Source organism: Dendrobium catenatum, unplaced genomic scaffold (genome assembly GCF_001605985.2).
Source record: "Dendrobium catenatum unplaced genomic scaffold, ASM160598v2 original_scaffold_62511, whole genome shotgun sequence".
NCBI lineage: Eukaryota > Viridiplantae > Streptophyta > Magnoliopsida > Asparagales > Orchidaceae > Dendrobium > Dendrobium catenatum.
Window position 1 is genome coordinate 307,231 of NW_021380961.1, and position 72,089 is coordinate 379,319.

The 72,089-nt window shown below is 33.1% G+C and overlaps 4 protein-coding genes and 1 non-coding gene across 5 annotated transcripts; 3 read left to right on the plus strand and 2 right to left on the minus strand.

Moving 5' to 3' along the window:
* Positions 1-26,867: 26,867 nt before the first annotated feature.
* LOC110099533 (ATP synthase subunit delta', mitochondrial) lies at positions 26,868-37,354 on the plus strand. Its single transcript, XM_020826723.2, has 2 exons — positions 26,868-27,216; positions 36,741-37,354. The coding sequence occupies exons 1-2, from the start codon at positions 26,923-26,925 to the stop codon at positions 37,083-37,085; spliced, it is 639 nt and encodes a 212-aa protein (XP_020682382.1). The 5' UTR covers positions 26,868-26,922; the 3' UTR covers positions 37,086-37,354.
* A 1,064-nt stretch (positions 37,355-38,418) lies between these two features.
* TRNAM-CAU lies at positions 38,419-38,490 on the minus strand. Its single transcript has one exon. It is a non-coding gene; the product is annotated as a tRNA-Met (tRNA).
* Positions 38,491-43,331: 4,841 nt separating this feature from the next.
* On the plus strand, positions 43,332-44,457 carry LOC110099544 (E3 ubiquitin-protein ligase ATL4-like). The gene has a single exon (XM_020826739.2). It carries the CDS (start codon positions 43,389-43,391, stop codon positions 44,316-44,318), a length of 930 nt encoding a protein of 309 aa, XP_020682398.1. The 5' UTR covers positions 43,332-43,388; the 3' UTR covers positions 44,319-44,457.
* A 10,995-nt stretch (positions 44,458-55,452) lies between these two features.
* Positions 55,453-57,995, plus strand: LOC110099541 (nuclear intron maturase 2, mitochondrial). The gene has a single exon (XM_020826734.2). It carries the CDS (start codon positions 55,550-55,552, stop codon positions 57,725-57,727), a length of 2,178 nt encoding a protein of 725 aa, XP_020682393.1. The 5' UTR covers positions 55,453-55,549; the 3' UTR covers positions 57,728-57,995.
* A 12,381-nt stretch (positions 57,996-70,376) lies between these two features.
* Positions 70,377-71,558, minus strand: LOC110099537. Its single transcript, XM_020826731.2, has one exon. It carries the CDS (start codon positions 71,277-71,279, stop codon positions 70,575-70,577), a length of 705 nt encoding a protein of 234 aa, XP_020682390.1. The 5' UTR covers positions 71,280-71,558; the 3' UTR covers positions 70,377-70,574.
* Between the last annotated feature and the right edge of the window lie 531 nt (positions 71,559-72,089).

Genomic DNA, 72,089 nt, shown 5'->3' on the forward strand with positions numbered 1-72,089 from the left:
TTTAAATGAATGGATTGTGATTAAATGATTTATTTATTTTTTTAACCAATAACACATATATTAAAAAAGAAATGACGGTTACATCAGATAATGATCAGAAACAAAGAAAAAGAAAATACAACCACATTTGGCTCAGTAAACGGCCGAGGCTCCCAGCATCCCAGCAACTTCGCACGGACCGTCCATAAGGTGAAGATAGCGCCCAATCCAGCTAAAGTCATCGAAGGACACCGAAGGTTGCCACCAGCTCGGCCACAAGGACACGAGCCCCAGCCACATCATTGCCTCAAAAATCCGATCAAAATATCAGAAATTCATACCGAAGCAATAAGAGGAAGAGAAGAAATAGTAAAAAGGAATTATCTCCTTCTCTGCGGCCCCTCCCGCAAAATCTCCCGCTCCCACGAGAAGCAACAGGTCTATCCCGCACCAAAATTAAATGATTTACTTTGTGTTGTTTAATAGAGTGTTTTAAGATATTGACAAAAAATAATTAAAATGTCACTCAAAAACTATATATAAAATGGATGAACACTACTAAAATGGATCTAAATCATGCTTCTATATTATTATAAGGTTTTTTTCTATTTTTTTAAATTAATTTGATTTATTTTCTACTTATTATTTAAATAAATTCTAGTAATTAGTAATCAAGTGCACAAAATTATTTCATATAAAATTTATCATTAGTATTATTTAAAATTTTATGTGAATTTAAATTTCAAAATTGTATCTTTAAATTTATAATTAGCATGCCAACAACATTTAATTACATTAATTAAGAGTAATTAAATTATATATTATGATTTTGACAGGTTTAAAATTCTTATTTTTGCTAACTCATCCATATTTTAAAAAAAATTATATTTGTTGAAGCTCATTTGATTTCTTAAGAATTCATGATAATTATAACTCAACAAAATTCAACCAATATAGATTTCATAACCAAACAAATGTAGAAATATATGTAAGCTTGAAGGAAGGTTAGGAAAAATAGAACAAAATTGAGAAATCCAAAAGCAATTAGTCAAGAAATTGGTAAAATTAGCACTACCAAAAGGTACTTAATGCTTTTATAATGAGATAGTTGAAACAATTTAGAATTAATTCAATCTACTGTTCTTCATTCTACCTAATTAGGTCTGGTTCAAACACACCAAAACTTAACTTAAGCTTAAGATTGTAATAACTTCTCTCAAGAGTTTGACAACTCTACTTAAATGGTTAGTTGAATCAACTAAAAATAACAATGAGTAAGAAAATAAATAGCCTATGCAAATAACATTTAAATAAGCACTTCTCTAATAATATATATAACAGAGATGTAAACAAATCGAGTTGAGCTCGAGTCACTCATGTAATGAGCTTGATTAATTAATTGAGTTCGAGCTTTACTCTAAGAGTTTAAGATGGCTTGACTCGCTTACATCTATCTCTCATCTCTCTAGAGAGAGAGAGAGAGAGAGAGAGAGAAGGAGGAGAGAAGGAGAGTTACATAATAAAATTTTTCATTTTATGTGTATTATATAAGATTTTTCTCAAATCTAATAGATGAAGTCCCACAACTCCTTTTAATCTTCAAAAATATCTCTAAAATTGATCGATCAAATACGATTATCGACTGTTGATTATTTATTATCACCTAATCGATGATATTATGGTTCATAATTAAATGATTGCTTTAATCTCAAAATTGTTTAATTACATTTAGCTAATCAAAGCACTATTATCATCAAAATCAAAAGAATAAGCACATATTTTAAAGCAACGATTTTTTTTTTTCTAGAAATTTTTTAGACCATGTATGAAGTAGTTAAGATATATGTGGGAGGTGACTTGACCTGAGCTGATTAAAGCTTAGATCAGAGCTAACTTTTCACCTTCTCCACCTCAAAAGACTTAAATTAAATATTTGGTGGAGTTTTCTGTTACTTTCTTGCAGCTAATAAAGAAAGTGAAATAAAAGCTTTATTGCTCAGCAAATGTGTAAGAATAAAACAGTGAGAAGCCTCTGATGGGAGAAATTATTACGCCCGGATAAAAAACCGAAAATTTGGACATATACCGAGGAATACCGAGTTTCAGGTGATGTGACGCGTGATTATTGGTCTCTGGACGTGTCAGGTGATGTGACGTAATAATTGCTCCTATGATGGTGGAATGTTGATCAGAGGTCACCATGATTTTCATATGTGCAGATATGCGCTTGAACTAACACAACTTAGGCTAATAAAATTATTATATTTAATATATTTGACAGAAATTATTGATAAATATTTTATTGCTAAATATTTTATAAAATATGATTACTAAATTTTTATTAGTTTCCAACGTCCACTTTTTTTTTTAATTTGAATCAAATTTAAATCAGTTTTAATTTGAGTTAGTTTGCTCATTTTAAAAATACATTATGAAATTTTTTTGCTTCATGATTTGCAAGTCAAAAATGGTTAGACTGGGTCTCAAAGCTCTTAGATTTATTTTGAGATTAGTGTAATATGAAACATCGATCTATTTATTACACTTATCTCAAAAAAATATCTAAGAATTTTAATATCAGTTCTAACTAAAATTTTGATCAAAATATTTTGACCCTTTTTTTTTTTTGAAATTAGGTCAAAGCAAAATTCAATCAGAAATAAGCTAGATGAGTCCCTAATTCTTGTTGATAATTGCATCAAATAGCAAGAACAATAAAAGTGTAAAGAAAAATGAAAAAAAAAATGTCATGATGGGATGGATAAAAAATAAAAAATGAGTGAAATATTTAAATAATTTATATTGCACTTATCTTAAAGTAAATTCAAATGTTTTAAAGTCTATCATGATTAAAAATTTGATAATAACATCCGAATCCAATTTTCTTAAATAAAAATGGCAATCATAATTTTTTTTACATAATTGAAGTAGTGCAAAAAGTGAAATGAGTTGCCTATCTTTGTTTTTCTTGACCTCAATTAAATTTAGATGAGAGCGCAAAAATCTTGGGGGAAAAATTGGCTCATGATATGCTCATAAAAAATTTGATACAACGACAACAACAAGCTTTAATCCCACTATATGGGGTCGGCTATATGAATTTTTTTCTCCATCATGTCTTGCTAAGAGTCAAATTCTCATTTAAATCAAATAAAGAAATATCATTTCTAATATTTTCTGACCAAGCCATTTTAGGTCTATTTTGATGACAATGCAAATTTTTTTTCCTATTTTAGCTAGGAGGCATTTAATTATGATTTATAAAATATAATTAGCCTTTCAAAAAAAAAGGCAAAATTCTTTGTATAAATGTATTGAAATTTACAAAGGGGGTGTCTTATAGATTAAAAAATGTCTTGTATTTATCTAAAATTAAAAAATGTAAATATTTTATTTTATATGTAGAATACAACTTATTTTAAATATCTTATTAAGTGATAGGATGGTGGAAGGCCCCTTACAAATAAATATGTATGTCATTTACAAATAAAGGACAAGGCCAACTACATATCCATTTATATCAGTAGTTATTACATATATAAGTAAGTCTAAATAAAAATAAACATTAATCTAGTTCCTATTTAAAATATTAAAATAAAATTTATGTGAGAATATATATCTAGTGTCATTTTGTCCGTGAATTTACATCGAGATTATTATAATTTATGATATCTCAGTATAATTCCATGTGTTCTGAAGTTCATTGTATTATAAAATACGTTAGAATAGTCTTACATAATTATTTTTCTTTAAATAAAAAAAAATCTAAGAGAAAAAATTTCTTTGAAGGATAGATCTTACTTTATAACTTGATCAAATTACTAAGGATTTTGAAGATAGCTAACCTAACATTGTTTAACTTCACTCTCACAATAAGTTACTTCACCTAAAATTAGGAGCAATAGATAAAAATAAGGTAAACCTTAGAGAAGATAAAATGGTGAAAGGGAGAGGTCAACTGAGGTAGAAAAGCTAAAAAAAAAAGGAGGAAATAGAAGAAAGGAGAGAGGCATTTGAATATTTGAGCATGTGATAAGGAGGTATGAACACCTTGAATTTATCCTCACAAAGATCAGATTTGAAAAATAAAATAAATTTCTTTGTAAGACTCACTCAATATACAATGAGGCCATTCCAATAGGAAAGCAAGACAAAAATAAGAAAGAAAAAAAAAAAGGAGAAGGTGAGGGAGACTTAGCGTTGAGAAAGATGGAAAATGATAATAGTATTGGGAATAGAAATGTGGAAGGAAGGTTGGGTTATTAAAGGTGAATATTAAATTTCTCCAAATAAAATGTATGATGTAAGAGGGATCAACTATTTTTTTTTTCAAATAAAAATGAATGATATTTTCTAAGTTTAATTGATGAATTTATAAAAGTTGGATCTAAAAAATTATTATTATTTATTTATATTTTAATTTTTAAAATCTTAATTAAAAACAATTAAAAGAGTTATTTATTATAACAATTTTGAAATATAAAAAATATTAAAAAATTAAAAAAATTTTGGGTGAAAATTCTAATATATATATTTAACAGAGAAAATTATGTATATATCACTGATCACATCTCATTATTCTAATCTAACATTATAAAATAAAAATAAATGAATAAAGAGTAGGCAAAGTCATATATTTACATACATATCATAATAAAATCATTTAATAAAAAAAAACACATGCTAATTAAATTTAATTTAATTGTTAAAATAATTTCACATTAACTATAAAAATCCTTGAAAAAAGTTCATAGCGTGCTTGAAAAAGAGGAAAATGGAGGTTGAGCTCCCTACTTTCCACCTCCTCTCCATTACTTTCCAAAGTTCTATGAGCATTTAAATGTCTCTGGTCATTGCATTCAAGATCAGTCACATGAACTTGATGCCTTGGAGGGCCCCTCCTTAAATAGTGGATCATGATTCTTGTTTAGAGAGAAGAAGACACACTCTTTTGTTTTTCTTTTTAAATCTCTTCAACAATCCATCCAATTTGGCTCTTCCTTTCATTATTGGATGTCAGTTTCTCCTTTATGATATTTCAAGAGGAATCTAAACATTGTAAATAGTTCAAACCATATTGTTCGTAGTCCTGATGGGTCGGATTCGAACGCTCATCTTAAAAAAATAATATTTAGGATTTTATTTTTCTCATTTATATAGTTAAGATATATAAATATTGCTCCATAAAAGGGCCAAATCATAATATTTTTATTTTTGATGCAATATAGTTTTTGAAATCTTGCAAGCAACCAATCAATGTAAGTTCTCAATGGGCATGAAAGTTTGTAAGCTTTCAATGCGGTCCATTTAATATTTTGGTTGCGATTTGAATTTTCATGACATTTGAAAGCCACATTTTTCAACTTGAAATGGACTGTGAGCCATTGCTTGCAATTACTATGAGGAAAGCTGGGAAGAAATTGTCATACAAGGCAGCAAGGAAGTTTTGGAGTCGCTTTAAGCTCTCACCTTTCTTCTGCAAGAGAAAAGTTGGTCACTCCATGAGTTAAATGCAGGAGTTAATGAGAGAGACAGGGAGGGGGAAAAATATTAAAGAGGGGGAAAATGCATGTACTGATCAAGACAGTTGAAGATGCCTATGTAGGTGTTGAAGTGTTGCACCAAGATTAAAGTTTTCTGCTGTTCTTTTAAGTAGTAACTGATCTAAATTGCTGTAAAATTTTATATTTGAGTGGAATTCTGCCCTTCAAGACTCTTTAAAACCTAGTTAGGTGGTTTCTACTTGTAATTTGATGGATGAGAGAAAGTTGTGCAAGCTTCCTAATGTTCATAGTTTGACATGACACCACAATTTACGCTTCGTTTGGACAACTTTTTTATTGCTTTATAAAACAAGTAAAAAATTTTGTATTAGAAAGTCACTTTAGAAAGCAGTAAGAGAGTTGTCACAAACGAAACCTTAGTAGATTTGGTTATTAAAAACACTTGACCTTGATGGCCTTTGGGTTGGTGCATTAGGGTTGGCTTAACCTAATCAAGTTGATGCCCTCTCCATGCAAATTTCATTTATTTTTGTGAAAATGTTGGAATTGATTGGGTATAAGGGGATGAATGTGTGAGTTTATTTCCTCAAGTGTAATTATTGGTAAATGCTAAAGCTTGCTTTCAATTTAATTTGAATTTTCTTGTTAGATGAATATTTACTTGATACCTATAAGTTTTATCTTTATGGATTTTAAATGTTCTTTAGCGTATTTCAAACTTCATATGCACTAATCTTTATTTATTTATCATCGAGGTGCATCGATAAATTCTAGCCTAATCAACCTTGGAGTATATTCTAGAGTGCAAAAGGGTAAGAAGCAAAAATTGATAATTGATTAAATGCCTATAAAAATTTTGAACAAGCAAGCACAAATGTAGGCACCATGGAGTCCTTTTGGGTGCCATGATGCCCTTTTTTACGTAAAAATTATATTTTTTATAGAGTGATGATGACTAAGGCATCATTTGAGTCATTCTAGTTTGGTGCCATGATACCATTCTACAGGTTTGCTACGGACAAAGCCACTAGTGCCATAACACTAACTGTGGCACTAGAACTAATAAGTTTCGGGAAAAAAAAAACTTATGAACAAATCCTGAGGAGTTTTGAGAATTTTCAGAGGAAATTTTTATTGAACTTTTGAGAGTAGAAAAAGAATGAAGGTGAGGGAGGTGTGAGCAAAAAGATTTAGGACAAGATAAGTGAGCGTACGAGGGTTGACAATCCTGAACAGTGTTTCTTTGGCAGCCATTAAAGCTTCATTCTTCTGGAGAAAATTTGAAGAGATAATGTGAAAAGGACAGAGGAAAGGGTGGAGTTTGAGAGATGGAGAAGATCCTTGGAGAGGGTTCCAAGGGAGTGTGGAGGGGGTTTCACACGGTTGCTCCGGCAAACTTGCACCTTAGTACCATCGTATTCAAGATTTGTCTTGAGAGAAGTTTTGAGAAGAAGAAGATCTTTTTGGTATCAAAGGACCCGGCTACTCCGCCGCACCGCTTGAAAGTTCGTTAGAGATGTTAAGTCTTTATGAACTAGCCCAAGGCTAACCAAGAGGGGGGTGAATTGATATTTTAAATATTCTAAAATAAAAAATCATGATCTAAACCAAACAATCACCCGCATAAAATAAAGTGCGGAAATTAAATGCGAAAATGCAATAAGAAAGAACACACCATATTTTATAGTGGTTCGATCAACTTGACATATGTCCACTCTTCAGAGCCTCTCCTCCGGGTATCACACTAAACTCAGTGACTCTCTTTTTGCTCCCACAGCAAGGCGGAGAAGCCTTTACTAAACTCCTTTCCACCGACTCCGATGAGGCAGAGAATCCGACCTCCTTTCGCTTCCTCCTGAAGCAGACAGAGAACCTCGACCTCCTTTCGCTTCCTTCTAAAGCAGACAGAGAACCTCAGTTGATTGTTGAAGTAGACCTCTCTAGAACCTCCAAGGAATCAAGGACGATGATTGGAGAAGATGACTCAGATCTTTTCTTGGAGCAACCTTTGCGAAACCCTCACAAACTCCCCCTCACAAGATCCTCTCTCTCTCTCAAGCTCTCCCTCTCCTTCTCTTGGCTCTCTCAAGTCAAAACAACAGCAAAAGATACTCACTTGAATAATCAAGATATCTTATAAAGAAGGGCTTAAAATTAACCCTAAATTGCAATAAGCCATCAAAGATCGTCCAGGATGATCGAGATCATCCTGTACGATCAGTACATTTTCAGCTCATACGGCCTGGACGATATGGGAGGGCTAGATGATTATAATATTTGTTTGTTTTGATCATCTAGGACGATTCTAGGATCGTCCTTTACGATTAGTTCAAAACATGGAATATCATATAGAACATTGTTCTGTTCGACCAAACTTTACATGTTAGACGATGAAAAAAATAACTTATCATCCAGGACGATTCTAGGATCATCCTATATGATTAGTTCAAAATAGGAAATATATATAGTCCAGAACATCATTCTGTTCGGCCATGACAATTAGTTCAAAACATTAAATTCATCCAATACAACATCTTAGCCGAAACTGAGGTTTTTCAATTGATCGTCTAGGACGATCCTTCGATCATCCAGGATGATATGATCGACCAATCAAAATAATAAACTGCCTAAAAGAGTTGGTGGCTGAATTTGTTTTGATTTGAGCCAATCTTCCAGGACGATGTTATGATCATCCAGGATGATTTGCTTAAATCGGTTGTCTTAACAAGGATGTCCTAATTAGGGTTTCTATTTTTTAAACAGATCGTTCAAGACGTTTTTGGATCGTCCCGTACGATATGATCAAAAATAGAAAACATTAAAACAGACATAATTTCTCCCCCTGTGTGTGTGTGCAAGATTACTTAGCATCAGGATCCACATTATTACATTTGACTCAAGAAAAGGTGAAAACACTGGAAATACACTTATAGACTAACTCAGTCCTAATCTACTCAATCTTGAGCTGACTTGATTTGCAATTGACCTTGTGGACCTGAAACGTTATAGGCAGGGCAATTGTAGAAAGCCAGAAGTGTCAAAAATATTTGCTATCATTAAAATTAGAATCCTTGAATCCAAATTTTCAACAATAGGGAGCTGAAGAAATCAAGGAGCAAAGAGACTTATCTAAGATTCTATTCTTTTTTATTTTTCTTCAATGTTTAAAACTTTTATAATAATATTTTCTTTTTCTAACATATTCTAAACTCGTTCTGTAGGGGTTAGATTTAGTGAATGTTGGATACTACTTTTATTTTAATTTGATCTAATGATAACATGTATTTAAATTTTATGTTGCATATTGCAATTCATTTTTATTGCTATTATAATTGATTGGTCATCAATTGTTAGATCTGAATATTTGTTTGAAATTGAAAGGCAACAAAACAAGTTCATCATGGTTGAAAAACCATAACCAATCTAATGGTTTTATAATCCATGAGATCGATCCTAGTTTTTATTGAGATTTATAGCATTGAATTTAGTTGGAGGTGAAAATATATTGTGTTTGATAAATTAGTTTTTTTTCCAAGATTTTTGGGAGAATAATATTGTTGCGGGGTAGAATATACGCGGCGATAGAGTTAGAATACTATGTCTTAGAATACTATGTCTTAGCGTTGCATGAATATCCAGCTCACACATAGAGAACACAAGATTTTTACGTGAAAAGCCCTGGAAAAAGGGAAAAACCACAGGGCCTGACCTAGTTGAAAATGACTCCATTAGAACTTGAGTTAATTGGTTACAATGGGCTGACTCGCCTCCAAGGGCAATCAGATTACAAGTAACAACTATACAACATAAGTTCGGGGTCAGGTGATGGTCTGGCAGAACATCGGACTTCATGTGGTGGTCTGGCAGAACTTTGGCGTCAGGTGGTGGCCTGGCAGAGCACAGGGTGTCAGGTGGTTGTCTGGCGGAGCACAGGGCATCTGGTGATCATCCGGTAAAGACGAGGGCCTCAAGTGGTGGTCCGGCGAAGGTGAGGGCCTCAAGTGGTGGTTTAGCGAAGGTGAGGGCCTCAAGTGCTGGTCCGGTGAAGGTGAGGGATTCAAGTGATGGTCCGGCGAAGGTGAGGGTCTCAGGTGGTGGTCCGACGAAGGTGAGGGCCTCAAGTGGTGGTCCGGCAAAGGTGAGGGCCTCAGGTGGTGGTCCAGCGAAACTCCAGTGGTGGTCCACGCGAAACTCTGCGGTGGTCCGACAAAACTCTGTCGGTGGTCTGGTGCAACTCCAGCGGTGGTCAAGAATGAGCTTCTTCCTTCTATTTCTTCTCTTCACTTATTCTCTTCTTGCTTTGATCATCTTTCAAGAAAAATGAGGGGTTTATTTATAGATTTCTGGAGTGACATGACCCGTAAATAGGTGAGAGATCAAGGGTAAATGGGGAGTGGTTGGATGGACGGCCGATGTTGAATCCCTTGATCATGGACCATTTGATGGACATTTGAACATCTTATTGATGTTGAAATTCAGAGATCTTGGGCTCGTTGGATTCGTCTCGTTGAGCCGCTCGATTCGACTATAAACACATTACTTTTGGAATCCGTTTGGTAATCCAAATTGTGGTTTGAACCTTCCAACAACACTTCTAACCCTTGATTTGGACCTGTTTGGGCGTGGATTGGGTTGAATTTGATGTCGTTGGGTTTGTATTCTCGAGACGCTCAGTTCGACTATAAATTTGCTGAAATCAGAGTTCGGATGGCCCCAATCTTAATTTTGGATGTTTCCAACTTAATTTTGCATTGAGATTCGTGCCCGATCAAGATAATTTTTTGACGACGTATCAAATATATAATAATTTTGAATCTAATTACATTAATTTATTTTTGTCAATTGATCAAATTAACTCTTGAACTAATTAAACAATATATTGGAGAAAGATAATCACCTATATATACCTCTTTATTGAAAAACTCTATTTTTCAAGTATTCATTATTAGGATCTCTTAAGTGGAGTAATTTAGGCTTTGTTTGAGATGGCTTCTTTACTGCTTTCTAAAGCAGCTTATTAATATAAAAATTTCTAGTTCAAAAAAATTTTGTACTAGAAAGTCGCTTTAGCAAGCAATAAGAAATATGTTCCAAAACAAAGCATAAATTTTATGATTATCATTAACATATAGTGATAAAGTGTTCATGTTGTTATTGTTGATTATTATTAACATATCTATTTTTAACTCTCAATTAAAGTTTTGATTAATTCTATTTTGGTACATAGTGAAAATCAATCTCTATGAGATGATCTATGTTTCTCATCACTACGATACGTATTTGTTAACATATATACTTCTGCCCATATTAGTTTTCACAACCAACAGTTCTCCCACTCAAAATCTCAAATTTCTTGATTAGACAATTTTCAATTAGCCTTTCATGAAGATTTTAAATTAACCACTTCAATCTTTTTTCATATTACCATTTGATTATGCAATGAAAATGAGTAAGCTAAAGTCTTCTCTCACATATCTTATCAAATAATCAATGATACATAGATAAAGATCTTTGAACAGACCATCTTATGCATTGCCTGTGCACAGCCAATCACTCATATATGAATAGCTTTACTTGGATTAAGACTCTCTACCTGCATTTAAAATGCCATGCTAATGTGCTTTTTATGGGGCTTATAGTCTCTTGCTCTCCTCCCTTAGCTTATCATGATTACAATAAAACATATGAGGAAGATAATAGCAAACCTAGTGATAATCAAAATCTAAACTTTACTATCAAAGAATCTTTATCTAAGAAGATAGTTATGGTATCTCTTTCTATTGATATAAATCCTAACATTAATATGAACCATCTTTCTAATTCTTAATATATCAATGGCCTAACTTATAGCTCTTAATTAGTGAATAGTTATAGAGCTAGAGAAAAGAGCATGTAATCATTGAAGTTAGTAAACCTACTCGATCATATAGCCTCCAGATTGTCAGAAGCAATTACTTAAATATTATGAGAATTTTTATATTCCATCGAACTTCATAACATCAAAATTATTGTTATCCTTAAGTTAGTGGTTAAATGTAATAGAATAACCCTTTTAAGAGTTTCCTTAATTGTTAAGTAGTTGCGGCTAAATCCTCTAATAAAAGAGATAAGTCGGTCGTTTGCTCAAAGTTATTTGATTTAGAGGATGGTGACAAGCAAGATCAAAATCAATTTGTGGCTATAATTCATAAGCAAATTTTGATCATAATATTCTAATCAATTGAAAAAAAAAAACTTAAATAATTTATGAAAAGAATGCCAACTCCTTCAACAAGTTTTTCTTCAATGACCTTTTTGTTCTATGGGTTTGCAATTATATTTTTTAAAAGTATTTTATCTTTTAGCTCCTTATTCCCTCTCCTAATAAAATATATTTTATTTTCTTTCCAAAAAAAAAAGGTAATTGCAGCTCTTATTATTAATTAAAATGGTTGGTAAGATGTACTTTTAGTGCAAGAGGAATCAGCTTGGTGATAATTTCACAACCAATCTTAGTGGGTAGGACTTTGAGGGAATGGAAGAAGAGATCAATCATGAATGTGGCTTTGTCAAATTAAATTGAGATTTTCAAGAACTAATTATTGTAATTAGGTCCTCCTAATTTCTTGTTAAGTAATGATAATTACCCCCTTACGAAATTATATTTTAATTTATTTTTATAATTTCTTGGTCATATATTTGTATTTGCACATTTCTTCTTTTCATAATGCCTATCACAAAACACCATACTTCTATAAAGAAGAATGATTATTTTATTTTAATTCTTTTTTAAGTATTGATTAATAATAATAAAAATAGAAAATATATTTTTAAATATATTTTGTGTCTTCAAGCAACCAAATGAGTCCTTAATTATATACAAATTTTCTTCTCTTGTCATGGACTTAGGATTAATCTACATAATTTTTTTAGGGTGTCAATAAAGGATGAACCAAATCAATCTATTTTCTAAGTCTTTTGAGGAATATGTAAAACATTCAAACTCTCAGTAATAGGAGAAATTATTAGGTGTGAACAATTCATGCGTGGATGAAAAATCATGTGGAATACATAGCTGGAGTACTCTGTTATGTGTTTCATATGATTGATCGTCCACACATAGACATCTATACATCATAATTTCTACAATTTTATATGTAAGTCGGTATTTAAGCTCAGAAAATTTTTCTGAGAGTTACGCAAGTAGCACATAAAGAAATAACATTAATTACATGAAATTTTCTTATGCAATGATTTTTCAAGTGATAATTATAGCATCTTATAAACCAAGAAAAAAATTAAGAGATATTTATACATTTTTAGTGTAATTTTAAATCAAACAAATAACTAAAGCTATTGATACATTAAAAAAAACATTCTATATGTTTGCCAAGCTAGAATAGAAGTGACTTAAGCTTCATCTGAGACGACTTTTTCACTTATTCTTAAAGCAGCTTTTTAGTACAAAGTTTTAGATTTTTTTTACTAAAAAATTGCTTTAAGAAACAGCAAGAAAACCGTCCCAAATGAAACCTTAATAAATGATTACAATTTAAAAAAAAAAAAGTAATTAAATAAGGTACTAATAGATACATCACTTGTTAGGTTATAATCTAATCTGCTTTTATTGATCATTGACTTATTGTTATTGCAACATACATGATAGTAGAGATATTGTTGTATTACTAGCTAGGCTCTAAATATAGGGATAGCATATTCAAGGAATAATTTGATGCTTGTTCATATAAAATATATTTATATTCATTTAATTTAAAAAATTAATATAGAGATGGACGTTTATTCATGTATATTCACAACTATGCTAATTTATAATTTAACAATTAGCTTATTAAAAATTTAATAAAATACTTTTTTAATATTTTTATATGAATTTTCTTATATTTTGTAGAACTGAAACCTTGCCTAATTTTTAGCAAATAAAGCCAATGAAAATTTTAATATTACAGGTTAGGGCTTTGATTCACAAAATCGAAAATTTGAAATATGTGACCGTTTGAAGTTTAAAATATTGCAAGTGTATGGTTTACATTGCTAGCATTGATTGAAGTTATCTGAAATTTTTCACAACATGATGCATAACAATTTGCAAATAAATTAATTTTAGATGTTATATATGTAATTATTCGAATTGTTTAAGGAATTATTTAATTGTAGATGGCTTTAATGAAGAAGGTCAAGAAACATAGAGTAAACTGCCATGGAAGAAATGGCAAGGCATTTCATCGAACACTTTCAAAATTTTGGTGCGATGAAGCTGCCATTCATGACTTGACTGTTTCAAAAGGATTTTAAGGCTGCGTTTGGAAAAGATTTTCATAACTTTATTTTATAAATAGCTATCATTTCATAGCAATTTCTTGAAGCTTAAACATCTTTTTAAACAATTTGGTTAAGTAATTTTATAGAGAATCGTATCAACTTAATTTGGAGTGTTTGGAAAGTCAAAATTCTCTTTTCCAATCTGCTATTTTAATTAAGCAATGTTTGGTTTGACGAAATTATGAGAAATATAAATGCATTTTGTTTTAAAATTTTTATTTTATTGTTTACTTTCAATATAATTAAGTGGTAATTAATTTTTTAATAGGAAATTAGTACACGATTCGAATGAAAAAAAAGGAAAATAAAATCATTCGATCAATACGATCATGATTCGCATTTCTCCTCATAAGAAAAGTAAATAAATAAATTTCTGAACAAATATGCAAGAAATTAAAAACTTTTTTATGCGGGGCTAATTGGTTGGTTGTATTCCGAGTTTATAGTAAACTAAACGTAGGGTTTTAAAAATTAGAGTGTTTGGAGGGCAGCATTTTTAGGAGTGCATTTAGAAATCAATTGTTAGTTCATTTTAAGTCCATTAAGGTTTCGTTTGAGACGGCTTTTTTACTACTTCTTGAAGCAGCTTTACACTTACAAAAATTTTAATTTTTATACTAAAAAGCTGCTTCAATAAGCAATAAAAAAGCCGTCCCAAATGAAGCCTTAGACTTGCTAGTTTTGAGTGAATATTATGCAAATAGTTCTTATTTCTTTTCGTTGGAGGTTGTTTTGTCATGCAGGTGTTCGCACGGTTTGTTCGTGCCTTATCTGTATCTCATGATGTGTTGCTTCTCTCTTTTGGGAGTCTCTGATCCATCTGCTGGTGTCCCTAAGTTGGGCTGGCTTTTGGCTCCTCGTTTGTTTTCTATTTTTTATATATATACATTATTAGTTGGATCATAGGCTCATAAGTTTTACTTCAAATGTTGTATTTTTAGAGGGCTATTGATCATTTAAGAACTTGTATCTTTCATTTATATTGATGTGTAGGCCTTGTTGTGAGTTTTATCCAAAAAATAACCCAAAATTCCTTTCAATACACTTCTTTTATTACATTTCATCCTTTTTACTATACATTTCTTTCTCATCAAACCAAAGAGCCCCTTAATTTCTCAAGAATCAAGTAAGTGGATGAAAACAAATTTCATTTCAACTCATTTCCTATTTCCATTTTTCATTTCTTTGACATTTCCTCTCTTTCAATTCCATCAAACAAAACAAAGCCTAATTTTTTGAAGTCCATGTATCTTGATCCTTAGGGAAGCTCATTGTCTACCGCGCTCTTTCTATTTTGAAATAGATTCAGACTTTATTTGGAATGACATTCTTACTCTTTAAAAGAGCTTTTTTGTACAAAAAAACTGCTTTAAAAAACATGAAGAAAGTGGCCCCAAACAAAGCCTCAATAATGCTCATTTTTGGGAATATTATAATTTTCCATAGCAATTATGTTGAAATATAAAAAGATTAATTTCTAATAGTCACCTGGCCTGGCCTTCTAAAGTTCAAAGAAGATTCTCCATGATTGTAATTTTTAATAGTAATAATTAATTATAATTGTCAACTCTAATCTTTTGTGAGAGTTCTCTTTCACTTTTCATTTTTAATGGTAATAATTATTAAAAAAAATTGGATCAAAATATTCTGACATAGATTTTTTGAGGATGAATTTTCTATTCATTAAATTTATTTTTAATAAAATATAATATAAAAATTGATTAATCGATTAAATTATGCTAATTTCAAAGTAAAGTGAATTATGAATAAAAAAAATATTTTGATCAAATTTGTTTCATTGAAAGAGAGAGCTATAAGAACGATAAATTAGTTTTAAAGTTGTCATGAAAAAAATAACTTTGTTACTATGATTTCATAAATAATTTTTCATTACAGAAATTTTTTTAAAAAATAAGAAAATAATAGTCAAACAAAATTATTGTTACGATCTGAAAAACAAAACAACTAGAAAATTATCTTAAATAGATCCTAGTGAAAAATGAATAGAATCCTATGTATGTATGAGTTTAAGGCTTCGTTTGAAACGGCTTTTTTACTGCTTTTTAAAACGGAGTTCTAGTTCAAAATTTTGAATTTTTGTACTAAAACTCCGTTTTAAAAAGCACTAAAAAAGCCGTCCCAAACGAAGCCTAAAACAACTATGGTGTTGCCTCCCTTTGAATCTAAAATAATGAAAGCTTAGAGCACCAAGCAATACATGCTTGATAACTTCTTTATTATATACTTGTCATTATTACTATATTATCACTAACAAGAAGCTACTCATCTACAAAATAAATAAAACCTACTCAGCTATTTGTGATAGCTTCTAATGAATGGAGCCACTTGGCCCTTGAAAAGATGATATTTCACCCTCCAACAATGGCTTAAATTATTGATATTTATTGTGTCTTCCACAATTAGGATTATAGAGAGAAAACAAAACAAAAAAATGCATATCCAAGCCAAATAAATCCAAAGTGGATAGCCACATAGACTAAGTAATGCCCAATTTGATAGTGATGTCTAATGTAGCGATGATGGAGTAAGAAGAAGATGAAGTGGCCAAAGAAAGTATCATAAGAAGAAGATGAAGTGGCCAAAGAAAGTATGGCCACAAGAGAAGGAAAGAAGGAGAATTTTTCTTTGAGAATGAGATGGAGATAAGGAGAGCGAGCTGGACATGATAGAAAACTTTTGCATAACAAATCTCCTCAAGCATCCACCCCTTATATTGGTATTATTTGTGGGGAAGGTTTTAAGTGTGGAGTTTGATTTTCTAATAATTAAAAACAGTGACTCATTTCTAGGGGTGTCAATATTTGACACGACATGAAAATCCGACCCGGAAAAATCCGGGTTGGACCCGACCCGATTTCAAAACGGGTCGGGTTACCGGATTCGACCCGTTTGAAAAACGGGTTGGGTTCGGGTTGACCTGACGGGTTGGCGGGTCAACCCGGAAACCCGCTTAGAAAGAGCTGCCCGCGGCTACCCGCGCCCCCTACCCGACGCTACCCAAGCCCCCTGCTCGACACTGCCCACTCGCGAGTCGCGCTCCAGCGTTGCCCGCGACCCGCCGTGGTCATGATACTTCCACGCCGCTTTGCCAACCGGCCGCGCACCGCCGCCCTCACGTCCGCCGCGCAACCCGCCGCCACCGGTCCCTCCACTCGCGGAGTCTACTGCGCGCCTGCGTCGTCCGACCTTGTCGTCGTCCTGTGTGGGTCGGGTCACGCAGGCCGAGTCCAGGTCCGTGTTTTTTCGACCCATTTGCTACCGGGTCGGATTATAGAGCGACACGATTGATCCCGGGTCAGGTTCCGGTCCGACCCGTGACCCGAAATAGAACCCCTCCTATTTACTAATAATATAAAGCTAAGGTTCTATATAGTCAAAATAGAGGTTATCACTATAATCATAAATGGAGGGCCATGAAAATAAGCGTTACAAAAAAAAAAAAAAAAAAAAAAAAACTATAGTAAAGGTTACAAAAATCATTAATGATGGTTGATCATTAATATTTGAAGGCAAACTCCTAACTATATAAATTCATATAATCATAACTTGTGAATTAAGTATCATACAAGCACAAGCAAATAAAGAGAAGAATGAGATAAGCGGATGAGAGTAGGGAATAGAGAAAGAAGCTCTCGCTGTAGAGAAGCGAAGAAAGAATGAGAAGTATCAGCAATGTATTATTCTTCATATCCCGCCCTCGTCTTCACAGCAGGTGATTCCGTTCCCTCTCAATTAATGATACAGATAAAATGATATCCTTCTATTTATTCAGATGAAGTTTAATATATCTCTGTGTCGTCATGTAACATATTGCTTTTAATTCCAATCTTCAAATGATCAAAGCTCCAAATTAATATAGTGGACATTTTCATCATCATCATGATTGCTATTGCATAAAATTATTAATAGAAATACTTAGCAAATCATATGATGACACAAATAAGACTTGTTATTATCAAATCACTAATAAGTCACACATGAGTCGCTAAGACTCACAGGCAGGGGTGTAAGTGAGTTAAGTCGACTTATGAGCTGGCTCGAGCTCGAGTCAATAAATGGCACTTGAGCCGAAGTCAATGGAGTGAACAAGCCAAGCATGAGTTAACCCTAACTCAACTTGTTAGCTTGCGAGTTAGCTTGTTTTAAAGATATTAATATAAAATGCACTTAAAATATATATTAACATTTAGTGTTTTAAGTGCAAAATTATTAAAAAATATTTAAACATTATAACTCGCTTTAATACATTAAGTTATTATTTATTATTTTTCTTCTACTTTTTCGTTCTTTTTACCATTTTAGTATAATAATTGGTCGAATCATAATCATTCTCTCTTTCATGCTAAACTAGTCAATTCTTGAGCCGACTCGAACTCGTAAAATAAAACTCAACCTCGAGCTCAAACTCAATTAATTATTCAAGCTAAAACTTAGGGCAAAAGTGACTCAAACTCGACTCGACTCGACTCGATTACACCCCTACTCACATGTCAATACAACTAAGTCAAGTCAAGGATTGCATCATCTAATCATCATTTAATCATGGAAGGCAGTGATCTCTGCCATTCATTGTTGATATTATAAAGAATATCTCATATCAAGATCAAAATAATTTTCATACACATACGTTTTCTAAAGGTTGATTGGATCCTATAAGAAATCTCAACAGTATAGATAATGACAAGATTGATGTATGCCACAAGCATTGTCTACCACTCCATAAACTATAGGCTGATGGCATAACTATATCTTCATCTCATCACATTTAATCAGCTTAAATCGGCACATTTAGGCTTCGTTTGAGATGACTTTTTTATTGCTTCTTAAATCAACTTTCTAAATTAGTAAAAATGCCGTCACTAAGGAAGCCTTAGCCAAAAATTTATGCTTTTATGCTATTTTATATTTTTGTTTTCAGGCTTATAACTTTGCATTTTCTAGTTGATTTAAGTTTCTTTTGGAGCATCTTTTTTTTCAATACTAATTGTACAAAATATTCATATATCTCTAATGAATCTGAAGTAATTAAACTTTTCTTCAAATTTAATCAATAGTTAAAATAATCATTAAAAATTTACAACTTCGGCTTTGTTTGAGATGGCTTTCTTATTGCTTTGTTAAGCTGCTTATTAGCACAAAAATCTCTTAAAAGCGGAAAAAAAGCAGTAGTCCGTCCCAAACGAAACCTTAGTAATCCATATCTAAATCTAAACCTAATTTTACAAATCATCATCCTAACCAATTTCCAATCATTTGAGGTTCCACTATTATATCACTACAACAATGATGTACATGATTCATAACAATTCTCAACAGTAACATTCTATCTACTATCCAAGCTTTTATCATGTCTCCTTATGGGTGAAGGAATCGCATGAATAAAGGAGTAAATTCATCAAAAATTTTGATGAGAAGAATCTTTCCATTACTTTGCATTATGATTAGGTCTGTAGGGTGCAGACATTGCCACCTTTAAAAGGAGAGACCACCAAAGAGAAAGAGTTGGGGAAGAATAAAGAAAGCAGTAAGCTCAAGCATATATGAACAAGAAAACCACCATTTTAAAGGCAACTTTGGAGTGTTCAGGAAGCCACCATTTCTCTTTATGCCATAATTTGCTTCTTTAATTACCATCCATTTGGGATTCTTTGATTAGTGCATCAGAAGAAGTTCAAAACAAGAAAAGATGATGTTCAAAGCAAGGAAAGATGCACAAGCATTGCCACTCATGAACTGCAATTGGTAAACAAAAGTAAGGGAAAAGTAGCCCCATTATGTAGTTTTAGGGTTTATTTAGACTTCGTTCGGGACGACTTTCTTTCTGCTTCTTAAAGCAGCTTTTTAGTACAAAATTTTTTAATTTTGTACTAGAAAGCTACTTTAAGAAGCAGAAAGAAAGCTGTCCCAAACGAAACCTTAGACTTCATTTGAAACGGCTTTATTACTGTTTCTTAAAGTAGCTTTTTAGTAAAAAGTTTTTAATTTTTGTATTAAAAAGTTGTTTTAAGAAGCAATAAGAAAATTGTCTCAAACTAAGCCTTAGTCAGGAATCAGGCTAATTAAGTGAAGATAAATTAAGCTGTTTGATGACATGTTTTAGACTAATTAAGTATAATTAAATTGTATGGTTAGTAGAAATGATTAGCTATTGTAAGCTAAGCTAAGTTTAAAAAAACAATTTGGTTGTATTTTTAACTTTATAAGTTCATTTCATTAACTTATTATAGTGGTCTAATACTGAAATATTATGAGAATTTAATAATGATTATAAATTTAGTTATGATTAAATTTAGTTCAATGAATTTTAGATTGATTTATATTTAAATTTAATTAATTATTAAAGTAATCTTAATTGCTTGAAAAGATGAGCTTAATTACTTTGAAAATATTAGAGAATGAAAAACTTGAGATTAATTACTTTGAGAAAAAAAAGTTAAGTGTGATTATGAACTTAATGATGATCAAATTAACATTACTGAGCAAGATAGTGGGAAAAAATATATTGATGGGTGAAGTTGAACATAAAAAAATCAATAATAATTGTTGTTAGCATCAATGAATGGCGTGTGATGGCTGACAAGTGATAGAGGTCGTCAATATCATTCAATGGACATGGAAGATGCTAGCATCAAAAGTTAGGCATTAAAATGTGATCTACATAGTTGTCCTACCCATTAGAGGAAAGCTTCAATGATTATAAAATAAATAAATAAATCTAGAAAGATTAAGGCTTCATTTGGGATTTTTTTTTTTTGCTTCTTAAAGAAGCTTTTTAGTACAAAAATTAAATTTTTATACTATGAAACTACTTTAAGAAACAGTAAAAAAGCTGTCCCAAATGAAGCCTAAATCTCAAAGATAGTTGATTAACGATCCAAACCATGGTCAGATCTCTAAATTCTTTCCACCATAAGTCCAACTCAAATGTAAAAATGTGAATTTTTTTTTGAATTTATTCATCCTTTTGTTAATTTAAAAAAAAAAACTCAAATGTGGAGAAGCTTACTTATAAATTTTTAGAAGGATTGTTCTTGTTATTTTTATGAGACCATGTACACTCTATATATTAATCTGAATATATCACCTTGATTATTTCAGTGTTTGGACTTCTCATTGAATTAATATCTTAGACTTATTAAATTCATATAATTGATATTTTACCCTTAAATCTTTAGAATATTCTAGTTATTCTTATGAGTATTTGATAATTCTTGCTAGTATTGGATTCATTTTATTTTATGGTTGATTGATTAAATTTTTATTATTCATGTGATCTTAGTATCATTAGGTTCAACTTATCTAAACTACAAATTTTTTTAAAAAAAATAATGTTTAAATAATCTTGTAATCAATTCATGAAATTTTTTGCCAAAATAGTTTGATACTTGAAAATCTTAAAATTGCATCCAAACTCATGCTTGTGATGTGATCAATTTTCTAGTGAGATATCAAATCTCCTAGGGTGAAAAAAGGCTAGCCATGACATTGAAGAGAGGGAGAGGAATCAGTGATAGAATAAGGAGTGGTGAGAGTGAAGGAAATAAAGATAAAAGAGGTTGAATCTTTACTATTTAAAGGTTCATTTGGGACGGTTTTCTTATTGCTTTTTAAAATATTTTTTCTTACAAAATTTTTAATTTTTATATTAGAAAATTACTTTGTTGTTTTAAGAAGCAGTAAAAAAGTTATCTCACACCAAGTCTAAATCACTCAAACAACATACCACCTTCCTACTATCAGATCCTCTTGCTTCATCCCCTATATACTTCACATTCTCCAATTTAATAATAATAAACTATATATATATATATATATAATATTGCATAATAAAATCAAAGCAAAATTAGGCTTATTAAACTGCTGAGTTGCTGTTGAAGCAGATGACTCTCTCACATCCGAAATAGTCAGTATGGTTTATTATTATTATTATTATTGAATGTTATTGCACGCTGGCTGTAACGTGCATGGAAGCACAAATAGAAGCTATTAACAAGTAATTAAATTAATTCATAAAAAAAAAATTAAGAACAGCAAAGTTGAGATCGAAAGAAACTAACCAATACTATACTAAGGACAAAGACAAAGGAGTTGCTTCATCAATATGAAGAAGGCTTGCTGGAAGGAAGATGTAGGATGTCAACTAGAAACCACAATTATAAATAAATAGAGAGAGAAATGTGTGGGTCTCTCTCTCTCTCTAGCTCTCACTTTATATATTTACCCCTTTCTCTCTCTATCTTGCTCAGTCACTCTCTCTCTCTAGAGAGAGAGAGAGAGAGAGAGAGAAAGAGGTTGATCCTTTGGATTAGATTTGTTTGCCTTCCTTGAGAGCTCTATGTATTTATGGCTTCTAAACAACTGAGTTGCTTGCTTGCCTCACTTTCGTTCCAAATTGAAAGATTAGAAGATTAAGAAAATAATTTAAGATAGATAGCTAGCTTATGTTGTTATATATTTATTTGTTTTAATTAGCATAATTTTAATTTTATTATCTTTGACAAGAACATTACTCATTCATAAATATATTTAATATTAGAAACTTAATAAATTTTGAAAGAGAACGGGTAGAATATGAGAGAAAAGGGGGGCATGTTTACACTTTTGAGTGTCAAAATAAATTGATAATTCGAGTTCAGGAACGACTATAAATTGACTCTACCCGTTTAATAAATAGGCAAAAAAGATCAAACTGAACCTGGCCTATTTCAACTCGAATGACCTAAACTTGACCAATTAACTTATTAATTATAAAATTTAGGATATTTGATAAAAAATAATAATATTATTATATCTACAAGTAAAAAAATTTATTAAGCAGATCACTTCAGGTCAATCAGAATCCAACCCTTTTAATAAACATGGTGAAAAATCTAACCTAAATCTGATTTTTTTTTTTGGTCAAGTTCGTATCAGATTGACTGATCAGGCTATTTTTGACACCCCTATTCACACTTGCAGCGTATAATTGTACATATGAGGGTAGTTTACTTAGTTTTTGAAGATATAATTTAAGTGCCAAAAAGCATTTTATATATATGAGATTGAATATCATAAAGACCTTACAACCATTACTAAAGTATTGAGAACTAAGGGCATCGATCATTATTTTTATTTTATGTAGTCTTACAATTATATATATGACAACTCTTCTCAAAATTATTCTTATTGAAAAAAAAGCCTCATGCAATACTAATTATTTAATTTATAAAAATAAAAAATTGAGGACTAATTTCCTAAAATTAAAAAATAAATTATCCACCATAAATGGGCTAACCTACACAACATAGTGTGCATAGTTTTCAAGAACGACTAACAACAAGCATTCAATTGGACCTGAACTTGTCTAGGCCCATAAGAATGCTTTGGGTTAGCCCATTAGGCCCATTTGATAATGATGTGTTAAAGTTTAAATAAATATAATTATTTAGGTTTTCTGTGCATTTAAATTAGTAACATTATCAAGATAGGAAATTTTTTTTCCCATAAGTCATTAGAAGAAAGGGGGATCTACGTAAATATGGCTGATTTTTTATATATTGCTATGCATACTAATTAAATTTTATATTTATTGATATAATATAATAATTTGTAAATAATATTAAAACTTATTGATGCAATTAAAGTGTATTTCACTTCATATGCTAATAGTATTATAATTTTGATTTATTTACATATTAGAGTGTTATTTAAGCAAAAAGAAAATTTAAATGTTAGTTATGTAAATATATTAGAATTCAAAGATATGCATCCTTATATAACAATACTTTTTATTTATTTATTTATTGCATTATTTTTTATTTGTATGTACTATTAAAAATAAGAGGAAATTACATATGATGTATTTGTGTATACAATCTAAATTTTTATATTTTTTTATGTTGTGTCTTGGAACATTCGCAACAGTAGAGAGATATAGAGTATAGCGTCCAAGCTTTGTACAAATATTCATCACACAAACGTATAAGAGAGAAAGATTCAAGAGTCATAAGAGATATTAAAAAATTTACGTTGAAAACCCTACAATAATGCTTTTTAATATTTGAGCTTCTCTATTTGTTATCATAAAATCACCTCAATTGGCTTCCTAATAATGTTTTAATTAAAATATATGTTAAGCTAATTACCTATTTAATTGATTAAAGATTAAATAGGCTGATTTATTAGAATAAATGAGGCTAAGTATTCATTAGTTATAGGTTAGTAAAAAATTATTTCCAACTATTCTTTACTAATAAACAATTAAATCTTAAATCACTTTTATATAAAATGTATGACAATAATTATTTTGGTACTTTAACCAACACATATTAGCAAAGTGTTTCAACCAGTTAATAGTATGATTTTGATAAGGACAACTCTCAATAATAGTTTTACTTTGGTGCACATATATACTTTTTGTATTCACTAATTCTCATGTCATTTTTCTATCATCTACAATAAGGAAAACATAATTAGTTTTCCTATGATTAACATACTCTTACAAACACAAAGCCTAAATTATATTAATTATTTCCAAGATCAATGCTATATTGAATATAACATTAGCCATTGAATACTATCTTATTAGCATTATTGTTAAAGAGATACTTAACATATAATCATCCTTCTAATCATGAATCATTATAGTCATCAATCATAATTTCTCAACTTATATTTTATGAGGTTGAGAATGATGTTGAAAAAAAATTATTTTTGAGGCAAGTAGGAACCCATTGCACATTGAGAAATACTCATGATTGATCATGGACATTAGAAAATAGATAAAAGAAAGTATAAAAGAGTGCTTCCACAATTAGATGTGGTTTTCTAGGAAATAGGGCAATGTTGTTCATTGAGATGGAAAAAGGTGGTTGAGAAGTATCATTTGTGATGAGGAAAAATAATGATTTTAATAACTTTCTAGCTCTAACTTTCTTTCAAAATAGACACAAAGACATTCCCATATGTGATGACGAGTTAATGCAAAGAATGTGAAAAGTTGGTTTAATGTTCTTGAAGAATAATTTTTCATTTATAAATATAAAAATGCATAATAATTTAGTTTTTCTTAAAAATACCCTTACATGTTGTTATGTCATATGTGGTAGAGTGTTGAATCCCAAAATCATGAGATATATATCAATATTAGCATTATATATCTAATTTCAAGGTTTTACTTTAATCTTAATTATATTTTATCGGACATGAATGGAAGAAGTGGATTTCATGATAGAAATTGATACAAAAATATATATTATAACCTATGTAAAAATTTGCCTAAGAGTTTTTTTTTTTTTTTTTTTTTTGTGACAGGCAATCACATTAGGCATCTCCATAAAAAAAATTTTAAATATTTATGTAGCTCACAGTAGATTACATGAAGGACTCCAATACAAGTTCAATGTAGAATATGTTGAAAGTAATATCAAAATAAATGACCATAAAGGATAAGAACTAAGCTAGACCAAAACACCTTTCAAAGTAGTAAGCCAAATACTAAGATTATCTCATATCATAAATATTAGAAATTCTACCACAATAAGAGGGCAAAGCAAGAGGAGAGAAAGAAATCTTTCACCATCATGCTTAGAGAAGTGGCAAAATCACCAAAAATATAATGAGAAGTGAACTCATAGCTTTGTCAAATTTGAGATATGTGGGTAGTATGATACATTATGTATTAAAAAAGGTTTATTGTCAAAATTATATGCTTATAAACAATAAACAAATAAATCTAATTTGAATATACCATATGTAATTAAAAAGCCATAAAGCCTTAAATCAATAAATATATAATAAAACTTATACAAATTGGAGCACAAGTGTCATAAGCTATTGCAAATATATTCCAAAAGATTTAATCTAACTATATTATTTTCTTAAAATCAAAGATAGGTTAATTTAAGCATATTAATTATGTTCGTAGGTCTAATAATAAAATACGCACTTTCAAATTATTTAAAATATTAATTAACTATCAAAATAAAATATGATACATATCAATAAGATAATCAAACGATTGTCTACAAAGATAATTAAGATTTTTAAATATACTTTATACTAGTTCTATAATAAAAACAAGCTTGATAAATATGGTTTAGCGCTAGCTTAGTCTTCAAGTTCTTAGAAATAAAAAGTTATTCTTTGAAACTCAATTTGTTCAGCAATGGTAACTTAAGGTTTTGTTTGAGACGGATTTCTTATTGCTTCATGAAGCAGCTTTTTAGTACGAAAATTAAAACATTTGTACTAGAAAGTTTCTTTAAGTAGTAAAAAAGTCATCCCAAATGAAGTCTTAGTCACCTAAACATAGTGAACACACTTAAGAATCCACCCCCCCCACCCAATGGGGTTACGTCCATGCTCATCTATAACCATATTGCAATATGATCCATTCTTTGGAGGATGGATAAATGATTTGACTCGACAACTTGATCTGAACTTGGCCTAAAAAATTCAAATTTGAGTTAACCTACTTAATTTTCAACCAGGTTTAGGTTGACATGAAAACCTAAATTTGTCTGGATTGTCATTCAAGTTCGGATTAAATGAATCATATTGATTTAAAAAGTTATATGATTTATATGATAAATAGATCAAATGGCATATTCGTTGTGTTGATGTCGAATGTTTTGAACCGGATAAATATTTAGCGTTACAGTCAAACTTATTCAAATCGAGTTAATTTTGAATCAAATTCAAATTCAATCTACCAATCTAAATTAACACTCTAATTATTGTTAGAGTGGAGTCTAAAAGAATAAATCTAAAACAATCTAATTTTCATCTGGGACCACTTTTAATAACTTTTTTTTCACTACTTTTATGAAAAAATTATTCTAAAAAATTACCATAAAAAATATAGTCAAACTATCCCAAATGAGATAATTTTTTTGTGCGAACACATATGAGCTGGAGACCAACCAAAACGTATCATATCATTCAATATGGAGCGAGCAAAAAATAATATGACACATAACCACACAAAATAATTTTTCCCAAACGAGGCACCTAGTTTAAGACACCCACTTACTATAGAACACCTGCAGCCCTTAAATTGGCTTTCTTCCCAATTTTATCACGACCGATAGAGTTGATTGGAGACAAGAAGGGTGCAGCTATGTATCGCCAAGGATCTCGCTTGCTGATGCGAGCAACTGCCGCCGACGGAGCCCGCTTACGGGTGACCGCCGGAAGCCGACCTGCTTCTCAGGCCTTCTCCACCGAAGTTACGGAGGCGCCGGCGGTAGATTCGTCATTTCTTGAGGCATGGAAGAAGGCTGCTCCCAACATCGACCCCCCGAAGACTCCGCTTGCATTTATGAAGCCGCGGCCTCCAACTCCTTCGTCAATCCCCTCCAAGCTCACCCTCAACTTTGTCCTCCCTTATCAATCCGAGATCTCCAACAAAGAGGTTTACCCTACCCCGCTCTTTGCTGCTTGATTTTGATAAAACTTTGATTTGGGTAATTAGGGTTTTGCTTTCATAATTGGGAACGGTAGTTTATTATTCTTTATGTTGGATTTTAAAACACGTATCATTTGCTCTTGATTGTGGGATTTTAATGGTACCTCAGACTATTTTGGTAATTGATTGTGTTTTGGGCTCTGGATGCATAAGCATTGGCTAGTTTCCTGATGTGAAAGCTTGGTATGTGGATATGGATGCTTGCTTAAATCACATCGTTTGATTGAATAAGTTATATTTAGCTGAAGTATTTTGCTAAACATGAGGATAGTGCTCTTCCATGCCTATATTGACCTTGCAAAGTCCAACATAATGTAATGATAGTACGTACTATCAAGAAAGCTTCTATATTTCAGAAAGAAGATAGAGTAAGCACATGCATCTCCTAATTTGATGTGCCAAATATGCATTAAATGTGTTCATAAAAAAATATGTGAGATGTATCTGCGAAGGTTGCTTCCGGGTCAAATGGCCGAAACATTACTGAGTCTCTTACATGATTGGATGCATTCCTTTCATGAGCTTGTTTCGTTCATTCCCAATTGCTGCTTTGATATTGCAACAACAGTGTTAACCATTCAAATTTCACTATTTTTAAAATCTGTGTAAGTTGCCTATCCGTATAGCCAATTTCTGGGTTTATACATAAATATTGGGAAATATTTTTGTATGTTCTATAAAAGAATAGCTTACTTTTTTTTCTACAATGAGTTTGGTTTATTATTATGATCATAGAGCCTATATTTTTGAACAAATGAAATCAAAGGTGACTATTAATTCCATCGAATTTCTTTTACGCACAAGTTGCTTTCTTAGTTAGAAAAATGAAAGTGTTAATTATATGAATAAGGGTTGTTAGAATCTCTAACTTAAGTCCACCTTTATACTTGATAAAGTTTGATTCCCAAGGTCTCATGTACATGCTACTTCATTTAGGTCAACACGAAGATCCAACACCATTGCATTGCTCTGTATGTTTGAATCTTAGTGATAATAGCTCTAATTTTAACTAAAAATTAAATGATTTAACCTAGGATCTACTAGGTTAATAGGATTGATTGTTGATTAGTGTCTTCAGTGATTGAATTTTAAATATGATTAGTGCTTATGTTCCTCAAATTAGTTAGGTATATAGTTTGAAAAATCAATTTAGGAAGAATCATTTGAAGTATTATAAATTTTAAGAGAAAGAGGGAAAAAACTATTTGGAACGACTTAAATGGACACACCGGTTCTAGCAGGATGAATTTTGAGAGGATTCATGGTAGGTGTAGAATAATAGATAGAAATTTAATGGGATAAGCTATACTTCATACTTTAAGAAATGAGAACACTTAGTTACTATCAAAAGTAATTTATTTGGAAAAAAAGTTTTTTTCTTAAGATAAGGAGATTTGAGTAGAATTTTTTATAGTATAACATAGGCTAGTAGTTATGGATGTATATCTCAAGAGTTTAAAAAAACAACAAAAGAAATAAATTCCCTATGATAAGATGGTAAAATTTAAAAGTTGAGAGGTTGTTAATAATTGGTGTTTTTTTTAATGACTGAAGGAGTGAGGTTACAAGCCATTTTCCTTGATTTTCAACCGCATCTATGACATTGTAGCGTTATCCAGAGTTTAACAAATTGTGGGAATTAGAAATTTTACGCATCAGTAACTTGTTCTAGTTGTATCGATATGCCATTTTTATGCATGCATGACTATCTTATTATTGTAATTAGCTAGTGTTAGCTGTTAAAATAGTATTCTTTGAATCTGTATATTCTTGACAAAGTCCTAGATATTTCACTCTCATTGTGAAGGTTTTGGTGCATAGCTTCACTTTATTTTTATTTATCAAAATTTAAAAATAAAATTTTATTCAAGAAATACTATTTTGATAAAATTCAACATTTAAAACATTTGAAATTTGCAAAATAAATTTTTAGACTACAGTATGCTGACATTATGCCCCAATAATGTAAAGTAAGTGTTACAAAATGCTTATATGATTTCACTCTCATTGTGAAGGTTTTGGTGCATAGCTTCACTTTATTTTTATTTATCAAAATTTAAAAATAAAAATTTTATTCAAGAAATATTATTTTGATAAATTTCAGCATTTAAAACATTTGACTACAGTATGCTGACATTATGCCCCAATAATGTAAAGTGTTATAAAATGCTTATATGCCTTGGGATCAACACGATAGTAATTCTATCTTTTTTAGTTGTGGTAGTGTTTTTAAATATTATTATTTTTTGTGAATTACAAATTATAAATTTCAAGGTATCAACTTAGGTTTAATTTAAGCTTATCATACTTGTTATGATCTTAAGATGAAAATGATGAATTTTTTGACTTATCAGTCAGTGTTATAAAACATATGCTTTATATTTTGTATCAAAACTTTTTAATTATAACTTCATCATATATAATGTTAATATTTTAATTGTTGATTATTTATTTAGAATAATTATATTTAATGAAACTTTTGAATAATAGAAAATTGACAGTGCTTAACTTTAGATTATCTTGAACAGAGATTTATTCCAATGATTTACTTAAAATATTTTTTTATTAATGTTTAGGTTAAATAAATGACTTACCCTCTTATATTATACTTTCCCGCTAGCCTCATGATGATAATGTATGAGTGCTATGATAGGAAATACTTGGTTCTAGACCGGTTCCAAGTGAACCGGTGTAACTGACTAAAGGTTAAGTACCATAAAAAGATGTGATTTCACCTGAAAATTAATAATAATAAAAATGTCTAGTTTCTTTTTGTAGATGACGGAAAATGATCCAAAAATGCTACACTAATAGGTTTTGGTTTAAGTAATGAATATATTAATAGGTTTTGGTTTAAGTAATGAATATTAAGTGATGTAGAGGAGTAGAAACATGTCTATGACAACATGAATAATGTTAATGGAAGGGATATTACTATTCAAAGGAGAACTATAACATAAAGGAGATACAAATAGTCAAATATTATTTGGATGGTAGACTCACAAAGGTCTTCATTAAGGAGGAAACTATCAAGTTTCAACTTACATAGCCACCAAGCAATATTGAATCAACCCAACTCAATTTTTTGACACAATTTATTACTTATTTATAAGTATTCAAATACACATTTTTACATAATTTCATAGAGGGAAAAGGAGGGCCTAATGTCTTCATGATTTGATTGTATAATTGATTGTTGTCTTTCTTAATTGGAGAGATATTTGATCGAAAAGCTTCAAAAGCTTCCTTCCTTTCTTATGATGTCATAAAGGAAAGGCGAGATTGGAGGTTAAAATTTTCATATGCTTTTACTTCACTTTCGTCCATGCCAATAAGGTTAGAGAGTGGTTCCATATTAATGCCTTCATGAATATAGAGATCTTTCTTGATTGCTCCATATTTGATGAAGAAGACAAATACATAATGAAATATTTTCTCTTTTCTTGATGACAAAGATTAGAACATTTCTTCCCATGTTTGGAGGATGGCAATTCTTTCTATTTTTGGACAATAATGATGATGTCATACAATTTCAGCATGTTGTTGGTGATAAAAATAAAATTTCTAAATTAGTTGACATTCCATGAAATGGCAAGTTTCAATTCTTGTGCTTCTTCATTTCTACCACTCTTCAAGAACTCTCCTTTGAAGAGCTAAAAATATTTGTGGTAGGTTGAAAATATGATTGCTTAAACGACAGTAGAAAGGGAAAATTAAAGTGAAAACAAAGTATAAAATTAAGGATTTCATTATTGGAAATGCAAAGTAACATACAATAGTGAAAATAAGAAAATGAAACAAATATTAATGTAATTAAGATAATTACTCTTGAACTCTACACAAGAAATCGAGTCAATAATCCCATGCAATATTTTAAGAGTTGAGATCGCAGCAAGAATTCAAACTAGTTAGCCATCAAGTGTTAAACTTCTAAAAAGATTGAAGGGTTGTGAAGGGCCAGCGGCAACTCTAAAATATCTCCAGAAAGAAAAACTCATTTTTCAATCAGTATTCCAAAAAGGTTTAAGATTCCACCAAGGATTCAACACAAGATGGTCATCAAGTCTTTAGCTCCTTTTGATGATAATGAAAATTTTGAATTTTGTGAGGAGCGAAAATCATGAGGAATTTGGTGAAAAAAAACTTAGAGCAAAAATATAATTATACAAGGTTGAAAATCTTACCAAAGTATTTCAACAAAAAATAAAGATTGCCAAACCATACATTGCAAGCACTAATTGTTAGCTATGATTCCACATGACGTAGAAGAGTGGACCATACCTAATGGCGAGTGAAGGGATCGTATCATTCAAAGAAGAATAGTAACATAAAGGAAACACAAAGTTTGTTAAGATGGAAGACTCATCGAAGTCTCTATAAATGAGGAAGCTATCAAACTTCATTTTATGTTGTCATAAAACAACATTAATACATTGAATCAACTAAACATGATTTTATAATACAACTCATTATTTATTTCTAAGCGTTTTAATACTTATTACTACATAATTTCAAAAGGATAGGTTGAAATATTCATGATTTAATTGTATAATTGATAGCTGCATTGCTTAATTGAAGAGATGCTTGACAGTTAAGCATCAAAAGCTTCCTTACATATGATGCTATAAAGGAAGAATATGAGTGCTATGGCTGAATTTTGCATGAGTTCTTGCTTCATCTTCATCCAAGCCAAGTAGATAAGGTACTGGTTCCATGTTAATGCCTTCACGATGTTAGAAAACTTTTTTATTGCTTTATATTTGATGAAGATGATAAATAACGAAAACTTTTTCTTCTTTTTTTGGATGAAAATAATAAAATTATTTCTTTTTACATTTGGTGGATGGTGATGGAAACTTGCTTCTTTTCATCTTTGGATAATAATGAATTTGATGGTGATTATGATAACAATAAAATTTCCAAATTACGAGACTTTCTCTAAAAGGGCATATTTCCAAATTTGAATGATTATAGTCATTCTTGTTCTTCATCATTAAGTCTTCATTCTATCTTTTGTTAGAATAGAGAGAGAATTATAAAGGTCTACGCTTTTTCTGAATTATCTTTTTTTTTTAGGTATAATCATATATGTGCTTATATGTTGGTAATATAAAAATTAATGCAAATGAATATCTTTAATAATGAGGAAATTCAATGATAGTATTAATAAATAATGCATTTTCCTATCACAAATAGTTAACACATGTGATAAATTAGAGATGATAATACTCCGCAAACTCATTGTGGAGAGAGGATTATAAAGGTCTATGCCTTTTCTGAATTTTTTTTTTTGGGTATAATCATATATGTGCTTATATGTTGGTAATATAAAAAATAATGAAAATGAATATCTTTAATAATGAGGAAATTCAATGATAGTATTAATAAATAATGCATTTCCCTGTCACAAATAGTTAACACATGTGATAAATTAGAGATAATACTCCTCCGCAAACTCATTGTGACATAGAAGATGCCAACTTAAGTTTGGGAGTAGTAGTGATCACAAACAAGTAATCAAAGGTTTGTTTACCAAAAGGTTATGAGTATCTTAAGTGGAACATGACCGATCTGTGGAAGAGAGAGTTGTGATAATTGAACGTAAAGGGTGAACAACAAGATATATGTCTGAGAAAGCGTGAATAAGATCCTTAAATAAATAAATTTAAATTTAATTAGCCTGAGTTACATTGAAATTTAATTAATATTAAGGTCTCTATTTGCAAATTACACTCTTTTTTTATTGTGGTCTGTTTGGTTTAATTTTGTGGATACTTTATTGAATCTAACTATTGTTTTTAAGTTTTTCATTATATTTCTACAATTTTTTAAATTATTAATTTTAGATTTACTCTTCCCTGGTTATTTAAGTTTCAATTTAATTTCCTTTTGAAAATCTACACTTATCCCTCTTCATCCATTATTATAGTGAACCCATAGTTTATCTTACATAAATTGTCTCATTGCCATAGTTGAAGATCATTAGTTGTGTTGAAGTTAAGCCAAATTCTTAACTAAAGTTAAAATCCATTCATTTCACAAGCAGGTTGAATCATGACCCTATATTTAGCTTCAACAATATACCTAGCTACGACAATATGTTTCTTTAGGACATTGGTTTTCCACTAAAAAGATCTGTTAAGTAGACTATTGATCCTCAGTAAATCGAACATATTTAGCATTAGCATAAGCTTCAATCCTCACATGATTATTTTTATGATAGATTAGATTTTTTCTTGAAGATTTTTTTGTGTCTTAAAATTCTTAGGACAATATCTCAACATTTTTTTTTTTTGTATATTGACCAACACAAATGATATTCCAAGTCGAGTTATGATTTGATGAATAAGTTTTGCCAACTAGATGCTAATGTGTGAAGCATCTTCAAAGCTTTCATCATTCTTAAATGATTGCATTTTATCTATGAAGGAGTCAGTAAGCTTGCTCCCATGAAGATCAACTTCTTCAAGAAGCTCAATAGCATATGTTCTTTGAGTGTGAGAAACATCTTTCTTGTTATATGCGAACTTCATTTCAAGGATGTATTTTTGTTAAATTCCCAGTCGGCCCTTTGCCCTTGATCCTACGGCCAGCATGGAGATCCGTGGGTGACTTACCTGGATCATACTGTTAAATCTCAGCCATCTCTTGGCCCTTGATCTCACGGCTAGCATGGGGATCCATGGGAGGCTCACCTGGATCACGCCGATATCCGTCAATATTCGGGTGGCTGATTTAGGAAGGATTATATTAAGGCAATTATGCATGATTTTATAGTTATTTATTTCTTTATTAAGACATCTTGTATAGATCTACAAATAGAGATATTTTTGTTGAAGTCCTAGTCGGCCCTTTGCCCTTGATCTCACGGCCAGCATGGAGATTTGTGGGTGGCTTACCTGGCTCATGTTGTTAAATCTCAGCCATCCCTTGACCCTTGATCTCACGGCTAGCATGGGGATTCATGGGAGGCTCATTTGGATCACGCTAATATCCTTCAATATTCGGGTGGCTGATTTAGGAATGATTATATTAAGGCAATTATGCATGATTCTATAGTTATTTATTTCTTTATTAAGACATCTTGTATAGATCTACAAATAGGGATAGTTTTGTATAATAAATGAAGCTTTTTTCCTCTCCAGTTCTCTGAATTTAATATGGTATCAAAGTCATATTCACACCACCAGCCTTCATTGCCGGAATTCTGAGGAATACTGGTCTTTCCATCGGCCTTTATTGTCATTGGAGATCTAACAAGAGCCAAGCAGTCCAAATCGCTCGTGCCCTTTGTTTCATGCCTGCGGCAAGAATAAGCGGAGACGGGAGTCTCTCGTGCATCAAAAAAATGAGAAGAGATTGAGTAGGAGAGTTCCTCTTGCGTGCGTTTGGAGCGGAACCGAGCGAAATGCTCCTCTCAGGCACGCGCATAAGCTAGTAGGATGAGGGTTGATCGATGGCTGCAAGTACATATGTTGCTTGTGTGGATCACAAAGATGGCAACAATTGTCCAACAACATAATAGGGCACATGAGCGAGGTTCGGTCATAATTAGGAGAGGGGACAAGGGTTTCCTACCCTAATACTATGTTGAGAGGAAACAACTTTTTATTATATCTAATTGACTCAATATAAGGGCTTTTATATGGGAAAATACGACCAGAAAATGAAGATGATGAGGGCAACATCTAATGCCATTGGAGAAAATGAACTCAAGTGTTTTGGGCAAATCCAACGAAGGGTAGATGGTGCGGCAAGGAGACGGGTTGATAGAAGTAATGTTGTAGGATTAGGAAGAAAAAAAGGTAGACTAAAGATTTTAATAGTTTGTGCTATAATATTTATGCAAAATAGGTTCAAAAACTCTGGCAATATTGAACATGAAATATTGGAGATTGTGAATTCATAAATTCAACCCAAATAATCAGATGAATTTTATTGATCATGATGATAATACTGATTTGTATGAACATTTTTTCTTGCTGAACTATATATAACACGTATGAAAAGCATCACTATGTTTACTTAATGGTGTTCTGGGGTGCGTGATTACAAATAAGCTTTTTCCTGTTAAACGAGCGATGCGTCCATGCATGTGTTTCCGTCACATGAGCAAATATGCACGAGAATCAAAGCATCAAATCAAACTGTAGAGCAGAGTTAGATTTCTGCTGTTATCCGTGGGCTAGGCTTGTTAAACCGGCCTCAACTAAATTACTGTATTCATTCTTGTTATGAAAACTTGTATAACCTTCATGTAAACTTTAAAGCATTGGAGCTTAACCCTGAATGTGCTTGGCAATCAATGATGTGCTCTCATCTGAAAGAATATTATGCAAAATTAAGGCTTTGTTTGGGACGGTTTTCTTGCTGCATCTTGAAGCATTTTTTTTTAGTACAAAAATTAAAAGGACCAGCAAAGTCCAAAATGCCTTTACCGTTTGCATCTCTGATAATCCCACCACAACCCAACCTAGAATTAACATTAACCGCATCCATGTTAAGCTTAAGGAAATTAGCCGGAGGTTTCATCCAAAAGATACTTTTAGGGCCATTTGAGGAAGCCACCCCCCTTCCAACTTAATACCTAATTCAGCTGTAGTATTAACTGAGTTTTTAAAATTCTTACCCAAAAGTAACTTTGCAGAACAAAGGGTCACGATCTTATCTTTAAATTTATGAATAATGATAAGTGCAATAGTTTGGCTTATTAGTCTTATCAACTTCTGTTGGTCTTTTAAATTTGGGGAGTTGAAAATTATCATCTTGAACTAAGAATTTGAAAATCTTCCTTGTAGCATCTCTCCTAAAATAGTATTGTTGGTTGATCTTTTCTGTCAATCCTCTAGAATCAGGCTTAGGGTTTAACCTTCATGTAAACTTTAAAGCATTGGAGCTTAACCCTGAATGTGCTTGGCAATCAATGATGAGCTCTCATCTGAAAGAATATTGTGCAAAATTAAGGCTTTGTTTGAGACGGTTTTCTTGCTGTTTTTTGAAGCAGTTTTTTTAGTACAAAAATTAAAAATTTTGTATTAAAAAGCCGTTTTAAGAAGTAGTAAGAAAGTCATCTCAAACGAAGCCTAAAATTGTGTATGCATGCTCTCTGCTTCATAAGCCTATATAATATTTTTAATAAGAATATTTGGACGTGCCTTTTTTATTTTTACTTTAATGAAGCTTAAAACAAGAATGAAAGGAAACAAGGGATGCAAGCTTGTGCAAAAGAAAAATGTACAAGAAAACAGAGTTTCAATCATGATTTACTTCAGTTAAAGTTTGAAATGCATGAACTATGCTTTTCTTTTTTAGGGCTGTTCAAGCGCCATACAAACCCTACTTTTGTTTTTGTCTTCTCTTTATCTTTTTCTTTGTTGAATTAACTCTCTGAAAGAAGTTTTTCATGACCATAGACTGACTACGTTAATATGTTCATTTTCATTTGTTCACCCCTCCTGTTAATTATCAAGGTTGATATGGCGATTATACCTGCAACAACCGGTCAAATGGGTGTCTTGCCTGGTCATGTGGCAACCATAGCAGAACTTAAGCCTGGCGTTCTATCAGTGCACGAAGGAAACGAAGTCACCAAGTATTTTGTTAGCAGCGGCTTTGCATTTATCCATGCAAACTCTTATGCAGATATCGTTGCTGTGGAGGCTGTTTCTCTTGATAGAATTGACCCGAGCCTGGTTCAAAAAGGACTTGCTGATTTCACTCAGAAGCTTAACTCTGCTGTCACTGACCTGGAGAAGGCAGAAGCGCAGGTGGGGGTGGAAGTACACAGTGCACTTAATGCTGCACTTACTGGCTGATAGAAGACTTTCTTTCTCCTTCGAAGTACTTGGAATAATTTGTTGTTAAAATTGAAATGTTTATTTTCTGTTATTGGTTACAGATTTGCTCTGTGTTTGTGTAGCATTAGCAAGTTTATTTCCTGGTTAATTTTGCAAGCCAAAATGAACTGCTGAAATAACGGCTATTAACTCTGAGCATTCTGAATGCTTCAGCTTTTCAGTTTTACAGTTTTATAATCGATCTCTGTTTTGCTGAGAACTACTTGAGAGCAGACCGGTTTAATGCTTGAAGGAAGGTGGGTCTGAGAGATGCAAATTATTGTTTTATTTTCTTGTAGAGAGTTTATCTGATGATATTTCTGCTCCAATTAAGCTTTACTATCTTCTGCAATATATAAATAAACTGCAATAGCTCTGGTTTTTATGGCAGAAGCAGAAAATGTCATACTACATTTCTGTCTTTCAAATAACTACGAAGAGTTCAAAATCAGCAGTTTTTTTTTTCTTTCGTTATTTGTTAGAAGTGTTCTTAGTTATTCCAACATCCCTACAAAAGGAGCAATTATTACGTCCGGTCACCAAATGCGTTCAGAGATCAATAATCATGCGCCACGTCACCTAAAACTCGGTATTGCTCGGTATATATTCGGATACGTCATCGGACGTAATAATTGCTCCTACAAAAGAGGCCCTGCACTTATATAGTTGATTACATAAATTATTTTTCTCCACTATATCCTTATTAGAGTTAAGAATAAAAAAATCATTTATATTACTTTATAACCTAGTGTTTTTAAGTCTATCTATCAGATCATTGGAAGTCCGACGTTTTATGTGATCAAATCATTTAAGATGAGATATTTATTTCATATTTTGTCTTTAAAAGTAAAGTCACACCTTCATTTGAGCATTTTCTTATATGCAACACTTAATTTAACGCTTCTCTTTTAACGTGCAACATTCTGTATAATAAAGCATTATATGTTTCATCATCATCTTATAGAATTTTAACTTTTATGTGAGACAAAGCAGTCCTCTAATTCAACCATCTAACTTAAATTCTACTAATAATATCCTCATAAATTTCACCATATAATAATAATTTTAGCAGTGCCACAAAAATATAGAATGACTGTCACACATTAAACATTATACTACCAGATGTCCCTTTAAAAATAAAAATTTAGTCAGTTTTAATGATACCTTTTATATAAAATATTTAAATTTTCATAGCACGCCAATGCAAAGAGGCAGTTTATTATAGCACGCTTCAACTTTTTTTATAGTTGTTGCGCGTAGGCAAAGGGCAAAGCAAACCAAAAAGCGAGGGAGAACACGGGAAGCTTTCTCGTATCAGAGCCAGGTTTCGATCCTGGGACCTGTGGGTTATGGGCCCACCACGCTTCCGCTGCGCCACTCTGATTTTTGTACTGGTTTCTAATTTTTTATATTCATATATTAGATTTATTAAATTATAATGGTTCTTCTTCAATTATTTTGCTACTTTGCTTGCTTGATTGCTTGCGTGTATGGTGCAAAAGTGTAACCAATGCTGATAGAATTCCAACATCCACAGAACTCATTCTACTTATTTAACTTTATCTAAAATTTTTGTAATAAATAGTACATATACATAAATGCATGATTCGATGAAGATCGAAGGGCTATGATTCACATGAATTTTGAATCAAGAACACTTTAATAGATACTTGATTGATAGATGAACTAGCTTGAATAATTTGATGTTTGATTTATTTATGATTAACAATAATATCTTTCAAATTATGTGAATAAGGCATATTAAATATTGATAATTTACTCATTTAAATATATATATATATATATATATGATTCTTTTTTGTAATTGATTGCTTTTGTTCATGAACACAAGCTACTTATTTGTTTTCGTTCAAATAATTGCTTGTTTAGCAGTCTTTCAGTTAAAACTTAATAGTATGTTCATTAAAGAGCTCGATAAGGTCTATTCAGTTAACTATATAGCTTATTCAATATTGATGTTTGTTGATAAGCTTGATAAGATTCATTTAGTTAGCTGACAAGCCGAGGTCAAACTAAGCTTAAAAAATAATAGTTTTAAACTAATCAATTTTAAACATCCTTAAAAATGTCAAATAGGGACAAAAAATTTTATTTGCATTTTAATAAAAAGGAAATGCATACCTAATATATAAAATGACTAAAATAACTAATAATTTTTCTTTCAAGATAAGTAAAATAGAGCATGTTATCAAAATCTAGATAGTAAAAAATTGAGCATTTTTTTTTAATTTAAAAAAGTTTTATTAGCCTTAAATTTTTTAATAAAATGTGCTTAAAGTTTTTTATCATTGATATTTCATCAATATCAAAAAAAAAAAAAACTCCTAGTATTAGGTCATGGTGCTGCAGAAAAGGAGAGTGAAAGTATTTAACCATTAATGAGCCTATTATTATTCTCTAATTATTTGATGATTATTAAAATCTTGCTCATAAAATTATGATTAAGTTTTTATTCATACTCAAAACATCATTTTCGAATTATAAGCCATTTTTATCAAGTAGTAAGATTAATTTGTTTTATAATCATAATAATTAAGATAATAAATATACTATAATTCAAAATAATTATAATTACATTTTGAATAAAAGTTATTCATATCAAGTAAATTTTTTTTTGGAAATAATATATATGTATTAAAACATTTTTTTTTAATTTAACATCATATTGTACTAAAAAAATTAAGAAATTAAAAATTAGTGTCCATTTCAATAAACTTTTATAACTATGCAATAAATAATCTCACATTTACCTCAAAATTAATTCGAATTTATTAAAAGGAGAATTAATAATGATTAAAGCAAATTTGAATGATGAAATTGAAAAATAGAATTTTAAAAATGATGAAAATATTATTAATTTCTTTTTTGTTGACTTATTTTCCTATGTAGTCATGTAGATTTGGATTAGGTTTGTTGTAATTGTAAGTTTCTTTTCTCTCTCCCTCCAACCTACTTGTTTGTAATTATATGTTTTTGTTTCAACCTCTTTGGACTTTTTTTTGGCTTCATTTATTAAGCAACATGGTGGGTGCTCTAACAAATAATTTTTTTTTAGAAGATTTCCTTTGATGAAGGCTTGGGCCTTTATTCCAGGAAGATAAGTGATTTTTAGGAAAAATAAATTAAAAAATATTTAAAATATTTTGATCAAAATTTTATTTGAAAATATTTAAATTTTCATAAGAGTTAATCATATGACTCATCATCAGTCTGGTTTATATTATATTCTTCTAATAACAAATTCAATAATCTTGAGATTATTTTGACTAAATTTTGAATAGAATATTATAATCTTTTTTTTAAGATCATTTACTAAATTGATATTTAATCAAAGGCATGAATTATGATGTATTGTGCTTCATAAGGATAGAAAGAATTTTTTTTTCTTCTCTTCAATTATTGGTATTAATTACTTGATCGAAAACAAATCAAATTATCTTTTTTGTCATAATTAAATGTAATGAATAATGATTTCAAAGAATCTATCCACTTTTTCTTTTTGTATGTTGTTGTTAGGTATGGTAGGCAGTACATTGAATTTATGCTAATGACTTGCTATATTTGTAAATCTTACAATTAATTACCCTAATTTGGATGTTAATATTAAAAAGTAAATTTTTTTTTAGGTTTGCTTGTGATTATGGATAAGAATTGGATGGCTTATTCAAGAGTTAATCATATCATCGTTATGTAAGAGTTGGTGAAAATTTTGAGCTTGCAATATTACATATATTTGCATTTATTGATACAAAAATGATGAAAGAGTTGAGTTAATTATTTCATAATAGGTGATGGTTTTATTGGAGGATAGGCACAATGGATTTGTCTCGAAGATGAATAGAATTTACTTTAATGCACATTTATATTTTACGAGATTTTTCAACCTCAATTTGCTATAAGAAGTTTCGATGATTAAGAAGACATGTTGATTCATGTATTGGGAGTTAACTATTATGAAGAAGTCAATATGGCCACTATTATCGAAGGAGGACAAGTTCAAATTTATATGACGAATACTTTAAGTGAGCATTCTAGTTAGTTCTCTTAGTTAGCCATCCTTCAAGTACCTTGTGGCAGGTAACTAGCTAACTATTATGGACTAACATAAGGTTAGCCGACAAGACCAAGGTTCCAAGCTTTTGAACCCTCATCTATTTCATCATAAGAGAAGATGATCTTCTTATCATGACAAGGAACATAGTTGAGAGAGAAGTTAGCAGAGCTAGGTACTTGGGAACTCAAGGTAGGTTCTCAGAAGCCATAGAAAAGCCAGGGAAAAGAACGAGCAAGAACACAACAATCTTGCCGACAAGAGTTGCAGGAGAAAATATAAGAATAAGTGTGCAAGAGAAACAGATATTGGAGGTCCTAATATCCCACTAATCTTTTATATAGCTCTATCGAGCTGTATTTGCATAATTTAATATTATTGTCATGTTATTATCAATATTGGGTAATAAAGAAAAATATTGATTTAATTATTTAATACTAAAATATTATACTCATCATAGGGGCGGAACTCCTTATTGGTCGCGGCAGGAATTAAAATACCTTTTATATGAAGGGACGTTATTATATGATTATTTAGGTAATTTGTCCCCCTCGATCTATTTTTTAGTATTTATTACAAGGGTTCTTAAGCAATTACTTATAGATATAAATGGAAATAAAATCAATCAAAAATTTTTTTATGATTTCTTATGTCAAATTAAAAAGGGATTTTTACATACATACCACTTTATAACATGTGTATTACATATTTAACACTTAATTCTTAAATATTACATTAATACCACCTAAATATTCTCATAACAAAAATACCACTCCGTCGAATGCTTCGCTCATTCCATCCAATTTCGTTATGAAAGCCCTAGCCAGTGTAAAACCTTAGCCAGTGTAAAACCTCCTCTCTTCACATCTTCGTGTCCTGCAACCCTTTCATCTTCCTCCCCGCGAGTTGTCGAATTTCAAAATTGTTTGCTTATCCAACTTCGGTAAAATTTGCTCCAGGAAGTGCAAAAAATGTTGAAACAGCCAATGAGAAGCTGCAGGTGTCTTTGTCGAAAATTCAAAACAAGTTGCAGGTGTCTTTGCCAAAACGTGAAAATAAAGTGCAGGTGCCTTTGCCGAAACTGCGAACCTGGGAAGTTTCAGCAATCTGCAGGTACTGCATAGTGAGATAACTAATGGAACTAATGACAAGCTGCGGGTGCTTCCATTGGAAAGGGTTTATTGGCAGCACAAGTTTGCTGGCCTTAAATCTCACTTGAATAAAATAGCTAATCTGGTAAAGCAGAGCATCTGTACAGGCGGGAATAAAAAACCAGAGAAAACTCACCTGAGTAAATACGGATGGAAGAGCAGCTACGGTAGAAGAAATCGCATGGAGGAGCAGCTATGGTGGAAGAGCAAATAAGGTGTGATGCCCCAAGATCTAACTTGGAAAGAATGTCAATCAATTCCCAAACAATTTACCAGAGTTATCTAAAACTTTCGATTAGACAGTCTATCAAACATCTATAAAATTTAAAGCATCAATATACAAGTCGATTCATATCTCAAAAGTCATGTATAATACTCATGAACTACACTACAATCACCAGTTCTGAAATCTATCCTGAGTACAAAAGAATCAAAATCAATCAAAAGACAAAAACCTGAAGATCTGGATCAATTCCTATCTTCTGCTCCCTTGCCCTGACCTGAAAATATCAACCACATATAATGAGCTTTACAAAGCCCAGCAGGTCACCTAATACCTATAACTGAAATCAAAGCACGGCGATGCTATCAATATGCATGTCAGTCAATCAAATCAATATCAGTCAATGGTCAATGAATCTATGCAACGGAAATCCAATAGTCAATAAAGTCAGTCGATGCAGCGGTAGGCGAATCGATAAATCTAGCTCAATCAATCAGTACGTGAAATCTTCAAGAGAATCCGTCGATCAATCAAATCGATCGTATCGAACCAATCTGCATCGGGATAGTGAGGTTGCTGTTAACGGAGTGGTAATTCTGTTGTGAAAATAGAGGATAGGTGGTAGGAGTGTAATATTTAAGAATTAGGTAATAAATATATAATACACATGTTATAAAGTGGTATGTATGTAAAAATCCCAATTAAAAAATATGATGAGAACTAGAATTATATTAAAATTTAAAAAATTTTAAACATCCAAATATATAAAAAAATATCGCCGCTATAAAGTCCGGGCTTGAAGAAATAAAGAAAACTAAAACAAAAAATCGAAGACGATGCTGGCGCTTCCCTCTCCCCAACCTTCTCCTCCGCCGCTTTACTCTTCCTCACCCTCCTCCTCCTCCTCCTCTTCCGCCTCCTCCGCCAGTTCGATACTCCTCATAATCGTACTGATCATAGCCTTCTCCGTTCTCGCCTCAGTCTCCTTCCACCTCCTCCGCCACCTCATCTCCCGCCGCCGATGCTCCTCTCTTCCGCCTCCTTCCCTCCACTGCCCTCCTTCTTCACACACAGAACACACCTCCTCCGCCTCCGTGACGCCGCCGCCATCGGCTAAAGACCATCTCGTCTCCTCCTTCCCACCCGTCTCCCTCTCTTCCGCCGCCGCCGCTGTTCTCCCCAAATCCCCCGATTGCGCCGTCTGCCTTTCCCCTTTCTACCCCCGCGACGATCTCCGCCTCCTCCCCTCTTGCCGCCACGCTTTCCATCTCAAATGCATCGATTTGTGGCTTCAATCCACGCCATCATGCCCTCTCTGCAGATCACCCGCCGCTCCGGCAGAGGAAGCCTGCGGATCGAGCAGCTTTCAGACCGAAATCGAACTTTCTTACTCTTTGGAGTCTTCGCTCGAACACCTCGTGGACGAGGAAGTAGAGGCCGCGGTGGGCCGCTTGAGTAGAACGCAGAAGGAGGAGAATGGCGAGGGTGGACAAGAAGTGACAGCACAGCGTGGGATGCCAGAGGAGATAGAAGGTGGTGGCGGACGTGGGTGGCTGAGGGAGTACTTGGATCGGGTGGCTTCCTCGGCTTCATCATCGTTCAATTCACTGACATTCTCTGGAAGGTTAAGCAGCCACCACCGATTTGACTCGGGTTCCATCGAATCAGTCACCGCCGGCGATGGCCGGAGCTGGGATTTGGAGGGCGTGGACTGGGTGGAGGAGAGCGGGCTCGCCGGAATCTATCGGTGGTTCGTGGGCATATGACTGTAACACAAATTTTGTTCAATTTTCTCTCATTAATGGTTCTCAAACAAAGAATAGAGTCAATTTCTGATCGAATCCAAACAGTTCAATTCGCAGAAAGATAAGTTATTTTCATGCAATCAATAGGATGTTCTCTTCATAAATGAGAATTAAGATTGTTTGAATTCGATCAGAACAATAGCACTCTGCTATGATAGGACGATGTGTTAATTAATTTTATTTTAATGATGAATGATAAATTATAAAATAATTTATATTTATATTTTTTAAAAAATAATATATCTAATATTTATCATATTTTACAAAAAAAAATTTCATGCAATCAATAGGATGTTCTCTTCATAAATGAGAATTAAGATTGTTTGAATTCGATCAGAACAATAGCACTCTGCTATGATAGGACGATGTGTTAATTAATTTTATTTTAATGATGAATGATAAATTATAAAATAATTTATATTTATATTTTTTAAAAAATAATATATCTAATATTTATCATATTTTACAAAAAAAAAACTTTGAAATTTATTTATGATATATTATAAAAATCTTTATCAATGCATCATTATGCTAAAGATTGATTGGATAAAAAACTTTAATTATTAATTCTTCTACAAAATGACTTTGAAGATGAAAACCATAATACAAATTAAAATAATTTTGAGTTCTTCAATATTATTTGCTTAGGATGCTTTTCTTATCAAAAGAAAGAAGTCCATCTACTTCTCGTGTTCAAGTTATATCGAATATTATTTCATTCTTTCATGAGACTCTTGATGAAAAAATCGTCACCAAGACAATGATTAGTCTCTTCTAGGAGAGATTATTAAGTTCAGAGTCCGGACCGAAGTTGTGTCTAAGCAAAAGCATAATAAAAACGCAGTGGTGAACAATGACTGTGTTTTTACATCACTTTTGCTAGGTACATTTACAAAAATCAAACAGTTCACCGGTCCGGACTCCACACATAATAATATCTTCTTCTAGGGAGTTGAGCCAATATGAAGAAATTTATCAACATTAAAAAAATAGTATTCCATTAACAATCCTCAAGCTGTTTTTTTTATAGCAATATTCCTATTTATAAATATATTTCAAAATGCTACAACAAAATATCCCCCTTTGATATTTAAAAAATATATATTATTATTATTATTATTATATTATTCTATCTTACCTTAAAAAAATATGTGAGCTACACAAAAAAAAAAATAATAAAAAGGGGAGAATTGAGCATCTAATGGAACATTATTTATCTGAAATTAAATCACCAATTAAAAACTTCCCATGAAATTATTGCAAGTTTATGGACGTTAGAGCAGTTGAACTGTGAACATAAAAGATTTAAGATACAGGATCTGATTAATGATTTATTAACGACAGATTAAATCTTAATGATATTTTAAATGCTCTGTTAAGCTAACCAACCTAACTTATCACCTGTAGCAACTGCATGTACTTAACAAAATTTAATAATAATTAAGGACTCAACGTGCAGATTTGGTCAACGGTTAGTCCAGATTTGGATTAGGTTTGACTAAATTTAAAATTTGATTAGAATTTTGTTTGATTTTCATCAATGAGCACATTTTCTTGCTTGAAAATGAAAATTATATGTTTTTGTTTTCAAATAAATTTTATTTTAAAGATTTTTTTAGTATAATTTATAGATTTAAATAATTATTGATTTATAAAATTGCAATCATTTTATTATTATTATTACTATTATTATCTTGGTTATTTTTAAAATGATGAAAATATTTATTAAGGCGAAATATTAATGCCGTATTGAACTATAGAGCAACAAAAACATATTTCAGTATTTAAAAAAAGTAAAAAATCAATTAATTTTTATAATAGTTTTAATATAAGTAATTTTTAAAAATAAAAAATAAAATCTGCCAAACATTTTATTTTTATATTAACTTATTTAAAAAAAAATAAAAAAATGATTATCAAATATTCCTTTGCTTTTTCAAGACTTTTTTATTAACTTGAAGCAATCAAATAGCTTAAAAGGATTCTCAATAAGAAGTTATTGCTTCTTGTAATGTTATATTACAACAGTGTTTCCTGCTTGGTGCAAATAAAAGTTAGGGGATTTGCATTACATGGCATTTATAATATTAAATATATAAAATTTTCTATTATTCAAATAGTTAGGGCAATAACAAAATTCTTTATTATTTGATTCTTCAAAAAATTTGTCTGCCTCATTTTTTTTTTCTTTAAGTTAAGGGTTTTAGTCATTACACCCCTAAAGTTTTTAAAATAGTATGGTCTTTAATCCAATTACCCCTAAAGTAATTAAACATATTTTGTAGAGGTGTTATTTTTAGGGAACGATGAACCAATAAAAGAGAAATAGTAAAAAGAATTCATTATTTTATTATTTATTAATTTGAATTCCAAAAATATCCTTACAACCAAAATTTGTTCTGAGGATGCTGCCACTGGAAACCTCTGTAGGGGGACTGGCTTTGGACTCCTCAACCTGAGCGGTAAGGTCGAACCCCGCTAGGGGGCACTGTCCTCTTGGACCCCCGACATATCTGCGAAGTGTACAACCCATTTTCTTGGTCGCTATTGACCTATTTTATTGTAGTGAAAGGTTGAGCTAAATTCAAGGCAAGACCAACAGTTACTTATAATGCCCCTGAAAACCTCTACAGAGGCACTGCCCTTGACCCCACAACCTGATCGGTCAGGTCGAACCCCTTCAAGAGGCGCTGGCCCTTTGGACCCCCAACATATCTAAGAAGCATATGACCCATTTTTTGGTCGCTATTGACCTATTTTCTTGTAGTGAAGTTCGAGCTAAATTAGTGTAGAATTATTGTAACGAAATATGGTGGGATTAGTTTGTGAAGGGTAATGAGACTAGTTGTGACCAGCATGATGTGAAGAATGATGAGATCTCATAGAAAAGAGGTGATGAGATCGAAAACTTGGTGGCAGGATTATAATGGGAGTCAATATTTTTTATTCTATTTAATTTTTGAGTGTTATATATTTAAATAGTAATATTTAAATGTTAAATTAAATATGTAAATGATATAATTATATATATAATTTTTAAATAAAAGTTAATAAAACTATAACATAAAATGAAATAATTTAGAAGTATAACCATATAAAATCTGGAGTTGAACTCCTAAATTATCGGTTCAAATCTGTTCAGATAGATTACCAAACCATTTGTCCATATAATTTTTCTTTAGACTTTGAGGTGGTTGGAGAGTTGGAACTAAAAATGTCGGGCTCAATTTTTGTTACTGTTCGTAAATTGGGCTAGCAACATAGAAGATCCAGCCCAAACAAATCTAAAACAGGCCTTTCTGCCTGCGGCAAAGCCCAACCTCAAGCCTCAACAGCGAAAGAAGGGGTAAATTTTTTTGGAAAAAACTTGCTGAAATTTTAATGATATTTTGAGATCAGTTAATTTTGAATTTTAATTTAATTTACTAAATATACATTTATTTTGTTGAATTCATAATTATAAAGAACATATATTAGAGGAAAAACAGTGAAAAATACCATATTTAAAAGGCTTCGTTCGGGACAGTTTTTGACCATTACTTCATTATTGTTTTGGGTAAATTTTTGTGCTAGAAAGATGTAGAAAATAATAAGAAGGCTGTCCCACATGAACGACACATATTTAAAGGTCTTAACGCTATATGATAAATAAGAAATATATACGAATTTTTAATAGCTTCTTATTATATGATTATGGATGGCAAGTAGCCAATATTACAAGAAAATATTTAGTATTCTAGGGCTAAAATCACACATGAATGTATGCTATGGGTTGGTTGAAGCATCAACTTGAATGGTGTTTCTTGTTATGATGGATGAAGTTGCAAACTTATTAGTTGAAGTTGTCAGGTTACCAGATGAAGTCGTCACACGGTGGCCAAATGATTGAATGAGTATTGACTAGAGGCTTCTAAACATAAGTTAGTAAGGCCCAATCTAAGTCTTGGCAAGTTCACAATGATCTTATTGAGTTCGACATGACTTGGGTGAGTTTGCTATCTCCATCTGTCTCATTCCACTAAGTTATCTTCATCTGGCCTAACTTTACTTGAATTGAGCCCATGGAATATTTGGGTGTATAATCTAAATTAAGCCCGAGGGGCCCTCTCCGCAAGAAGGAGATTTCTCTCTCCCTTCTTATTCTCTTCCTCACGATGAGGCATTCTCCTAGTCCTGTTCGGGTGGTATGCCCTGTGCAGGTCTACGGCCCGTCTCATTGAGTAGGAGCCTTCTCCTCTTTCTTCGAGAGATCTTGCAGAGGTCTGATGTCGGGAATAAGTCTGATGATGGGTGAAAGTCTGACGTCGGGTAGAAAAAGTTCGTCAACGGGCATAAGTCCAACGACAGACAGAAATTCAAGGTCAGGGAGAAGCCCGACGAAATTCCGGCGATGGGTAATAATCCGACGACGAGTGAAATTTTGGTGTCGGGTATAAGTCCGGCATCAGGTAGAAGACCAATGACGAGAGTTGAAATCCCACGTGGATAATTCTGTGTGAAAATATTCCAAGACGTAACATCGGGTAGACCACAACTCATATTTTCAGACTTCTGAAACTTTGACATCCAAAAATAGGGGGCAACTGAGACGTCATTAAAAAATTATGTTGATCGGGCACGAATCTCGATGAAAAATCAAGTTGGAAACTTCCAAAATTAAAATTGGGATCATCCAAACTCCGATTTCATCAAACTTATATTTGAACTGAACGTCTCAAGAATACGAACCCAACAACACAAAATTCGACTCAATCCGAGTCCAAATGAGTAGAAATCAAGTACCCGAAGCACTGTTGGAAGGTTTGAACCACAATTTTGATTACCAAACAGTTTCCAAACATTACGTGTTTATATTTGAATCGAGTGGTTCGACGAAACAAATCCAACGAGCCTAAGATCGTCAAAATCTAACTTCATTAAGACCTTCAAATATCTGACAAATGGTTCACAATCAAGGGATTCAATATTAGCTGTCCATTCAACCACTCCCCATTTATCCTTTATCTCTCACCTATTTATGGGTCATGCCACTCTAGAAATCTATAAAGAGACCCCTCATTTCTCTTGAGAGGGGGCTCCACCAAGAAGAGAAGAAGAGAAGAGAATGAAGAAGAGAAGGAAGAAGCTCCTCCTTGACCACCGCCTAAGTTCCACCGGACCACCGCTTGAGTTCCACAGGACCACCGCCAGACCACCACTTGAGGCCCTCACCTCCGCAGGACCACCACTGGAGGCCCTCACCTACGCCGAACCATTGCCTGACATCATTGCTTCGGCTTACCACCATTTGAGGCCCTGAGCTCCGTCGGACCACCATTTGAGGCCGTCACCTCCGCCGGACAACCCGCATAACATCGTTGCTCCGCCCAACCATCACCTGAGGTCCTAAGCTTTGCCGGACCACCAATTGAGGCCCTGAGCTCCGCCGGACTACCACTTGAGGCCCTCACCTCTGCCAGACCACCGCTTGACATCATTGCTCCACCGGATCACCACATTAGGCCCTGAGCTTCGCCGGACCACCACTTGAGGCCCTAGGTTATGTCGTACCACTACATGAGGCCCAGACCTCTCCCAGACCAGCACGTGACACCTGGACTTCTACCGGACCACCACCTGAGGCCCGAATTTCCGCCGGACCACCACCTGATGCTCGGACTTTTGTCGGACCACCACCTAACATCCGGACTTCTGCTGGACTACCACCTGAGGCCCGAACTTCTGACAAATCACCACATGAGGCCCGAACTTCTGTCAGGCCACCACTTGATGCTTAGAGTTCTACAAGAGTACTGCCATACTACAATAGACTTTTGGACCTCTCTCTACTGCCAACTATGGTCCTTCCGACCTCCGTCACCTACTACGGTCCTTCCGACCTATATCTCCAAACAGCGGTCTTTCTGATCTCGTTCTCCTACCGACCTACATTGACGGACAATGATCTTTCTGACTCCGGTCTCCTGCCTACTATATTCTTTCTGATCTCTATCCTATCAATTATGGTCATGCCGACCAAACAAACATGTCTATGATGATTATTGTAACTCCCACCATGTAATGCGCTCTATATGATGTACATTTGTGACATCAAGCCAAGGCCTTCTCCCAAGAAAGAGTCTCATTTGTAATCGACTGTAAATATTAGTAGATTCATTCAAACTGGGCCATGCCCCAGGGTTCTACGTAAAAATTATGGTGTCTCTTATGAACGCTACACGCTCTCTCTTATCTAATTGCGTGCTGGATCTTTGTGCAATGCTAAAACATTAAACTTTATATTTCTCTACCGCTGCAAATATTCAAGGACGCAACAGTTATATTACAATAGTGTTGTATTGTTTGGTGTAAAATAAAAGTTAGGGGATTTGCATACATAGCATTTATATATTTAATATATAAAATTTTCTATTTATCAAATATAATATTCCATTAATATAGGTAATGCAAATATAATACTTAGTTAATAGAGATTAAATGACAGAGATGAAGGGTGATGGAGACGAAGTCATCATGGATTGAAGGCAAAGTAACCGTGGAATGATTCTTTAGGTAATTTGTCCCCCTCCATCTATTTTCTGTCTTTATTATAAGGCTTTTTAGGTAATTGCCCAACTAAAAATTTTAAAATAGTATAATCTTTAAGCAATTATCTCCAACATAATTAAACACATTGTGTAGAGTTGATATTGCTAGGAGACGATGAACCAAATACAAAGAGAAATAGTAAAAAGAATTTATCATTTTATTTATTAATTTGAATTCCAAAAATATCCTTACAACCAAAATTTGTTTTGAGGACACTTCCCCTGAAAACCCCTGCAGGGGCACTGCCCCTTGACCCAGCGACCTAATCGATCAGGTCGAGCCCAGCTAGGAAGCACTGCCTCCTTGGACCCCAGCATATCTGTGAAACATACGACTCATTTTCTTGGTTGTTGTTGACTTATTTTCTTGTAGTGAAGGGTCGAGCCAAATTTGAGGCAACACCAACAGTTACTTATAATGTCTGACCCCACCTAAATATTAAGGCTGGTTCCGCCCCTGAGGGCAATGGAGTTAGCTGGCAAAGGACGATAGGATTGGTGGTGACCAACAACATAAGAAAGGCGATGTAGACAAAGTCTGGCAAAGGGCCACAAAGATGAGATCGATTAATGTAGAATTAAGGTGACGAAAGGTTGTGGGATTAGTTTGTGAAGGGTAATAAGACTAGTCGTGATAGGTAGCATATGAAGAATAATGAAATCTTACAGAAAAGAGGTGATGAGAGCGAAAACATGGTGACAAGATTATAATGGGAGTTAATATTTTTTATTCTATTTAATTTTTTTAGTTTTATATATTTAAATAATAAAATTTAAATGTTAAATTAAATATGTAAATCATATAGTTTTATATATAATTTTTTTAATAAAATTATAACATAAAATGAAATAATTAAGAATTATAACCATATAAAATATAGAATTGATCCCGGTTCAAATCTGTTCAGATAGATTACCAACCATTTGACAATATTATTTATCTTCAGACTATGAGGTGGTTGGAGAGTTGGAACTCCTAAAAATGTCGGGTTCAGTTTTTGGTACTCTACCTAAATTGGGCCGATAGAATAGCAGATCCAGCCCAAACAAAATCTATAGTAGGCCTCTCGGTTGCGGCAAAGCCCAACCACAAGCCTCAACAACGGGGGCTAAAATGTTTTAGAAAAAATTGCTGGAATTTTAATGGTATTTTTTAGATCAGTTTATTTTGAAATTTTAATTATATATAACTATAAAGAACATAAATTAGAGGAAAAAACAGTTTTAGGTTCGGTGCAAGGACGTAGAGGAACATCCGGTCGGAGGCAAAATCCCGCCAAAAAACTCGGTATTACTAGGTATTATTTGATAATAACAAGGAATACCGCTCTGTGAAGATCAATACCGAGTGATACCGAGCTATACCGAGCAATACCAAGTTGTACCGAGAAAAAACTCGGTACAACTTTTGTATAATTCGGTATTGCTCCGTATAACTCGTTATAACTCGGTATTGGGTCTTCACGTGATGGTATTCCTCGTTATTGTTTGGTATTGCTCGGTATTTCTCGTTTTTTGGCGCGATTTGGCCTCAGACCGGACGTTCCTCTACGTTCGGTCGAGGACGTAATAATTTAAAAGGTTTGGTTCAGGACAATTTTTTACCACTACTTTTTTGTTATTTTGGATAATTTTTTGTGCTAGAAAGATGTCGAAATTAATAAGAAAGCTGTTCCAAATGAAACCTCAGTGTCAAAAAAAATGAATGACACCTATTTAAAGGTCTTAACTCTATATGATAAATAAGAAATACATGAAAAATTTTAATAGCTTCTTATTATATGATTATAGATGACGAGTAATCAATATTACAAGAAAATATTCAGTATTCTATGGCTAAAATCGCTCATGAATGAATGCTATGGTTTTGTTGAAGCATCAACTTGAATGAAGTTTCTTGCTATGATGGATGAAGTCGCAAACTTATCGGTTGAAGTTGTCAGCTTACTAGATGAAATCACCACGCGGTAGCTAGATGGTTGGAATGAATATTGACTAGAGGCTACTAAACTTAAGTAAGGCCCAATCTAAGTCTTTGTAAATTCAATATGATCTTATTGAGTTCGACATGACTCGAGTGAGTTTGCTTTCTCCTTCTGTCTCATTCCATTAAATTGTCTTTAATTGGACGAACTTCACTTGAATTGAGCCCTTGAAACATTTGGATGTATACTCCTAACTTTTTTTCATCACCACTCATAGTAAGAAATCACTCTCGAGAGGAGAGTAGAATATAAGATTTCAATTACTTGTAACAAAATAATAAATAATAAATAATAATACTAAGTCTATATTAACTTTCAGAAGTTATATGTTATTGAAATTCTTTTTAATTGATTGTTTCTTTTTAGGGAATGCAATGTAAAAGGAATGCAACGTAAAATGAATATTTTGGAGTTGTTTGGATAAGTGTAAAATAAATGCGTGACTTTACTTTTCTTTGTTTAGTTTGAAGTAAAGTGAATGCAATGTAAAATGCAAAAATATTGTGGCCGAGGTGGCCGGTGGTGGCGATCGACGGCTGGTTGGCAGCTAACTACAGTGGCTGGTGGTGGTAGCGGTCTGTGCGGACGGTGACGACTGAGAGGGGTGGTGGTTAGTAGTGATAGTAATAGGCGGTGACCGATTGATTGTGGGTTGGTGGTGGTGGAAATAACAACGTGTTTGCAGTGTATAAATGATGGTTTCATTCTTAATTTAGAAACATTCCAACAAAGTTCACTTAATTTCCATGATGCTCTTTGTGAATAAAACTCTCTATAATCTTTGTAATTGAGGTCTTACTTTTAAGTTAAGAACATTCCATCAAAGTTGTTTGTTTAACTTATTTTTTAAATGTCTTAACAATATTTTAGTTTAAAACTGAGGCCTCAAATTTCTCTTGATTTAATGTAAATGCTGACTCTAATTTCTAAGTTTTTTTCTTCATATTTATCTCTCATTTTAATTAAGAATTGCTAACTTCTTGATGTATGATAACTAGGCTAAGCAAGTTTCTATATTACATGAGTAATTAATAACACTAGTAATATGTTTAACTTATTCCCTAAATGATAGATGTGTAATAAATTGATCAAGGAAGGTGGTGGCAATAAATTGGAGAAACAAAATGTTCCTCAAGGCATGATTAATGGTTGCTTATCTCATATAATGTTCAAGCTCTTAATTTCCTCTTTTTTATGTGATTGATTCCCTCTAGTGTATACATATTAACGAGTTTGATTTCTTTCAATGTCTGTAAAAGTATGTGTATACCCAACTTAAGCATCCATAAGTTTGTTGTCCTCTTGAAAAATTTAACATAAGTAGTGAGTTGCTATCTTTGTCTTTTCAGTCCATTGAGTTGTCTTGAATTGGGCCCACAATGCTGAGCATTGACAATTTGATATCGATCAACTATGATTATGGGGAGAGATTATTCTGTGCGGACACCGAACGCAGATCACAATCCGGAGACCAATCAGAATGCACCACGCCATCAATATCGAGCGGTGTCGAGCAGGTGGTGATGTGGCACATTTTGGTTGGTTTCTGGATGGCGTTCAGTGTTCACACAGAATAATTTGTTGATTATTGGGTGATGTTGGTCAATAAATATCTAGTATTGTGGACATTGGTGAATGTTGATCAATAATAAATGATAAGTAATGTTGATCAGTGACCTTGGGTAACAATGATCAACATACATTTAGAATTATAAGCCAAAGAGCATTAATAAAGGCTAACATCATGAATCAATGTCAATTAATGACTAGGTTAGATTGATAAATAATGATTGTGATGTTGATGGTGGATTGAGGTATTGTAAAATTGAAAAAAGACGTGTGGGGACATATAAGTGTTGCGTGTTAGATTTTGTTGAGGTTTTTGATCAATTTTAAGGAGGTATGTGATTTTAAAGATGGTAAGACTTACGAGTGTAAATTTATTTTGTGGACTTAGGTTTCGTTTGGGACAATTTTTTTCCTGCTTTTTAAAACGGCTTTTTAGTGAAAAAATTTAAATTTTGGTACTAGAAAGTCATTTTAAGAAGCAGTAAGAAAGCCGTCCCAAACGAAACCTTAGTCTTCATTTGAGACAGCTTTCTAACTATTTTTTAAAGCAAATTTTTAGTAAAAAATTGCTAATTTTAAAAAAAAATTGTACTTAAAAATTGTTTTAAAAGTTGTTCCAAACAAAACCTTAGTTAAGGGATGAGGGCTCGAGTAAGGTTGTTTGATAACTTTGTTAAGAACTTGGAAGTGGTAATTAAGATTTATGGTGTTTTAGATGAAGATTGAAGACTTATGGAGGGATTGTAGTAGCATAAGCACATATAGATGAGATGTAGATTGACCGAAAATTATTATGTCCGGTGTTCGGATTTGTCTGGACATCAATTCAGATGCATCACGTTACCCAGATATACTTAGGGTACAGTATATTCAAGTGACGTGACGCGTTTAAATTGATGTTCCGTCGGTGGGGTGAGACGGGACATAATAATTCGCCCAGATTGACATAGAGACTTTCCTGCACGAGTTCCACTCCGACTCAGAGCACCCAAAGGCGCCATGAGCCCTACTCTCAGTGCTCTAGGGTGAGCTCCTCACCCCTCCACCCCCGATGCATCGGAACCTCTCCCTCGTTCGCCTACTCTTCTCCTCTCCTGCCGCCGCATCTCTCCTCTCGCCTCACTGCTCTCTACCCTTTCTCCTCCGTTCTCTCTCCTCTAATCCTCACCCACCTCCCTCTGCCCCCCGCCGCCGCCTTCTTCCCTCCTCCGTCTCCCCTTCCCTCTCCCCCCTCCTCAAAGAAGACGCCATCGCCACCCTCTCCTCCCTCTGGATATCCAGCTTCCGCAATCCCTCTTCTACAATCACTTCTCTCTCCGACCACCTCACCCGACCCGAACTTTGGATTTTGTCCTATCAAAAGGTCTACGCCGACGAGACCGGCTCATACCTCCCCAAATCCTCCATCTCCCACACTGCTCTCGATGACATCCTAGTCCTCCGCAACGCCGTTCTTGACGGTCGTTTCCGCTGGGGAGCCCGCCTCGAGTTCTTTATCCGTTCCCCACGCGACAAGACTGATCTTTCCTCCCTCTCCAAGCGCAAGATTCGTGCCCTCCTCACTAACCCCCAACCTTCCCCTTTCCAGGACCGAATCGTACAGGAAGTTCTTCTTTTTCTTCTCGAACCCGTCTTTGAGGCGAGGTTCTCGCAGAAATCATACGCCTTTCGCCCTGGCCGCACTGCCCACACCGTCGTTCGCACCATTCGCCGTAGCTTTGCTGGGTATCTATGGTATTTGAAGGGTGATCTTAGTACGATTCTGGATGGCGTCAAGCCTGGATTGGTTCTCAGCGCTCTCATTCGGGAGGTTAGGGATAGAAAGATTGTTGATTTGATCAAGTCAGCGCTTGTGACTCCTGTGGTTACTGGCAATCCTGCCGAGGATGAAGCGAAGAAGAAGAAGAAGAAGCGCAAGTATCAGAAAAAGCGTGTTTTGGCAGAGGATGAACCGAAGCCTGATCCATACTGGCTCCAATCCTTCTTTGGTTTTGCACCAGCGGAGGCCGACAAGTATCCCAACTGGGGCCATTGCGGGGTTCTCAGTCCCTTGCTCGCAAATATTTGTCTTGATGAATTGGATAAGTGGATGGAGGGCAAAATCAAGGACTTTTATAAGCCATCTAAGGCTGATGTTATTTGGACAGGGGAGGAGGGAGACATAGAGCAAGGGAACACCTCGTGGCCAGAGTTTGTGCCGACAAGTGGGCCGGACAAGACGAGGAAGATGGACTATATTAGGTTTGGAGGGCACATTTTGGTTGGTGTGAGAGGTCCTCGTGCTGATGCTGCTGAATTGAGAAAGCAACTTATTCAGTTTTGTGATCACAGATTTCAGCTTAAATTGGATAATGAGAGTGTTCCAATTGAGCATATTACTAAGGGGATCATGTTTCTTGACCATGTGTTGTGCCGCCGGGTTGTGTATCCTACTCTCAGGTATACTGCAACTGGAGGTAAGATCATTAGTGAGAAGGGTGTGGGCACACTATTGTCAGTGACTGCAAGTTTGAAGCAGTGCATAAAGCAGTTCAGGAAACTAGAATTCTTGAAGGGTGACAGAGACCCAGATCCTCAGCCTTGCTTTCGAATGTTCCATGCTACTCAGGCACACACTAATGCACAGATGAACAAGTTCTTATCAACAATGGTGGAATGGTATCGGTATGCCGATAACCGCAAAAAAGTTGTCAACTTTTGTTCTTATATTATCCGGGGATCCTTGGCAAAGCTCTATGCTGCTAAATACAAGCTTCGATCTAGAGCTAAAGTGTACAAGATTGGTGCAAGGAATCTTCAACGGCCATTGAAGGATAAGAAGGGGCAATCACCAGAGTACAACGAGTTAATGAGGATGGGCCTTGTGGATTCTATTGAGGGACTTCAGTACACGAGAATGTCCCTTGTACCAGAGACAGATTACACACCATTTCCAAGTAGATGGAAGCCAGATCATGAGAATTTTTTATTAGAGTATATCAAGCTTGAGGACCGGAAGACTCTTGATGAGCAAAGGAAATGCATTAGGGAAGAGGGGCTCATAACCCCTCAGGAATACGTTTCAATGCTTGTGTGGAATTACAAGAAGAATGCTGTAATGTTACCTCCATTAGGAGAAAATGATGCCCAGAAAGCTAAGGAAGAGCTGTTGGGCTTAACTCATGACTCTGAAAATAGGATAGGTGATGATGATGTGAGTGGGCATATCTTGCAGGCTGCGCAGATGTGAGAAGGGTTAAATGTTCGAGCAAAGTCGTATGGAAGGATTCGGTTGCAAGTCACTTTGCAAGTAGCGAAGCCAATAGATGTATGTGCCCATGTAATTTATCTATGATGCACTGTTAATTTATGTGCCATAGTCAAAATTTTGCTTATTCGTTCTAGTCTTATTTTATCCTGACATCCATAGATGAAATCCATGCTGCGTTCTTTATTTGATAAATCTTCTGTATCAAATATTATTGCTTATTCGTTAGTCTTAGTTTATCTCCTTAAATACATTATTCGGTTGCAGATTTATATTTGAAACAAGTAGTTTGGAATCCAAAAATGTAGAATCACTGCTTTGATAGTTTTTTTTTTCTCCATCATTTTATGTGGTGAAATTGATTTTTTCCCATTTTGTGAGCTTTTTAACACAATCATATTTTAGTTAATTGTGTTTCATATATATTTCAATATTAATCTAAATTGACTATGGGAAAATTCATTTTTATGTGGGTTGCAGGCTGATTGTTAATTGCAATTATATGTGTAGAAAAGAAGGCGTGATTAGAAAAACTTAGATTTTTCTTTCTTTCATTGACTATTTATACACAATGCTATATAGAATTAAAAAGAAAATAAATATGTAAAATAGCGAACAGTAGGGGTTGTACTGACTATCGGTGGACTCTGGCCGCACATTGCCTATCATTCATGTCATGCTCGGGCTAATCCATTAGAACTAACAACACACAAACAACAACTTATACATGCACATGAATAACAAAACAAAATGAATACATAACTACGTTTGTCAGAAGTTACATTCTCTATCCATATTTTACATAAAATATATAAATGTAGATAACTACATTCTCTAAAACATACCAAAAGTTACGCCTATGTTGCACTGATACACCTATTTATGAAGGCGTGTTGTATCTGATACACCGATACATGGATACGCCTCTGATACGACATTGATATGTGTCAGATATAGCAAAGCCGTATCCAATTAAAATATTATTTAATTTTGAAGGTACATGTGTGTCCGATATACGTGTCCGTTGAAAAACAAAAAGAAATACCAAAAAAGACGCGTTGTATTTAATTCCGCGGCTGCGAGCGAGGTTCTCTCATTTTCGAGATGGATTTGAGTCTCTTGATGATATGAGAATATTAAAAATTGATAATCTTTCACTTGATGAGCTTGAATCAGAAGCTATGATATTTATTGAAGATGATATAGAAGTTCAATGATAACCCACTGAAGAAGCTAATCATATCATTCCTTCTACTTAATAGTTGAAATTTCATGTAATAGACAATTTATGTTTATGCTTTTGTTGTTGTACTAGATATTTAGTGTTTACTTTTATTTTGATATTATAAGCTACAAGGCTACAAATGAGTTGCTTTCATTTTTTTTTTGTAATTTCAAATATTATGCTTTGATTGATTTCTTAATTTTTATTTATGATTTATAAATTACAATGTTGTGTTCGCGCCGTACTCGTATCCTAAATTTTTAAGAATTGACGTGTCCTGTATTCGTATCGTGTCGTATCCGTATCGGTGCAACGTAGAGTTACACGGTAAAAGTTATCTCAGTTTAAGCATCGTAAATTCATATTTTTAATTAGAAAAATCTCAAAACTGTTGAATTATTAAAAACTAAGATAAGCAAAATGCAACATACCTCGAGCTGGATAATTTTCAGTACTGAATTATCAGTTGAAATTTGAAAATGACCTAGAGCGCCTCAAAATAGACTTTATCTCTCAAGGATTCTCTCCCTTTCTCTCGCAAGGCGACGAATCAGACAAAATACATCAAATGGAATAATAGATTTGGATATTTTAAATATTAAAATTTGACCTAGTGTTACGATGCGAGTGGCACTCGCCACGGTGCTCACTTAGAAAACCCACAGTTATGTCGTGTTGAATTATTCTGCCAAAAAACCCGAGAGCATTGGCGTCGAAGCGTTGCCAACCCAAGCGCTGCGACACCCAGAGGAAAAAATCAGACTTGCTCAAACATGCAAATAGATCATCGGGACTCATTTCAGATCATATGTAGACTCTCACATGCATATTTAACTTTTTCATACACATGTAGAAGAGTTCAAATGAAGAAATTTAATGGATTACCTTGAATCTGGTCAAATTAGAACGGGTTGAATGGTTCATCAATTTTACAAGTGTCACATTACTTATATCCATATCTACAACCAACACAGCGATAAATTTTATTCTAGAGCTCTTAAATGTATCTTTAATAGGTGTTCCTCCAATAAAAAAGGGTAAAACTATTATCACTCAACTACAACATTTTTTTTTTACTTTAAAAGATGTCAAATGATAAAGAAAGCTTTTTCAATCAAACTCTTTTTTTGGAGAACTCTCAACTAGATGGAAAATAGAGATAAAATTTTTGACGAAACCTCTATTTTTCATCTTGACATTTCTACAATGCAAACTTAAATGTATCCCTTCAAGTCTATATAAGAAGAAGTAAGCCTAGCCAAAATCTCCAGTAAACTTAAAAATCAGAACTATTATTAGGCAACAATGATCGGCTATCATTACATATTTGCACATTCTTTTTTGCATCTTATCTCACTGTATGTATTTTTTCAAAAATTTCTCCTACCAATAAAGCCTTTGTTATAAGTATCAGCTCTAAGTCTATTATAATACCTCAAATTTTATTTGAGACATTTGAAAATAAGATTTGGAAGGATGCTATGTGAGAAGAGATGAATGCTTTGAAAAAAAATCACACTTCGAAGATCATGAACTATCAAAACGAAAAAAGAATAGTATAAAGCAGATGAATCTTTTCTATAAAATATAGAGTAAATGAAATTCTGGAATGATATCAAGGGAGATTGGTAGTCAAGTGCCATACTCAATCTTATGGAGTTGACTATCAGGAAAATTTTTCTCTTGTTGTAAAAATGAATGTAATACACATTTTAATTTCACTTGCAGCTGATCCTGGATGGTCAATGTAACATTATGATGGAAAGAATGCTTTCCTACATGGTGATGTTGAAGAATTCTATATGGATCCATCACCTAGATTTGATAGTTCTTTTATAGAGAACAATTATGTAAATTAAAAAAGGCTTTGTATAGCCTTAAACAATCTTTGAGATCATGGTTTGGTAGATTCATAAAAGCTATAAATGAAGATGAATATAAACAAAATCAAGGAGAACATGTCATCTTCATAATACACTAAACTGATGACATAATCTCAATTCGTGTTATATATATTAACAATATAATTATTATAAGTGATGATAATAGAGAAATTAGTCTCTTAGAAAGAAGCTTATTGATGAATTTGTGGTCAAAGAGTTGGGCAAATTCAAATAGTTCTTAAAAATAGGTGATCAATTAGAATAAGAAATTTTACTCTCTTAACAAATATATATACGATGAATTTACTGAAAGAAATAAAAATGACTGATTGCAAATCTTATGAAATCCCAATTGGATCAACAAAAAACAAAAGACAAATAATAAATTAATATGGGATAATATTAAAGATTAGTTGAAAATAAATTATCTATATATCTCATACCTATCTACGCATTGCATTTGCAGTCCAGTTATAAAGTTTTGATGCATGTTGATTTTTATGATTTATAAAGTGAGAACTAAAATTATTTCATTGCAATTATGGATAATCAATAGTTTTGTTGTTTCACGTATAGCTGATAGCTGAAGTTCAATTCCTCTATTTGATTTATTCCTACTGGTTTCTCAAAATTGGCAATCTTATTGGATTATAATGTTGTTGTTAAATCTCAACCTTACGATCCCAAAGATATCTACGGCTGTGAACAGTAATCCGTGGGAAGACTACATGGATTGCATTAATTCCTCCCATTGATTTAGGAATAATTTTATCTGTGAATAGAACAGCTTTTGAAGGGATCATCAATACATGGCTACTCTATTGTTTGCAAAAAGTAAAGGCTAAAGACTTGAAATGGGGGATTAATTATGGTACTTTTTCCTTTTGATCTGGAATGTTGAGATTAATCATATGTAATGAAGATGATATAGCTCTCAACCTACCTATAGAAAGGTGGTTTAAAACTTTTCTATTTCTTTTATCACAATTGTTAACAGTCTGCTGAAATAGATCTGCATGGTTGCTTGAGCTTGTGATGTCTCAGTTTTACATTTGGTCTATTCTATGCCTTAAATATTCTCTCTGCTTCATGTTTTAATACACGGTGAAGCCAATCTATTAGCTTTTAAATGTTCTTCATAACCTTATTCATCAAGTTCACTGGTAGAACATTTAAGAGAACTGTCCTTGATATTTAGGCTTCGTTTGGGACAACTTTCGTATTGCTTTCTAAAACTGTTTTCTAATACAAATTTTCTTGTAAAAGCCGTCCCAAATGAAGCCTTAATCTATTGTGTTGTTGATAATTTTCTATTTTCTTGCTTCAAAGCATTTTTTTGTGATGCCGCATGAGTTCAGAATATTTTCCTTGTTGCCTTTACGAGTGCTCAAATATAAGATTGGAAAAGCTGGAAAGTCCGGAGGATCTTTCTTGAAACAAAGTAGAGAGGTTGGCTACCCCTGAGTGTAAGCCTTTGCAGAGGCAGCAATGGCGAGGATGAGAAAGTAGAAATGCTGATAAGCAGGTTAATAATACTTCATGACTGTTGTATACCTTGTTTCAGACATGATCAGCAGGTTATGCAATGATTTACTTCTGAAGTAAGAGGATACATTACTGTTGCAGTAACACTATGATGCCCAGAAAACTACCTAAAAGAGATCTTTGGTGCCATTGGATGATACTTGATACAGAATACAGCCATCAGACTTGTCATCACAACCAATTTTGAATAAGATCAAACCCCAAATCATGTAAGTAACACTTTTATGTAGTTGATTTTTTCATGCTGTGTTTTATATGAAAAAGCTCACCTACACCCCCTCTGTTCTCTTTTTGATTACTTGCTTTCTATTTCCTTGAAATGACAACATTTCTTATAATTAGAGGATGCTCATATGACATTTACACATGTATATATAATGAACTTTGCAAGTAATCAAAGTTTCCTCCTTTCTCTTTGCTGCTGGCCTCCTTACCCTCGTATTGCACCAGTATAATTAACTTCAATGTCCCCTACAATGACAATGGCCTTCTTATAGTACTGTTGGTTCAATTTGTCCTCTTCTGTTTAGCTAAGGGTAGGTTGAAGTAGGGGTGTCAATATTTGACACGACTCGAAAACTCGACTCAAACCCAACCCGAAAATTCCAGGTTAGGGTCAACCCGAACATGAACGGGTCAGGTTCGAGTTCAACAATTCGACCCGTTTCAAAAATTGGATCGGGTTTGGGGCAACCCTCTGATTTGAAATTGACCAGAAAATTCGAGATTGCCCCATTTTTTACCTGAAAAGCGGAGATTGACCCATTTTTTGACCCGAAAACTAACAAATTTTTCATGGTCTCGAGTCATTCTGGTCGTGTTGGGTTGACCCGACCCGAAGCGGGTCGGGTATGAAAAACTGACTTGTTTGCAAAAACGGGTCGGGTTCGGGTTGACCTGAATAGTGCCTGGTCAATTTCGGGTTTGACCTGAACTCGACCCGTGACCCAAAATTGACACCCCTAGGTTGAAGGTAACTAAGAGTAGTCAAGATGATCTTTCTCTTCTCTTGGAGGTGGAGGTGTCATAATTTTGAGATGCCAATACAGAATGATAGCGGGTGAGAGACATCATATAAATATCATAGAGGTGATTGTGAATGATTAGAATGCTTGTCTTTTAAGTTGCTAAAATACGATCTAAAAGTAACATATGAAGGTTCTAGAAGGCATTAAAAGATAACGATAGTACTTCAACCCTAAAGGCAGTGTCGTTATTTTGGAGGGATTATTCTATGTAGTGTTTGAATGCTTATGGAGTCCAATTCGGACGTGCCGCATCATCCAATACACTGTGCACTAGATAAAAAGGTGCGTCTGGATTGACGTCCGGACACCTCACGTAATAATTTTTCGTCATCTTGGGCGTAGGAAGGTCGTGGAGGCCACTTTTTAACACCTCATAGTAAAAGAATTTATTAAATTTGTATAATTATTATGTTTAATACTTAATAAATTCTAATATATTCTATTTTGGGAAGAGTTTTACCTAATTAAAATATTTCTAAGTGTGAATGCATGACTGAAATCAGGTTAGGAATAAAACAATAATTTCAAGTGTGAAAGCATTGAAGAGATTTAAAAAAGAAGAAGTGCGCACCATTGATATGATGCACAAATAAAATATAAATATTGACATAATTTAATGAGCAAGTTGGTTGTTATATTTGATTGTTGTTATATCACTCATTATTTACAAATAAAGTGACAAAAACAAAGGAGAAAGTTTCAATTTGTTAATGATTCTTAACAATGATGTTTAATTGACAAATTCATATGTAATTCCAAAATACAGAGCAAAGAACAGACAAAATGGTCACAAGTTTTAAAACTTTGGATAATTCCAAGAAGTTGGTATGCAATTATTTGAATTTAAGAGAGTTTATTTCATTTTGTGAACATATTGGAGTGCAAAAAAGTTTTGCAAAATTATATAAATGATATTGTAATTTTTAGTTTGTCAGAATTTTTTCATTTGGTGAAATGAAAATTTAAAATCTTGAGGTATTTATTTGCAAAAAAGGTTTAAGATTAAACATTCTTGACTTTTTTTTTTTAATTTTATTTTTAAACATGCTTGAGTTGAATCACCTTCCATTGAATGATCTTGAAGGAAATTATGGTAAGGATAAAATAGGAATTCACAAGTCCTTATATAGGGTTCTAACTTCTAAGATAGATTATGTTTCACTTTGTGTTTTTTAAATCGGTGATTTTCACGACGGTTAAGATAAAGAGTTTAAGGTCTTAATTTTGTACGAGGATACAACAGAAAATAATAATAATAATAATAATAATAAAAGAAAGTTGCTGAATTTACTGACCATTTATGTGAAAAATCCAGAAAAAAAATTTAATCATGGGGCTTAGCCCAGTCATATGATTTCACTATTGTATGTCGCATGTTTTAAATGATGACCTTCATCATAATTAGAGAAAATGATGATATATTCTATAATGGGAGTTAGATGAGATTTGAGACATTTGAGTTATCTTTAAGAAAAGATTTGTACAATGTTTAGCAATTTACTTTTGAGAATAGGATATCATAGACTATGAAATCAAGTATAAATCTTGGCATTGATCTTAAGAGTTAGAGTTGGTGTTGACGACGTGCATTGATTTTATAGGTAATAGCTTGCTTAATACTCTTAGTGACGATGGGTGACAAAATCAATGGAAATTGACAATCAAGTTATGATGGATAGGAAATTGAAGTTAGGTAGGCTGTTAAGAGGCAATAGTCATGCAACGATAATTGGAAAATTGTTGTTGGACGATCTTAATTGATTGGCAATAGTTAAGAGAAATCAAGCAATAAGCTCATTTATAATCAGATCATTTTTGGTGTCATTATATTCGTAGAGATATTCAATTCAATTATAAATTTGCTAAATTTAAGTTAGAACAATCATAATTTTAATTCAATTTTTTTTTTGGTTTAAATAATGCATTAAAATTTATATTTAATCAGATGGATTTACTCGTGACGTATCAAGTTTTATTTAGATTTGTGGAATTTGTAAATTGACTTAAACCATAACAACTCGAGGTCCTATATAAACGATACAATTTGAGTTATCTAATGTAAAAGGATTGATTATAAAAAAATATTTTATTTATTATAATATGGATGAACCAATTCAAATAAAATCATCACATCAATATAAAATTAAGCATAAACAATTCAAAACATGACTTGCTTACTTTCTAACTTGAAATTGAACACCAAATCAATCAACAAAAGCTTCACTTTAGTTGGTTTAGCTTTAATTTTGTTATATCATGTTAATATGATATGATTTCAAATCATATTTGACTTTAAAGGAAATCATAGTGTGCCCACCAAGCAAAAGTAAATAATATAGTATTAACATATGGTAGAAATGGTATATTTGATCTTCATATAAATATTTAATTCTTTCTTACTTTGATAAGGGGAATAACTTTTAGTGCTCTTTGATTGCAAGTACTCAAAATTCATGAGAGTTTTAAATGATTTATAAAATTAAATTAATATATTGAAAATTCATGAGATTATTTTTTAATATTTGATTGAAATTGATTACAAATAATTTTTTTTTTCAAGAAAAAAAAAGGATATATTAATAAGTATGAACAATACACCATAAGACCAAATAATGACCACATAGATTAAAATTAAAGCAAAAAAAAAAAAAACAATAAACGATCGGGCCAAACACTCTAAACGAAATCAAATTAAAAATCCCCCAGCCAATTGGACTCAGACTGCCCCTAGTTGCCAAGTTTAAGACCATCCAAGGAGGAAAATAAAAATGGCCAAAAGACTAAAGAACCACCTAGGTTGCCAACCAAGCCATGACCGTCCAAGGGGATTGCAGGAAACCCGCTTCATCATTGTCCTAATCAAAAAACAATGCCGCAATAGAACCAAATTCAAGATTAAAAAGCAAACCAAAACATAAAGACTCCAAAAAGAAAAGTTTTTTTCTTTTTGGGTTTGTGTTTACTGTGCTTAACATTATTTTTGAAAAAACCAACATCCGCAACTTGGAGAAGACTTAAATCAAAATTGTCCTAAGTGACCAATTCTAATTCCTAAATTTCCTCCCCTTCAGCTAAAGAAATGCCCTCCTCTAACCAATCACATTGGCACCGAACATTATCCTTCGCTAGGTGGGCTAACATACCAGCATTGCAAATAAAAGAAATGGGCACATCAACTAAGGGCTCCAAAGTAGCAATAAGAGAATTCTGGAGCTCAGACTTCCCATCTGAACCCCCAGCCTCCTCAGAACATAAGGAAACATAATCATCACCCAACACGTCCTCATCCTTATAACTAGTAGGACTAGCTATCAAGTTCATGCAACAGTTAATATATTCAAAGACTCACAAACAAGAGAAGAGGGCTCCACATCTTCCCAACCGAAATGGAGACATTCAAGATAGAGTAGCCCACAGGTACCATAACCCCATCCAAAACATGAGACAGAGTGTCCAAATCATCCAAAGCACCTGCAAAAGCCATAGGTGCATCACCCATTTCAGGCACCACCACACAACCTATCTCAGAAACAGGCCGATATGCCTGACCATCAGTACAATTCAATTTTGAAGCATTAGGCAAATTAGAACCAATATTAATTACTTCATCGACAGAATTAGAAACAAAAGTGTCAACACCAGCAACATTCCCGTCATCACCAATAGTGGGACACCATTTTAAAGCCCCTTCATTGGTATCACAAGAAATAATATTTTCCACCCTATCACCCTCACAGCTAACATTAACAGTCAACAGTTTAGAGACTACAAGAACAACATTAGGCGGGGTAAACTTAAGAGGCCGACAATTTCCACTCAAATGCCCTATACATTTACAAGAAGCACAAAAGTCTGGGAAAGCTTCCATCGAAATATGTTGAATATATCATAGATTCTCAGGACCTAACCAGACTTTATAAGGATATGATTTCGTGTTGTCAAGCTCAACCAGCACACGTGCTGTAGACAGTCAAGAACCCACGGAAGTAGCATTATCAGCCTTCAATAGCCAACCAAAAATCGAACCAAAAAGGATAAGGGGGGAGAACAAATGAGGCCGGAGATTGGGGAAAGAAACCCAGATAGGGATTACAGACGACTCAACACCAACATCAACAAGTGGAGATCATTTGGTCAGCTTCATATAGCAATTATGAACTAAGTAAGAACGATGATGAAAAATCCTACAACAATCAAGGTCATTATTCAACTTGATCAAAATATGTTACTGATCAAGCAAGTAACAGAAACATCACCAGTGAGCTTAAGGATAAAAAAAACCTATGAATTGATTCCATAGAAGGCCGCTTAGAAGGGAAAAACCAATTAAGGAAAATTGAAAAGGAATCGCAAGGTCATTGATTTCTTCATCCAAAATCCAGAGCGATGACAAACCACGAAAAGAAGAAGGTTTTAGATTAGGAAATCTACCATCGGAGGAGCTCCTAGCAAGAGCGTCGAGAAAAGACTGAGATTTAAACAAACCATCTAAAAAATCAGGATCGCATAAACGTTTCCCCTCCATTCCGGCAAAAGAGGTCAGAGGACCCGAAACGAAACCAAAATGAAAAACAAAAATAACACAAAGAAGAAGAAAAGGGAAGAGAAGACTTCCTTGGGAAAAGGAGATCGATGAACCGAGCGCTCTCTCCAGACGGGCGAGGAGTGTCGAGATCGCCCAGGTGAAAACCCTAGCAGCCAAGAGGAGTGAGTAGCTTGAATATTTATGTGAAATGTTTTGGCTATTTAATCTGATTACAAATAATCTAAATATAAGAAAATTGAACTTAGGGCTTTCACAAGGGGAGAACATCGTAACGTTTAGGAGTGTGGGTCTTCATTTTTGTAAGGGAGGCATTATCAGAAAGGTGCAAGGTAAAGTAGTGTGAGGGTAGAAGATTGCTATCCTCATTTGTGAAGGGCGATGAAATTGTTATATTATATCATTTGATAATTAGCGGTAGGACAAAGGCAGACGAACTTTAATGATAATTTGATGATAGCAACTGAACGATGACAAATAGGTGTTGACAGTCAGATGATGACGGTTGGGCAATTACAATCAATCAATGACAATTAGATGACAGTATATGGACTACAACGATTATGCTATGATGGTTACGTTGGAATTTGTTAGGGGCAGATCCAACTTCTTTTTTCAGGGTGAGCAAAAAAATAAAAACTTTCCATCATTTGTTGACAGTGATCATCAACGTTAAATGTCAAAAATCTAGGTCCCTTTCATTTAAAGAATATGCATCTTTTTGTAATTATTGACTATGACATTTTAGTAAAGTTGTCCAAAACCTCAAAACACTTCATCGAAAAACTCACATTGATTCATTTGATCATGATTAATCTTTCAGCATTTAACTACCTTAATGATGTTTGAATTGAATGATCTTACTCTTGGATACCTCTTGTCCAACTTCTCGTTTAACAATAAAACAAACCTTTCCAAATAAACTAGTCCAAAGAAAGTAAAAAGTACTATTTAATTTTGATTAGAGACGAGAGAAAAGACAATAGGGGAATATTTAATTTTGATCTTTTCAATGTCCTTTTTAGCTGATAAAAACTTGTATGTTATCCCCGCTTGGATAATCAAGGATTTGGTCTTGTTAATACTCAAACGTTTAAAACTAATAAAAATTTCGTACCGCCGGCAATCTTTCCATGCCGTGACGAATGCAAAGACTAATCACTCTATTAAAAAAATAAACTTGATTATCATTTTAGTTAACTACTTTTCATTTTTAATAAATGATACGTCATCATAAAATAATATTAGAATATTTTTTATGAAATATGATTACTTTTTTTTTGTTAATTCCAAATACCATTCTCCTTAATTCATTAGTGCTTACGGTTTAATTTGTATTGTTGCATACTAGAACATTTATGATGATAAAAATAAAGAGTTTGTTGTCTCAACATCTGTGCAAAGATCCAACACATACACTGGTAAGAAAGGAGTGCAAGATTTGTAAGGGATGGTGAAGTTTTTATGTGATCCTAACAAACATTAAAAGGAGGCATGAAGAGATTGACTGATATAATATGATACGCAGACGAGCAAGAAATGACTACTTACATAAAAGATGCTTGACTTGTGAATTAATGGAATGTACTTCGGCATTTTGGATACAAGAACAAGAATTGGTAGTCGCGCTTACAATGGTACTCTTATATTTTGGATTATAAATTAATGGAATGCAATAATTGAATAAATAGAAAATTATATATGTATAAATATATATAGTAATAGATTTAGTAGGGTGGTTGTGATTTTGGACGATCTAGTTCTTTAAAAGAGAATACATTTTAGATGTCTCGGGTCTATTGTTCAAAGTGATGGTGAAATAGATGAGAATATTTTTAACATAATTCAAGTTAGATAATTGAAGTGGAGGAATACATTGCGCCTCTTGTGTGATAGAACAATACACCTCAATTTTAACAAAAAAATTCTATAAGATGGTGGTAGGGCCTATAATATTTTATGACACAGAATGTTGGCCATTAAAAGAGAGACATAAAATTAAGTTTTGAAGAAATAAGGACACTAAGGTGAATGAATAGTTTTACTCTTAGAGATATAATGCAAAACAAATATAAAAGTAAAAAAAGTTAACTCCAACTACAAATAAGATTAGATAGTTGTCTACGATTGTTTGGTCACATAAATTGTTATCTTTTTGATGACCCGGTTAGGAGAGCAGATCTATTAGGTATGGTCTGCGTTAAAAAAGTAGAGGTAGATCTAAATATATTTGGTTATAAAGTATTAAAAATGATAGTTTTTATTAGATTTAAATGAGAATTCGACTTTTAATAGTACTCAACGGAGAAAAAAATTCATATAATCCAGGATAAATGATTATTGTTGTTGCTGCTGTAAATATATATAATATTTTGGATGGCAAATTAATAGATTGTGGTAATTGACTAAATAAAAAAATTTTGGCCGGTAAATTCATAAACTTGAAACATATAAATCCTCTAAAGGACTTTTTTTATTTACAAACAATAAAATGAGTAGTTAAGGCCTTTCGTAATTTACAAGTACAACATTAGCCATAATTGCAGTTTTTTTTTTTTCGAATGACTGCAACAAATCCGAAAATGAAATTGGAGGCCAAATATCGTCACCACGCCTTACCCAAATCCACAAGCTTCCTCGATCGATTCAGCCCTTGACCGGAGGATGCGTCAGGAACGGCTACTGCGACACCGCTCCACTTGCGATTTAATGTTCCCTGTAGATCGCCGGCGAATACCGTCTCCGATGCACCATGGTTCCGGCGATTTCCGGGGCTTGGTCTCAACATCGGACTCAGGCAGACCGCATAGCTAGATAACTTGTTGGGGCTCTGTGGCCGTTGGGCTTTCCGCTTCAACGGCGAAGGCGTGGAGATACGACGCTCATCCTTATCCGTCTCGTCCTTCATCGCAGGCGACATTCCCCTTCCGTCCACCGGCTGCACGTGTGGCTTCCTCGACCTTCCACGGGAAACATCCTCCGCCGCCGGCGCGATGTGTGGCGATTTCTTCTTATTCTTCTTCCACTGCCCTAAAATAAGGGCTAAGAAACTTGAATTAGAACCCGAGGATTTGAGAACAATAGCATCGGATTCCGCCTTCTTGGGGCTCGAATTTTTGGAAAACTTCACAGCGCGGCGCTTCGGTCGTTCGTCGGAGACATTAGGGAAATCAGATCGAGAGCTGAGAATCGCCCGTGACGGCTTGGCTTTGTTTTCTGCCGGAGCGACGGTGAGAGCGGAGAGGCGTTCTCGAAGGCAACAGGGGCAAACGCCAGCGCCGTGATCGGAAGGGTGAGTTCTGCACCTCATCGCTTCCTTCCTTCCGTCATGAAAAGAGCTTGAATTCAAGAATTAGGGTTTTGCGAGACGATTTTGGGGCGAAGAATTGGGAAGAGATGGGACGATAATGGAAACCTTTTTAGCTAATTTTATAGATTATTGGAGGAGAAGACGACGCGGGGGCGACGATCGGTTGATTCTGTTACGGATATTTAAACGATATTTCAGGCACGTAGGAAGGAGTGGTTGGGAGATCTCGTCATTGGCCCGCGTTTTGGAACGCGACTTACAATTTTGTTAATTGAAAAATACTGAAATATCATTAGTAAATTTTCTTCCATTTATATCTAATTTTTTTATCTAAAAATGTGTTAATAAATTTCTGTATTTACGTCATGATCAAATTGTTTAATTGAGTTGAAATTTCGTTGGATCATGAGAATTTTTTGTGATATTATTGATTCATTTCATAAAATTTCATTTGATCTATATGAATTTTAATGTATTATTTATATTTAAAATTTCAAAATTAAATTCAGATTCATTTGATTTTTGCAAATTTATAGGCAAAGTAAGCGTCTTGATAAAAAAAACCCAATGATAGCAAAGGAGTGTTGATCCGAATCCAGATGAGCTCAAATCAAAGCATTTGGGGTGAAGCTTAAAATTTTGGAGCATTAATTAAATGATCAAATAATCTCTAAAATTTGCATGTTTATAATCAAATCGATCAGCTCGACAAGAAGAATCCGATAAGCCTAAGATTACTCGAGTCTGATGTAATTAAATGATAGCTATGCGGTATATGATCAAATGATTTGACATGAGTTGTCCCATTAA

What these genes read in the sequence shown, in the direction of transcription:
- LOC110099533 (XM_020826723.2), top strand. Translation starts at nt 26,923, where the DNA reads ATGTATCGCCAAGGATCTCGCTTGCTGATGCGAGCAACTGCCGCCGAC. An exon ending in CCGAGATCTCCAACAAAGAG is followed by an intron (nt 27,217 to 36,740) that starts GTTTACCCTACC and finishes TTAATTATCAAG; the next exon opens with GTTGATATGGCGATTATACC.
- LOC110099541 (XM_020826734.2), top strand. Translation starts at nt 55,550, where the DNA reads ATGCATCGGAACCTCTCCCTCGTTCGCCTACTCTTCTCCTCTCCTGCC.
- LOC110099537 (XM_020826731.2), bottom strand. Translation starts at nt 71,279, where the DNA reads ATGAGGTGCAGAACTCACCCTTCCGATCACGGCGCTGGCGTTTGCCCC.
- LOC110099544 (XM_020826739.2), top strand. Translation starts at nt 43,389, where the DNA reads ATGCTGGCGCTTCCCTCTCCCCAACCTTCTCCTCCGCCGCTTTACTCT.